At 39.5% G+C, this 72,089-nt stretch overlaps 2 protein-coding genes across 2 annotated transcripts in view; both read right to left on the bottom strand.

Annotated features, from left to right (window-relative positions):
- LOC145781271 (uncharacterized) overlaps positions 1 to 6,938 on the bottom strand; it is a 10,172-nt gene extending 3,234 nt beyond the window's left edge. Inside the window, exons 1-3 of the mRNA XM_082593047.1 lie at positions 6,907 to 6,938; positions 6,703 to 6,833; positions 3,539 to 3,910 (exon numbers count right to left, since the gene is read on the bottom strand). Coding sequence (XP_082449173.1) covers positions 3,539 to 3,910; positions 6,703 to 6,833; positions 6,907 to 6,938 — 535 coding nt within the window. The remainder of the gene's footprint in view (positions 1 to 3,538; positions 3,911 to 6,702; positions 6,834 to 6,906) is intronic.
- A 4,798-nt stretch (positions 6,939 to 11,736) lies between these two features.
- On the bottom strand, positions 11,737 to 69,889 carry LOC145781053 (uncharacterized). Its single transcript, XM_082592775.1, has 81 exons — positions 69,782 to 69,889; positions 69,508 to 69,577; positions 69,027 to 69,166; positions 68,513 to 68,639; positions 68,143 to 68,303; positions 67,256 to 67,463; positions 66,724 to 66,866; positions 63,500 to 63,625; positions 62,883 to 62,997; positions 62,061 to 62,194; positions 61,355 to 61,486; positions 60,886 to 61,020; positions 60,273 to 60,425; positions 57,894 to 57,989; positions 57,415 to 57,579; positions 56,962 to 57,109; positions 56,454 to 56,617; positions 55,790 to 55,912; positions 54,838 to 55,027; positions 54,114 to 54,262; positions 53,609 to 53,733; positions 53,188 to 53,385; positions 52,450 to 52,707; positions 51,951 to 52,072; positions 51,334 to 51,446; positions 50,919 to 51,051; positions 50,634 to 50,719; positions 50,222 to 50,448; positions 48,902 to 49,016; positions 48,063 to 48,242; positions 47,319 to 47,384; positions 46,888 to 46,989; positions 45,014 to 45,310; positions 44,600 to 44,740; positions 42,112 to 42,303; positions 41,864 to 41,998; positions 41,170 to 41,324; positions 40,738 to 40,907; positions 39,792 to 40,000; positions 39,343 to 39,442; positions 38,594 to 38,809; positions 38,177 to 38,361; positions 37,487 to 37,654; positions 35,242 to 35,382; positions 34,717 to 34,962; positions 34,044 to 34,172; positions 33,625 to 33,801; positions 33,197 to 33,301; positions 32,543 to 32,966; positions 32,177 to 32,343; positions 31,544 to 31,842; positions 31,101 to 31,178; positions 30,519 to 30,651; positions 29,800 to 29,979; positions 29,409 to 29,519; positions 28,863 to 28,976; positions 28,485 to 28,643; positions 27,896 to 28,039; positions 27,644 to 27,745; positions 26,966 to 27,104; positions 26,101 to 26,282; positions 25,288 to 25,388; positions 24,634 to 24,781; positions 23,833 to 24,033; positions 22,936 to 23,058; positions 22,125 to 22,232; positions 21,579 to 21,666; positions 20,764 to 20,977; positions 20,208 to 20,358; positions 19,552 to 19,703; positions 18,567 to 18,751; positions 17,994 to 18,196; positions 17,391 to 17,567; positions 16,626 to 16,811; positions 16,261 to 16,434; positions 15,648 to 15,785; positions 15,144 to 15,286; positions 14,941 to 15,044; positions 14,408 to 14,531; positions 13,742 to 13,933; positions 11,737 to 13,204 (listed from the first exon to the last, which is right to left on the bottom strand). The coding sequence occupies exons 1-81, from the start codon at positions 69,830 to 69,832 to the stop codon at positions 13,114 to 13,116; spliced, it is 12,456 nt and encodes a 4,151-aa protein (XP_082448901.1). The 5' UTR covers positions 69,833 to 69,889; the 3' UTR covers positions 11,737 to 13,113.
- Between the last annotated feature and the right edge of the window lie 2,200 nt (positions 69,890 to 72,089).

Below are 72,089 nucleotides of genomic sequence, written 5' to 3'. Positions count from 1 at the left end.
TAGTAAAACTACTTATATGATCCTCTGCAACAAAAAAAGTGCAGCAGAAAATTTTAGTCTGTCCATCAGTGGCCGATCCATTGAAAGGAAGAAATGTAAAAACTATCTAGGTGTAACTTTGGATGAGCGATTGACATGGGATAGTCATATTATTAATCTTAGAAAGCAGCTTGCAAAGGTCTGCGGCATAGCATTTAAGCTGAGATACATTGCCCCTTTAACAGTATTACGGGCTTTACATTATGCTTTGTTTCAATCCAAAATCCAATACTCGATTATAAATTGGGGAAGAGCAAACTCTACATCGCTTGCTCCACTACAAGTGTTACAAAACAAGTTTATTCGATCCTGCTTATATTTGCCGAGGTCAACAAATACAACTGTTCTTTATCACCAATTTAATGTGCTCAGAATTGACGATATTATTAAATTAGAAACTGCAAAATTTATGTAAAAATATGTGCACAAAATGCTGCCCCGGGCCTTTGCTGGCTGTTTTATTTTTGTAAATAAAATTCACCATCATAAAACCCGTCAGAACCAAAAAATGATTTATATTTGCCTTCTACAACGTCAAACTCTGGTAAGAAGATGCTATGTTTTAATGGAGTGAAACTATGGAATAGGGTGGCTCGTTTTTGAACTTTTTTTTTTAATTCTCTCGGGGTAGTGGGGAAATGGTGCCAATGAGTGAGAAAACGCTTATGACAAAATTTGAGATTCGTAAAAAATTGTCTTCAGCCTCCTCATGGGGCCCAAAAATCGAAAAATGGGGTCAAAAACGCAATTTTTTTCTAAAATATTTTTAGTTTGGGTAGATAAAATATTGTTTAGATATATCTAAATAACCTAAAAAAAAAAATTGAAGTCATTTGAACTATTCCTTCAGCTTCCTCACAGCTTCTGAAAATTTTCATTTTGCTGAAAATTTCGCATTTTTATTTGTGGTTACATAACTACAAACTTCGTCAGTGACGTAAATTCAAATAAAAGACGTCACTTTTTCCTACCAAATTAACCCAATTTCATTAAAAAATGACGCAATAGCGCAGGGCAGGTCTATAAAGAGAAATACAATGACGTTTTATAGCTGGTAAAATGTCTAACGCAATTATGTATCATGTAACCACCCACAAAAATGCGAAATTTTCAGCAAAATGGAAATTTTCAGAAGCTGTGAGGAAGCTAAAGGAATAGTTCAAATGACTTCAAATTTTTTTCTTAGGCTAATTAGATATATCTAAACAATATTGTATCTACCCAAACTAAAAATATTTTTGAAAAAAAATCCGTTTTTGACCCCATTTTTCGATTTTTGGGCCCCATGAGGAGGCTGAAGACAATTTTTTACGAATCTCAAATTTTGTCATGAGCGTTTTCTCACTCATTGGCACCATTTCCCCACTACCCCGAGAGAATTAAAAAAAAAAGTTCAAAAACGAGCCACCCTACTATGGAATCAAGTACCAAAAGAAATAAAAGAAAAGTCTTACAATGTTTTTAAATTTAAATATAAATGTTTATTAAAGAATTTGTACAATGATCACTCCTGAAACGTATCATCCGCTTATTTCTCTACACAATGTTTTTTTTTATGTTGCCCTGTGTTATTCCATTGTTAATGTATTGTTAATTCCATTGTTAATTTTTACAAATTAAAGTGCTGGTATTGTGCTATATATTATATACCGTATGTGTTAATGTTCTTAATTTTGGGTCTTTTGTTTAAATGTTTGGGTGGCAGCTGACTTTGGTGACCTTTTGGTCTTTCGCTGCCATCCTTGTTGTGCGAATTATTTGTGTTTATTGTGTTTTTGCTTTTTGTGTCTTTCTTTTTTGCCAACAAAACAAAAAATAAACTGAACTGAGATGAGATTTTAGATCTCTTCGATAAAAGAAGAGAAAACAAACCAAATAAAGCTGAAATTGAGGAAGCTGAAATTAATAAAACGATAATACATTGAAGCAAAAGAAAAGTTTTTTAACAAAAAATGTAAAGAAATTGAAAACATGTGTAAAGGACCCTCAGCAAATTTATCTCGTTGTCACCAAGGAATCAGAAAAATCAGCAACAAGAAAAAGTTTGCAGCCACAGCTGGTTGTTTAAAGAGTAAAGACAATAAGTTTATTTTCGAGAAGACAGATATACTAAATCGCTGGCAAGACCACGTACAAGATTTGTATGACGATGAAGACAGAGATCAAAGACTTTTCTGTTTTCCAGAACCTCTGAATGGAGCAACCATAACCAAAAGTGAAATCAGAAAGGCAATAAGCAATATCAAGAGTGGCAAAGCTGACAACATAGCTCTTGCTGACAATCAAAGCTCTTGAAAATGTTTAAATTGATCTTCTCCAAAAAATTCACTAACTCGATCTACAATAGCGATGAAATTCCAGAAGAATTACGACAATCACTTTTGATTACTCTTTCTAAGAAACCAGAAACCAAGAGATGTGAAAACTTTTGCACCATCAGTCTCATGAGTCATGTTATGAAAGTAATTTTACTCAAAACAAAACATTCGTTCTGAAATTTCTGAAGAACAATATGGTTTTGTTCCATATAAAGGAACATACATTGCAATATATCTAGTTCGAACGATTTGTGATAAAGCTATTGAAATGCTGGTCGATCTCCATCTCTGCTTTATTGACTACAAAGAGGCTTTCGATCAAGTTAAACATGAACAACTTTTGGAAATATTACATGAAATTCATCTCAACGACAAAGAGTTTGAAAGTTATACAAAACCTCTACTATCAACAGATTGCAAAGATACGCATAGGAACAGCCGAAACAAGCTCGATAGCCACAAAACGAATGAAGACGTACTAACTCAAACCAATCAAACAAGAATCCTCTTGAAAAACATCTTCAAGCAAACAACGAATTTTTTTGGCCATGTCATGAGGAAGGAACAATGAGAACACATTGCATTTTGTGGAAAGATCAAAGGAAAACGAGCTTGTGGAAAACAATATCTCACTTTTGTCAATGACCTCGTCATCTTCACGTTCCAACAGCAACAATTTTCAATACAGTCAAATACCGGGATAAATGGAAAAAACTATACATGAACGCCTAAGCCTGGAACAGGCATGGTACACAAAGAAGAAGAAGAAGAAGAAGAAGAAGAATAGCATCTGCAGCCAGCACTTGACAAAAAGTAAAGAATGTCCTAAGAATCAAAAAGAAAAAGTGAAAAATACGTAAAACATCAAAGAAAGCAAATTCTGATGTGTACGCATAATATTCTATGCTCAACACAGTGCACAGTAAATGTACATAATTTTCTAACCAAAGAATGCAACAATAAATATTAACTTGATATTCTGTCACCATTTCTCACAGCGGACTGGTACAAAAGCTAAGAAGTAAATGTATGAAAAACATAATGAACAGAAGCAAACAATTTTTTTTAAAATCTATTGCATCATAATTGTATGTCAACTTTCTTCATGGAACAGGTCTACAAACTTCTTCAATGAATCTTTCACGATTATTTTTAATTTTGCAAAAATCCACACAAATTACCTTGAAGTGTTATATGTGGAAGGGCAACAATAATTGGCAATGATGAAACATCACCGTTGTTTGGGGAACCGCTTCGAATGCTGAGATCTAAGTCAGTTGCCAGAGGTTGAAGATCAGTCAAGGTAGTAGTGATCACTCCATTGTTCTCAACACAAGTGATTGTTTCATTGATTGATTCTTTTGGTGCGCATCCGACAGGAATGACGTAAAACTGTGGAAGGTTGCTATTATCTGCATAAGTGTTTATCCATTGATAACTTATAAAAGGTTCTTTCTCAAACTGAGCTGTCACAACAAGACCAAGATAACCAGTCGCTAATGTGTTGGTTGGTGATGGAAGATTTGTTTCAATGGTTGGAAGTGAAATTCCTCCTAAACAAAAACAACCATGCTTAGAACAAGCAATGCATCATCAGTAGCAAATCAAAAGGAAAAATTTTGGGGCACCATAAATTCATTAAATTAAATATTGAACAGAAACAAATTTTTATTCAGGACTGAGTTTTTATTTATAGAAAACCAAAAATTTGTCATCAGTTATCGCAAAAAGATGGATGGTAGAAAAAAAATTTGATATAAATATTTCAAAGGCAAAGATTTGTGAGGTTTGTGTCGCATAAATGTCTAGAATATTTCAAATTAAGACATTCTACAAGCCATACAGCAAAAACAAGCAGATGATCACTGACCATTTAATCATGACTACGTCTTCCTCTCAGTTCGGAGACGCTCAACTTAATGCTTACGCTTTAACCCCATCATGCGGAAATGAATATGAGCGCCTTCAGCAGTTTGAAATAAAAGTCTGCTCCGAAAAGTTTTCAAGTTTTGCTGTTGTCGTTTTTTTCGTTATTTAGATAACTCGGCCTATCAGACGGGAGAAAACATTCTCTTGCCCTTCACTGGTTTTAACATTTTAGACAGAAGGAATCTTCCTAAAACGCTGATTATTCTTGACCTTTATTTTTTATTCTTTGCGCATCGTTTAAACTTGATTTATTAATTTTGATACTTTTAGAACATTGTGAGCTTCACAATAAACATTTTGGTTGTGCACAAATTTTGTCTAAATTCCTTTATTTTTGTAATCGACTTCAAAATGACTCATTGCCTTTCCCCTTGGGCCATTGCTTACACAGTGACCTTGCTCAACCTCGATTCAGACGCAGTAATCAACCAAAATGTTTTTGTCAACTGGTAATTCCTTTAGTTTAGGTCTTTAGGACCATGAGTACAGTTAGCTTATCTTTTCTTGCTCATTTTGGGCACGTTTTGTTGCGTTAGTGCACGATCTCAGCTGGTAAAGTTGACCAGTTTTTACGATGATTTCCCGAAACATGGCAAGCAAACTTTGGGAACTCGGAATGATCCTATGCTTTAGCATTTTGTACTTTGCTGCTTTAGGAAAAAAAGCACATTTGACAAAAAATAATTGTCTTACAATTCAATTAGAAACTTTCATCAGTTTCAAAAGTTGATTTTCATATCGTTTCAAAATTACTCTAAGAGGTTATAGATTGGTGTGCCGTGTGCGAATGCCAGCATTTGATGAATGCAAAATAGCAGCACATTCTTTTTGTATAGATCGAAAAATTTTTACTGACTCACTTAAAATTTTACGCATAAGGCAAATCCCAATTTGACAAAAAATTCAGGAAGCGCTGTTAATCAAACGCAACAACCCAAATTTAAATAAACGATTATTTTCGGGAGCCAAGTCCATTCTCCTCAACATTTACTCGATGTATCACGTACCCTGTGGTGCAAATTCTTGTGTGGTTACCTAGTTGCCTTTTCCTAATGTAATTTGTTTTTCTTCTGTTGGTCTGTTTTCCACACTTGCTTTAATCGATGCGTATTTCTTGATGCTTATAGTCTGTTAAGCTAGTTACCTTCAAAAAGTTGAAATTTATTACATTTTTATAAATCGATTTTCAGATTCGTAATGAGGGCTTAAGTTAAGCTGAAAACGTTCGACTGTTAAACTATTCGTAAATACGTATAATATATTGTTATAATTCTCAATCCTGTTGTATTGTTGTGTCTTGCCTGTCTTTGGTAGAAGACAGGCAAGACACAAAATTTGAACGAACAAAATCGGCCATGAAATGACTGAATGCAGCAAAATTGATGTTTTTAGAGCTTTTTTGCAACATATGTATTCAGAATAAAAAAATTCCACAACTGTTTTAAAAATAAATGATTACAACAAAAATAACAAAAGCATTCGACCATGTGCATCTCATGTTTTTATTTTCATATGTGCGGTATTCAGCGGCTGAGTTATTAGCCATTTGTCAGGGCGGGCTTTAAAATCACGTTTTGTGCTTTTCGATCGTCAACGAAACAGAACGAATGCCAGGTAGGGTTAATGCAAAATCTATTCGAAGTAGCCATTCGGTTTTACTTTCAAATATCGATATCGTGACTGTAGGCTGAAGATAGTAACTCAGACTCCTTTTGTAAACTTATCTAATTTGGTGAACCATAAAGAAATAAAACATAGTAACTTTAGCGGGTTTAGCATACTTTATTACACACAAAATATAACATAATTTAAAAAAAATAAACTCAAACGTTTTCGACACGTACAGTATGCTAAACCCGCTAAAGTTACTATGTTTTATTTCTCTATGGTTCAACAAAGCAAACTCTCTACCAAAGCTTTATCTAATTTTTAAAAGAAATCCGGAGTAAAAATTTTGAAAAGTCACTCTTACAATGTTATTTCTCTAGAACAGTGATGACCTTTGTGTTTTTTGGTACCACCTCAAAATCACTAACCACTTCTCCTGCAATAGTCATCCACAATTCAGAAGTTTGTTTGAAAGTCCGGAAAACACATTATTATAAAATGACTTAAGAAGCTAAAACAAGGGTTTAGCATTTATGCACAGCTTGAAAATAAATCTTGCAACCCTAAGTGGGGCGTATGCGTAATGTATATAACGTATGTGTAACATGAAGCCTACGTGTAATGTACAGTCGAGCAGTTTAAAATATGTAATTTACCGGCACCACACTCAGTACAGTAGCTCTATTAAAAAAACTGTTTATTTCAACTATTAAAATATTTGCTATCCCAACATTTGGTTTTGCTTCCTAAACTTTTCTTCCAGCTACGTCACTGCTCACAATCAACGTGAAAACAAGTTTCAACTTACGTGGTACCACACATTCTTCAGACACAAAACCAGGAACACCAACAACAAGACTGTCAGTGTCGGGCAGACCGAAGACATCCAAAGTTGATACAAAACTGTTCGGTGAGACAACACCACGGTCAGGAGTATTGCTGTTGAAAAATAAAAGTTATTAAAAAAGCTTGATAGTACAGCAATGGAAGGTATAGTTACACGCTAGCACACCAAGTCTTTAAATCCCTCACTGTCGAAATCATTGTTGTTGGGTAGTTAATTGCGATTGTGAGTTACAACTTTAAAGTTATAATTAATAAACAAAGAATGGTTTCAACTTTCCCTAACTTTTTTTTTCTTAATTTTTCTCCAAAGGCAGCTGAGCATAGAAAGTTGCGTGTGTTTTTGTTTCTTTGCATGAAACGTATAGTTGTCAAAGTTGTTTCATGTTAGAAATTTATCCTTGTATTTACACTTCAAAACAATATGAGAGTGAACGAGAAAAGGTGAAATAGAAAATGTTTCAAACAAACTCAATTAAAAGAGGTAGATGTTACACTTAACGCTTGGAAAAATTTATCGCCATTTTTCACGCGAATTTTTTACATTGACAAACAGACAAAAACGAACACAGTGTTGCATAAACGGTGAGGAACAATAAACCATCGTGTGACTCATCAATGGGAGATGCTGATAAACGAATTAAGCTTTTCTCAAACAAGAAATTAAGATGTTTGTGTTTGTCACAATCAAGGTGCAATGCCTCGCGATGGCTTGCTTTGTATCTTCAACGAGCGTGTTGTTTTGGTTGTAGAATTCTGGTGCGATGTGTTATTATCGGTTATGACCTGAAGTAACCTCTGATTACGAAATCTGTATTATGTAAAATGTGTTTTCTGGAATCATTTTCCCTACGTGACATTCTAGAGACTTCTGTTGTTTACATTTAAATGCTGCTTGATAGAACAATGGTTCTTTATGATGTAACCTTACGTAACCTTCTCGAAGTTACTGGACTGAACAACCAACTATAAATAGTGGTGTAGTTTGTGTAATGTTTATTATGATGATTATTATGAGTTGATTATGAGAGTTGTGTTATGAGTTGTGGATTGGTAGTTGATGCAGAAATTATTGTTGATTGAGAGTTGAAGTAATCGAATACAAGTAGATGAGAATTGATGCTGATATAATTTCTGATCAAAATTAGAGTTATTTGAGAAGCCGTTCGTTAAAGTCCTTCAAGAAGTTAGATTATCATTCCACTAGTAGAATTATTCGACATTTAATTGACTGCTTTTCGGTTATAACCCATTAAACTACGTCATTGAATCTTTCCAAGTCTTTTTCCTGGTAAGAGATAGAAAAAAATCGTGACAGTGTTTTTTTTAATGTCGAAAAAGAGTTCAAATGGCAAAACCTGCACAAAGCAGGCAGAAAAATAATAAATCAAATTGCATAAAACTACTTGATGAGAACATGCTACATACGTTATAGCATAATTGAATGGAAATAGGCCTGTAGGAGTTATCACCATTGGATCTTTGCCTAAAAGAACTGCGACATCAGCAATGACAATCTGAAATACAATTTTAAGATCACAGACAGGTTTCTTTAGTTCCAGTCACAATGACCACGTAAGAGAGCTATATAGTATTGGACCTGCAAGCAAAAGCCAACAACAACCAAACCTCAACATCAAGTGACAAAATGCTTAAAGTTTTGCTGCAGTGAACTAAATGGCCAGTTGGTCACCGTAAGTCAAGTTCTCTCTTATTTTGCAGATACAACAAATAATATCAACATCAACAACCTAAACTTGCAGCTTGCATGTCTGTTGACAAAAACATTCAATCAATACTTTTTTGGTTATTGGCACAAGTTCTGTGTTTCTAACAAGGTATATTTGTTAACCTATCTGCAATGATTTATTGTTTAAAAGGTTAAGCTATTCTCGACAACTCTAAGACAGTTGCCAGGTTTTATGAAGAGCCCAAATACAGTAGCCTATTAGTTACAACAAACCATGGTAAATTGCAACGAAGCAAAGATGAATGAGTTTGGTTATTTAAAGACACAAAACTTATATTCTTTGGAAGCAATGTCCTTGACAATTAGAAAAATTATAAATTATCTTTTCTTCTTTGTGCCTGGGATGCCAACAACAACTGAAAGATTACCAAAAAGAACGCAAAATAAACATTGAGTTGTCAAAGAGCAAGAAATGTTTCAACAAAAATACTCACATTTCTACCATCAGGATCCCAAACCCAATTGAAAGACCACGGGAACCCAGCAGAAGGAACAACAGTTGTTGAGAAGGAAACAGTTGCAACTCCGTTTGAGAAAGTTTGGATTGCACAGTCTCCAAGGGAGGAAAACAATTGTGAATTTGCACTTTGAAAGCAGATTCCTAAAACAGTGAAAACACAATATCGATCACCATCATTATTCTTTCTTTTGTTTGAGACAAGATCAAATCAAATTTCAGGGCAGGTGGTAGAGAGCCAGGTGAGTGTAGCTTCGTCCAGCGTTGCTATATCATGCGTTATATTTGGTGCCTTGTAGATGGGGCATTCGAGAACGACATGGTCAGCAGTTTGTTCCTCCGCGCCGCATTCGCAGGCCGATGAGGGAGCCAGATCATCATTATTCATCATCATCATCCATTTGGCGTACTCGGACACTATCAACATAGTTTCTCCAAACATTCCTGTCCATCATCAAATTTGACAGTTCGTGTTTCTGTTCTTCAGTGTCTTGTTCTAACTGATGAACAAAGGTTTTTGTCTGTCGACCCCTTTTCCCAATGCCATAGTTTGGTTCCCAAAGAAGAATATCACTAATTTTCTGTGGATTTCAAATAATATTTCATCATCGTCATCCATTCGGACGTACCCGGACACTCATCATAGCATTAGCAATGTGTTTCTCACACCTCGAGGGAACGACCTATGCCTTTTGTGTTCTACTATTATTGATTTATAAATCAGAACAAAACCTATGAAAATCTATATCGCAATAACCAACCAGTTTCACTTTCACTTGCAACCTCCAAATCTACAGTGGGCTAGACTGTGTTGTAAGCTACAACAGTGCAATGTGGTGTGAGAAAACAGCTAAATGAATTGCGTAAACATTACAGGTTAAGAATAGTGCATTTCTTAAAAATGTTTTATAATTCGTTAAGTTTGTAAAGTGGTGAAATGAATTATGCACTTACCAAAAATAACACAAAACAAACCCAAGGTCAGATGTAGGTAGCTCATTGTATTAAATACTGCAACGTCTTGCTTTGATAATATCAAATATCTTGAATGGCTTGAACGAGGAAGCAACTTATTACTGTATATATTCGTATATTCCTACAACGTCAATTTATTGCAGGTATAAAAATAAAATTATCAATTATTTCATCAGGAAGTAACTCGCGTTATAGCAAACAAGCCAACAATTTTACAAATTTTTGCAAGCCAAGAATTTTCATGTTGACACATTGACAACACAAACATCTTGTTGATGTTAAATACAGATGGACTCGTCAGTTTATCGGATAAACGTGTTTAAAGGAGACAGAATAAAGAAGGTCCAACTATGGCTACCTAAAGATACGGCCTGATTTGTCATATTTTGCAGAAATTTCCAGATTTTGCCAACTTTAGGCGACTGTTTAAATAAATTTTTCAAAAATTATATTTTTTCGCCTTCTTTACTGTTTTTCCCAGATGACACAACAGGTTTTAACATCATCATTATGTTGAAAAACAAAGACAATTTGATTTCGAAGATTTTATTCAGACTGGTAATTTTTCAATAACAGTCTGATTCAGCGTTTTTCAACTTATTTTTTCTCGTTTGCCACTGCTTCTTCATGGCAACAAAAAGCTTTTATATCATTAAGAGACAGCAAAAAGTAAAAATATCTCAGAAAATGGTCAGTCAAACACTAGCAGTAGCAGTAGGCTAATTAAAATCTGCAAAATGTGGCAAATTAGGCCGCATCTCCAGGTGGCCATGGTTCAACCAATAGCGTAGTACAAGAGGCACGGGGAGCACATGCCCCCCAATTATTTTGAAGTTATAGTAATTTATTATATTATTACAAAAAATGTTTTATAAACTGGCTTTGAAATTGTTATGGATTGTAAAGCATTTAATCTCAGATCAATACGGCTTCCAGTAAAAAAGTTATAGCAATTTCAAAACGCTACAGTTACAATTATACCTATACCGCTGGACTAAGGTTAAAAACATTGTTATCGACCAAGTATTTACAAACGTAATTATGACATCATGAAAAAGGTATACAATAATTACAGATCTAATGTGAACAAAACTCTTATATAGTTACAGTAATAGTTTTATAACATGCTCGCTTTAATAAACAATTGTACAGTTTTTCAAGGATAGATATTTTGTGATATGGAAACACTTTTACAATGTTTTATAAGATAGAAATTTCTAACTGTGATGAAAAAATAAACAAATCTTTTTTGTAAACTTTTTTTTACAATATTTAAACGCTCACAGTTTATTTTGTCTGTGAATGTGCAACTTGCTTGTTTCTATTTTGTAACAATTTCTATAGCCTACATAAATTTTTTACAAAAAAAAAATAGTTTCACTGACTGTTAAATTGTCAATATGTTCAGGTGCCGCTGAATGGAAAGCAGTCCTTAACATCCGTTGCTCAAGCGTATACCCCGAGAGTCGAACCAGCGCCACTTGATCTTGAAGCGTTTTTGTTCACGAAGTCACGCGCTAACCAACTGAGCTATCAGGTTAACCAACTGAGCTTCATAAAAATGTATAGTGGGGTTAGGCCTATACCAGCATAATTTAGATACCATTACCAGCAAGTCATTTTTTACTTCTGTGTTCCACAACAAAAAGAACAAACATATTTAAAACCCTTTGCACTGATGAAGCCTGCCCTAACTAACCCATGCCTGTGAGTCGAAGGTTCAATTCCATACATGGGCAGAAGTCATCACAATTGGCTATTCTGCTCCAATAAGGAAACCACCCACGTTCTGACATAATATCCACGCTGCAAACATATCGAAGTTCCGCTCATCTTTTATTACGTGACAATGTAGAAACATAAAATGGACGGTCTAACCTACTGACGTCATCACAGTATACCGCGCTTGGCGTCTAACAAAGAACCTTCACAATCAACTCTTCGAACAAGTATACCGAGCAACGAACTCTTCAGCATTGTTTTGCTGTTATTAGACAAAAAATCAACGCAAAAATATACTGCAGTCTACAAAAATACAGTTTGTTGCCAGCCCACAAAGCCTGAGAAACGCAGCAGCTGGTTCAAACGAAAGTGAAAGGAAGCAGCCAAGAACATAGCGATAGTTGTGCATCAGTAACATCTTGTAACGTAACAAAAACGACTCATTGTTAACCAACTCAGCATTATTTGGCTCATCAAGCTTTCGAGACTTCTGTTGCTTGTTCAAACCCTGAACGACAAACAATTTACATCACAATCATAGAAAAAAAATGTCTCCGCATGGATTCGAACCCGCATTCTGAGATCAGGTGGACTTGAGACGAGCAAGTCTGCTAGAATCTCTTAAACACACAACTCTGCGACAGGTAGTTAGTGACAAAAAGGCAAAGCGAAAAATGTTCCCACACGACGTCCATAAGAATTTATTATGGCATTTACATCTGATATTGTAGTTGGGCTACAAGCTATAGTTGCATCATCACGTGACGATATATACGTCAACATTAACGCAGACGCACTCAAAGGTTTTGAAAAGACACGCAGGTAGACAGAAGACAGAAGTATGAAGATGTAGCCGGTTTGAGAGCAGGCAATGTATCCTGTTTTATATCCAAGCCTTACAAAAGAAATCAATGCTATCAAGACAAGCTGTGACGTGCAATGACACATAGAACATTGCATTTACAAGCATTCTCTTGGCACACATGAACGATATGGGCCAACGCGAATTGAAGGCAGCCAGCTGGCGCAAATTTATACTGTAGGTTATCATGGAGAACCACCTAGCTCGGCTCATCCGGTGGGGTTAACTTTGAAGGTCGACGTCATAATAGGTAAGCGACTGAATAAGCGCATCGACCTCTGGTTGGCACAAAGTGGAGGATACGAGATGGGAACGGAAAGGTAAAGCGTCTTGATTGTGTTGGTTTGTTAAGCGGCTACAGGCCTCATGGAACAAAGCACCTTAAATTGGAATAGTTCTTCAATTCCCATGCAACATCTACAAAATGTTATACGAGTAACAGAACATAGAAAAACATTTAAATTTGTTAGGGCGGGTAAACTGGATTGCTTGCAACAGTGCCCTTACTGGTGAAGTGTCAACAAAATATAAACTTCAGCGTTCAAGTATAAATAATTTTGAAAATGTCCTCCCATAAAGTGTAGCTTGACGTTGTCGACAGATTGTGACGTCACCGTGGGTATTTGAGCTTGTGCTGAATGTTTTCCAGCTTCTGGATGTACTCGTTGAGCGATGGGTCGGTTTCGGATGGATTGTTTCCTCTGGAATTAACATGGAATGCATTGATTATATGGATCAAGTTTGCTTTTTCTAACAAGTTTTACAGCAAATTGTTATTCTGTCACAATACATTGTGTGCAGCCAGCATTGTGGCATAACAATGTTATTTCTCTGTGCCAAGTTTTAAACTGATTGTCCTACTTTGGTATAAAGCACGTTATAGTGTTCGCGTTTTGCCGCTTCTACCTTGTTTCTAGACCTCTGATATGTTTGTCATACACTGTTTTCGTTGTGGTGGTTAAAAATAACAACAAATGGAGCTGAACAAGATTGTTCATTGTCTATTACCAAATTATCTTCGATGGGTGATGACGTCATAGTGAATAGTTTTGCATCCAGACAGCGGCAATCACGAGCCATCAGACACAAACAAATAGCAGAGTAAACCGAATTTGATGTTTAACACATTTCGGAATAAATAAAGATATAAAGTAAATAAATACGCTTCACAAATTTAATAAAATAATAATATATTGAATACCATATAGTCATAAAGTTTTATTTGATTGTAGATTTACCTGTCCAACCCAGCATAGGAGCATAAGGCAGAAGGGGAATACCCTCTGTGGTCACCATTATACGACTCGAAGGAGCGGCCCAGGTCGTACGAGTGCTCCCCACGGGGGGCGCTGCTGCCGTAGGGGGAGGTGGATGGCCTGGTGCGGCCTCTTTTGGGTGACGCATCACGGGAAGGCAGCTCCGTGGAATACCTGAAGCAACAATGAACCAGTGTGACGTCATAACGAGTGAGACGACAACAGCGAGTGAGGATTGTTGGCAATAAACGTTACCGAACTTAAATCCGTCCGTTGCGATGAAGCCACTCACAAATAAACGAACAAGGAAATGATATAAAGCCGCATCAAAGCAGCGCAATTGGTAGAGAAGTCGTTATCACTGGGTGAAAAACCAGCGGCATCACCTTAATTATTCCACACAAACGTTGAATCAATGTGAAATATGACTGATTTGTTGTCAGGGAATGTAAAGAAACATTAATTTCATCAACCTTGATGACGAATCAGTGACGGTGGCTTAAAGTCTCCATAAAAAGCTTTTAGCACTTAGTTGTCACATTATTACGGTAGTTTCCCGTTGGGGGTGGGCCAGTTTCGAACCAGATCCCCCCAAGCACTGTCTTCTCCCCTAACATCATCAACACTTTCAGGTGCACATCAACTAACCTGTGGTATGGGTAGTGGGATGTCACAGCGCCGTCATGGTGTGCAGCGAAGCTTGACGGACTGACGGAGGCGTCGAGGCGTGGCGAGGGAGTGTAGGGGGAGGAATGGGGGTGTGGCGAGGTGCCTAGAAATTCGGAATACTAAGTTATCCCAATCTCTGGGTTAATCTTGGGGTCGATGTCTTTCGAGTACGGATTCTCACAGCAGAAAGAATATGACAAACATGCCGGTCGCGCTCATTACGCGTCAGCATTCGTGTTATCGAAAGCTGAAACGCGACATAGTTCGTACGAGGCAGTAAAGAAGATTCTATTTTCAACAAAATGGTAAAAAGAAGCTGAAATGTGTAGATCAAGTTTTGCTAAAGAGGAACTTGTAGAATCAGCCCTGACGCGAAACAACTTCCAACATCGATTACATTGTTTACGTCACTACCCAGCACAGCACGTATTACACCGAAGCAATTCATGTTGAATTGTTTGCGTCATTGTCGTTGTTGTTGGAGAGTGACCTACCACGTGTCAACAACTTACCATTGACGGGCGACCTAACGGGGATTCGAACTCCGTGCTTTGACTCGATAGCGGCTGACACTGTGTTGTTCGCTCTACGCCACTTCCGCACGAGAAACTTCAATCTAGAAGACAATGAATGTGCTCAAGAAAAGAAACTCATATATACGTCATAAGGATAACACTTGTGGCTATTAGGTCACAAAGCGTTGTCACAAAGATACCTGCATACAGCGATGACCACACGGGCGGCGCTTCGAAACCGGGTGAAGGCGGGGGATCGATGTGTGACCGTGCACTGGAGGGCATCGTTACTAGGATAGGCCCCCATGCGGGCGATCAAGGCCAATGTCGCCTCCTCGCAATCCTGCAAAGGGCGTAGGTGAGTGATGGTCGATTGTTTGTATATCGCGACGAATCGGCCACAGCTCCCTACTGCTTTCATGACGTCACAATCGCAACTACGGTCACATCAAAGTAATTAAAAAGATGCAACAAAGCGTCAAAAATGCTCCAAGCAGCCTCGTCGTTGTCACAAAGTTACATTACCACCTCACCAATAATTTCAGACGAACAGAAACACAAGTATTGACACGTCTAAGCTTTGTGAGTACATACTCAAGTGAAGATAACGGGGAAATAGTTTCAGATAAACGAAAAAAAAATGAAACTTATCTTAGCTTTATGTACTCAAGTAAAGATGAAGTTATGAACTATTATCATCCCACCTGGAATCCACCAAGAAGCAGGAGAAGATACTTCTTTTGATACACCAGCGACTTTCTGAAGCTCTCAGCACGTAGATAGCGGGTGTACAACTTCTGCATACGACTCGCCATCTTTTGTTGGTTGGAAAGACTGGGAGACTGTGGTTAAAACGACGCCATTAAAACTTCATTTTAAGTCAAAAATATTTGTTTTTCGCTTGAAAGTAGAACCACATTGAGACAACAGCTCCAAAGCTGGGTAAATTCATTGAACAGAAAACAACAGTCTATTCTATATAGCAAAATCTCAAAGAGCTGATAGGAGTAACATTATTTTGAAAGAGTCAGCAAGAGGTGAACAAGAAAAGGTTTAGAACCTTCGGCTTATCAGATGACGTCATACTTCACTTTCATGTGGTTAAGTTTTTGGGACAATTGCAGGATTGCTAAATAACCAAACTCGCCCGACGCTTCTATCCCAGCAAATCAACCGTTTTTTACATTGATTCAACGTCTGCAGACCTTGATTCAATGTAAAAAACGGTTGATTTGCTGTCTGGGATTGTTGCAAATGTTGACGCAACTCCAAACAACATCAAATCACTCGAATACAAAGAATCTTTTCAATCCCCACCTGAGGCTCTTCCTCTTTTTTCATCCTCTTTTGCTCCTCCTGCAACTCCGCGATTGCATCTCTCAACTCTCTCGCCTCCCTGGCAGCCTCAGCGGCGTGGTTCGACAACTCAGCGTTCTGCTTAAGGAGTCGATCGTTGAACTCGATTGGCCGGATCCCGATCGCATGGTCGCTCTGTATTGTGACGTCATCGTAAATACGGTGACATCATAATGAACACCCAAACTTTTTTGTATTTACTTTTACGCATGGCAATAAAAACGCGCTTATATATATAAGATTTATCAAGCCGAACAATTGTTAATTGGCCAAGGCTCTACACATGTAAAAGCGATAAGTATGTACAATTCGCACAGGTAACTTACTTTTTCGGGCATAGACAAACTAGAATACAATTCTTTCAATTCCTCCTGCATGTCTTGAAGAGCTCGCTTCAACGACTCAAATTTCTCACCGTCAGATGACAGAAGAGAGCTGGATGGAGAGACGGACGCATAGTCACGTGATTGGTCACGCGGTGAAGCGCGGTGGGCGGAACGGTCGATGAGGTTCTGATAAAACGTAAACAAACTTCAATTCAAAATAAACATTTAAAAAGAATTATATCAAATATAGTAATAACTATATTTGATTTAATTTGCTCTGCTTTGCTTTTTTGCTTAGCATTGAGCACTTTTTGTAATATTAATAGTTTTCATTGTTTTAAAAAGAATTATATGTAGCCAATGACAAAGCCCACTTGCGGCGGAAGTGCTTAAGAATTTAACTACTTACGTCCAATCTTTTGACGCAAACGTTAGGGTCACAGGTTGGACGTCAACGTCAAAATTGTGACGTTCAGATAAATCACAATTTGATGAAATTTGACTTAAAATTCAACCTGCCCTGTGACGTCGTGGTTTGAGTGCTCGCCTCTGAGTCGGTGGACGTGGACTCGACACCCCGTCGGGTCATATCAAAGACCTCAAATAAAAAATGGCACGGAATCTCATTGATGCTTGGTACTCTGCGTTGATGAATGGATTCGATGTGGTGATGTATTTTAGCTGCAGCTCTTTGTAGCTGCGCTGAAGTACTTTACGCATTGTCGCTAATCGACCGATCTATCGTTTTATTGACGTCACGCTAACCTGCAGTTTCGAGGCTTCCAGTTGAAGACGCTGCCTCAGGGATTCCAATTGTCTCCTCCTTGCCAGTAGGGAGTCTTGCGCATCCCTTGGAGAAGGCATTCTCTCGTGCTGTTGAAGCATAATCCTCTGCCGCTCTTCCAGATCCTGAATACGATGCTGTGCTTCCTGCTTTCGAAGCTGTGTGAATATTAAATAAAATTATTCCTTTACTTGACGGAACAAAGCATTTACTGTAAGGCATGAGTATTGTTCGTATCATGTGATTGTATACGCATGTGATTGTGATTGTATCATGTGATTGTATTGCATCATGTGATTGTATATTGCTTATTGTGGCCAAGGCCGTTAAGAGAATAATTTAGGCCTAGTACCAATGACATCATCAGGCCCCGAGTCAAGACACACTTCAGAAAAATATTACATCCAAGGAATACGCGGTGGTCTCTTCGTTCTCGAGCCCTTGGAAAAGCTACGGGTCCGTGAATCATGGCGGGCCGGGTCCAAAAAGTTTTTCTGGACTCCCCTGTCAACGCCACTGCCTTGTTCGTTCTGGACACGTTAATGAAGAAAAGTAATACGATGAAGTAATAATAAGGAGCATACCTTTTCGCTTTCAAAAGCAGAGTGCAGCTCGACTCTGGCTCTCCTCTCGTTTACCATTGCTTCATCTCGCAAGGTTCGCTCTTCTTCCAACTTCCTGTTGAAGGACGACTGCTCCTCTTCACATCTTCGAATTGCTTCTTCTCTCTCTTCCTCCGCAACTTCCACTCTTTTCTGAACACGTTCTGTTTCCTTCTTTGCATCCTCTAAAAGGTGAAAGCATCCAAAGTTAAGTTACTTAAGGTATTCACCATTTCTTCACGTGGCCTAATGTCTGTCACGTAGCGCCAATTAAACAACCCAAGGGTAGCTTTGAGGAAGAGACCTCAGTCCACACAATCAACGAATGCACTCTCTTCTACCCATTGAATGGATGGGAAGATCTGTGTCTCGACTGATGAGAACAAAAAATGTCTGCTCTGCAAGCAGCCTCCCGGTGTAGGCCAACGATGCATCGCCAACATGGAGTTGTAATAGACCCAAACACTCCTCACCCCTAAAGGTTCATAAGGTGACGGTGAATCAAGTTCATAACAATTGAAGACAATGCAAGACAGCCCAACCGATCGAACTGACCCAGGATCGCTTGAAGGTCTGCCACTGTTGCTCGGTCGTGCTCCCGCGCTTCTGATGTCACCTTCCTCTCGTTTTCCAGCTCCATTCGAGCGTGACGGGTGAGGGTAGCTTCCCGCTCAAGAGCGCTCTGTAGTTCCATGCATCTTCCCTTCTCAGCTTGTACGGCCGCAGTCAAGTCATCGCATCTGTTGTGATGGAACAATGAGGTTTTTGTTGGATCATTATGCGAGTAGGTTTCAGTTGATCCCCGAAAAAGATACGTCATCTCAAGAATTCTCCTATTTAGAAAATTCCGTCCTTTTTACATTGCTTCGGCGTCCGCAGACGTTGCATCAACATTGAAACATACGGATTTGGCTAGCAGGGATTCATTGTGAAAAGTGCACTTTCACGGAAAACACGACTCAAACAGCGCGCCACAAAAGCGACGCGAGCGAGTTTCGATGAAACAAACTCGAAGCAAACAATTATGCATGTGTGACGTGATAATGGATTATTGTTTTACATCTTACCTATAACTCACCACATCCGGGACGCTTGAAAAGAAAATTTAAAGTTTTAATGAGGTTTCGTGAAGATCTTTTGAAATTTATTCCCACGAAATAAATTTATCACAAAACAACTTTCATGATAGTACAAGATTCATCAATGTGACTTGGCCAATGGCCATCAACTATGTGTTGACCCTAAACAATATTCCACAAATACTAAAGGTTGAAGCCTAATACAATCATGTTCATTTATTCATAACTCTGAATAGGTTTCAATTGGTGGTTTTATACTTGGAATAAATTGCAGTTTTAAGAGCGGAATTAAGATTTCAAAGGAATCAAAGTTAATACATGGAGATTGATGCAAATCCCAAGGCCACTCTTGAAAGTTTAAAAGTCAACAGAATAGATTGTGAAAGAAGTTTGTTCCGTGACTAACAATTGAGAACCGCGGCTTCAAACTGTCCACCACATCATTCGCATTCGTATCTCACTTGTTTTTGAGCTGCACAACTTCCTGGTAGGCGGTGGCCCTCTCGGAAGCGAGCTCTTGATGCAAGCCCCTGACATTGTGCCGCTCCACCTCCACCGCGCTGACCGCTTCCTTCCGACGTTTCTCCTCGCTCGACAGGGCGGCTTCTAGTTGCTGTGACGTAACAATCAATCGGTCAGCACAGAACATTGGACCCGCTCGATCAGGCAGCGAGAGACTGCCACTCCTGGCAACGATGTACTCAGCTGTGTAGGCGCGACTGTCCTCAGGGCAGCACAAAGTACAACAAATATCACAATCGTCATTATGGCGTCACTGAGCTTTTTTCACTTACAATTCATGAACGTGATGTTATTAACAAAACTGCTTCCTGGTTTCTCAACAGCAACTTTTCTTTGAAATAACTGAGTTGCATGGTCGGTTCACATGCACAATGTAGTTTATTCATATAAGCCTTCGTTTAAACGATTCTAATACTTGCAAAACACCCTAAACCGTGGATCTTGATTAAAATTTCGATGAAAGGTTTTTTGTCAAAGCTTGGTTGGTGATATTTGCAAGTATTTTGCTTTTGGATTGAGAAGATATCTTCTAAAACTCGACTATGAACGCAATGACTAAAACTTTCAGTCCAAGTATTGAACATAATTTGTATACCGCTATATCTTCCCCGTGTTCCTTCTCATCTTGCTCTTGTTTTTCTCTTTCTTTTATCACTTCCTCTCTCCTTTGTTCGTTTTCCTCCCGAAGAGAAGTGATGGTTTGCTCAGATTGCTCTAAACTTTTGGCAAGGGAATCTATCTTGGACCTGTCAAAAATAAATGCGTTGAAAGATGCACAATCGGTAGTTCAAGAGGTTTGGGTCTTGAGATACACAAAACCGCAGGCAAGGGCCCTCTGAGGAACAGTAAACACTCAATGAATAAACGTGAGTAGAGCTCTAGCACTGAATGTAGCATCGCTGCCATACTTTCGTCAGATTAATCATTTGTGTCGAACCCAGGCTTCCACCTGGTGGTTGGATATTTAGAATAAGTGGATGAGAATGGAAAGCCAATCTTGGGCCCACTTGCAGGTATGTCATCATGTTGCTGAGACCGAGTCGCATGCTTTCGGAAGGTGTTGAACCGACGTCCTTTTGAACGCAGCTGGTGCTCTCAACGCCGATAAAAAAAATAATCAACCAATTATGACCTCACAAAGACGGCGTCACCTCATTTGGTCGATCTGTCGGTCGGCATCGGCGACCTCCCTCGCACACTTCTCGCTGACCACCGCGATCTCCTTGGTCAGTTCCAGCGTGCGGTCACGTTCCTTCTGTAGCGATGGTAACAAATTGTGCGAACGCTGCCGCTCCGCGTCCAGTGACGTCATCAGGTCCGACGTCATAGCCTGCTCTTGCTGAAGCTTCGAGTCCAGACAAGCAACTGGAAGCAACAATAACATGGAATAGACAATGCTCATTCAATGAAACCGTGAACATGTGAAGCGTCATAATGTTTCGCGCGCCATGACAATTCACATCCTAAAAGTAAATAACGGGTAAAACAAGTTATTTGAAAATATGTACCGGTTTGAATATTTTCCAAATTGTGATATCGGCATCCAAATAATTCAGTTCTTCAAATATTATAATGCTGTGATAACCCTAACCCTAACAAACTTTAAAGAAGGAGGCTATGTTTTTATCGCCGCTCCATAAATGATTGCGGGTTAATGTTAAAGACCAGGCCGTATCAGAAAATGCATTTTGAAAGGTAGTTTTTAAATGTATTTGAGTCCCAATATTAGTTCAACATTGCAGCTTGAAAAATGCGAACAAGATTTTCATAAGTCAAAAAAGCGATTGGGTGAGGGTTTGAACACGCATCCCATTGTGTTGAAACCACAACGATTATTATTGAGCTGCGTGATGAATTCGAACAAATAAAAGGGGGAATCTGGTTGAAGAAATAAGTTAGTTTCACTTTCCTAGCTGACGTTTTACACATTGAAATGCTGAGCAAAAGCGATAAATTATTCCCTCACGTTGACTTTGAAGTTGATTGATAGCTTTCTTGTTGCTCTCTTCTGTCGCCTTGTGTAGAGATTGTTGCTGCTGCATACGAGCCTGAGCCTGGAAAGCAAAGACCGTTGATGTACAGCTGGACGAAACGTCACAGACAACCCATTATGACGTATTTGCACAGCAGTGAACGCCTGTATGGTCACAAAACCAGGGCTGCGAAGTCGGGCGAAACATATACGACCCCAACTCAAGACAAACCAAAATCCCTCCGCATCCACAGCCCTGCATAAAACTCATGTAAATTGGTGTATCTCCGCTAATGCACCAAGCATCTATCAACCTCCTACTCAGTAAGGGAGTTCTAAGAAACACAGTTAAGGTTGAAATGAAAATACACAACTCGAAACGAGTCTACGGTGGGATTCGAACCACTGGCTACTGGAGGCCATGAACAGTGTTGAACCTTATCGGCGCCCATGTAATCGAAACCTCCCGATTGCCATCTGTCGGTTATTAGGTTGAAAAACTTATATAAAGGAATACAAAAGCAATTGTCTGTTGCAAACCTGCTCTAGCATTTCTTTCTTCTCAGCTTTCGCTTGTTTTAAATCTTCAACAAGCTGGTCTCTGTCTGCCGCTAGAAGGCGCTCCAGCTCACTACGATGATGCAGTTCCTGGAATAAGTTGGGAATGTAAACGATGAGGCTTGAAATATCAAGACATGTGCGCTCGCAAAACTGCTTCAAAATCAAAAAATTATGAAAAAAATAAACTGAAATACGTAAAGTCGTAAACAGTATTTCATCATTCCACCCATCTTGCATTGAGTGAGGGTAAGAGAGTTTTAATACGCTTTTAGAAAAAATAAAGTTATGTAGGTTAAAACCACCCAGGACAAACAATTAGCGGTAGCCTACAGCCTTTCAACATAGAAGTTACATAAACAACAGCATCACGACTGTTGCCAAGGAGATATGGTCACTGGTCAGGGTATTACGTCGTGTGTGATGCGAAAGAAACGTCATGAAGAAATTGGATCGCAGGTTACATAAAACTCCACATCATGCATGGAAAGCATGCAGCCGTACAGCCAATGAATGGAAACATAAAGGGAACGAGAAAGTTATGAAAGAATTGGCCGCCTCCGCAGCTATTAGTACGACAACGGTTCTATGGGCCTACATTCAAGTCATAGTCAAGCTTGAATGTAGGCCATAGAACCGTTATGGCCTACAAATGGCCATAACGGTTCTATGGCGTTATTACTTACAAATGAATGAAGGTTTGTTGAAAATGTTTTCAAATTATTTTTTTGAAAAAAACACCGATGCTTTATGACGTCATGCAAAAGCTATCATGCGTAACAGGTCAGCTGACCCTTTGTGCGGAACACGTGACCGCTGACGTGAGACGTCTCATTTCGTGTCGTACGCGCAGAAGTTCTGACGTAAAGGCGAGATCCCAAAGCTGTGCGCATGACGTCATCTCGGTACGCGTTTGCTGAATCGTTCAATGAAATATGATGACGTCAAAATGATAGCACAATATAAGCACAAGATGCATCGAATTGTTCAAGAAAGTGACAGTTAACATTGCAAACACCATGGACATGTCGGTTTTACTTGAACAAAGACTTTGCAAGTCTGTATCCTTTTAAGGGTTCAGAGCAAAAGTGTGGAACTGTTGAGCACACAAAGACACAGAGGGGGAGAAGATGGTCAATACATCATGAACCCAATTACTTCAATATCCCATGAGAAGTTGTGAGATGAAAAACGGCAACCAAACCACAAAGTTTAAATTAAACATCTAATACCAAGTCCAAAAACTTCTTTCAATGCCCAATATGTGATTGGTGCATAGAAGATGTTGTATACGTTGGGTCTTTACACGAAAATCTTTGAAAGTGGTGACAATCCACTGGAATCTGAATGAAGAGGGAATGTGTTCGATTCCATGTCCAGTTGATTTGGTCGCCAACTTACAGCGCGTTGAATCATATTCGGTCGGCTAGATGACAGTGACACACATAAGTCACCCAGGGGTACAGTAACACTGAATTTGCAAAAATTACACTTGTCGTCGTATCAGGGTTTTGGGACGGAAAGTTTATCCTTTTACGAACTAATTTTGTCAATGTTTCTCGGATTACACTGAGAGGGCTGTGGAGAAAAGTCACTCTTTGGTTCTATAGGTTTTATCATCAGCGTTAAAATGATGAATAAAAAACCGAACATGTCGACATTGAACACTCCTGTTTTAAGCATCAACTACCTGGTTTCTGATTTTTCGCTCTAGCGATTCTAGCCTGGAAGCTGCTCCAACGTCATCATTAAGCTCCGCATCTCCGTGTGCTTCGATCACATTGGCTCGTAGCTCAGCCAATAAGGCGCGTTTCTCACGCTCGAATAGATCCGCAACGGAGCGTAACAAATCGGCTCGCCATTTCAAACCTTCATCGTCGTCGGCAAATTGCTGATAAATGAACAATATATCATAGTTACAGGTTTTCCAAAAGCCTACAAACCAAAGCGACAAATACCATGCGACGGAAAATGGCCGTATCCACTACTTATCTACACTATTGTGTACAAGAAAAAAAAACACATGTTAAGTGTTTGCTTTGATCTGGGATCGAACCCAGATTAATCAGAATTCGAGACCTTTAAGACACAAATCACTCGGCAACAGAACTGGCGAATGCTTCTTAATGTTCCACGGCCATTCTAGCTTTACTATATATCATAATGTGATTACATCAAGTATAGTTGTTACTTTCTAAAACCTCTACACTACAGCTTGTTCCACCCTAAAAGGGTGGTTTCAGAAGGTCCTTATTCAAATAGAATCATAATCATATCATAATGTGATTACATTGCCCGGTACAATGAGGTCAATGGGAACTTGCTTGATGATGGTTAGCTGAGTGAAACCTGCCGAAGTTTAAAATTTCCGTTCAGTTATCTAGGCGGAACTTCGCTTCGACACAAAAGTTAGTTTTTACCGATACCACTTAAAATAAACCAAAGCCTTCTACTCTGAACAGGGTTGCCATGTCCGAGCATCGATACCTACCGCGGAGTCGGTGGCGGTTTGTGTCAGGAGTTCCTTCAGGGCCTGTATTGCGTCCAACAGCGCTAGCTTCTCGCTCTCCCAAGCCAGCTTCAAAGCGTCGACATCCACTACTGGGTGGGGTGGAGGAGCACTCCCTTCTGTGTCAGTGCTGAGAACGACAGCGAGTTAGCGAATATACTAATTGTAGGAAATTCAATAATTTTATTATGAAATCTTAAAAACTCAGAAGTTTCATAGTTGGTCACACAATTAATGGCAATAGTTAGGTAGATCAGTCACGTTGAACTAGCAGATATCTTCCTTTGTTTTGTATATTATCTTAAATGAAGTTATTAGTGCAGACAGTCGTTCATAATTACAAAAGTCTGCTCACAAATGAGCTGTACTGGATAGGTTGACGCCGTTAACAGAACGCGCACAAATATCTCAGTCGATATACAAATATATAGAGTCATAATCTTTTTACCAACGCTCGGGTAGCATCGCGCGCACGTATTCGAGAATGTCCATGATTCTGTTGTTGCTCTTGCAATGGCTGTCACCAACTGTGCCAGGAACAAAATCTTCACATGCAAGTCCCGAAAGTGGACTCATTACATCAGCAAAGAAACAAACGCTTTATACATAAGACCACAACTATGACGTCACACTCACTTTAAGGAGACGTTTCTGCTAGGTTGGTGACGCTTGAGAAACTGAAGCTCGGATAAGGTGAGGACCTGGACGCCTTCGTTGTGGAGGCGGGATAGAAGTTGCTATAGGAAAAAGGAAAATTAAAAAGTGAACAAGTCCATACACCCTTCATGTTGCTCAGGTGTAGAGCAGCCCTAACCAGTTCTTTTTTACATTATATCAATTTGTCTCTATCACCACAACATGCAACGTAATTACAGATATAATATAACACAACAAAGTTGGAAGCAGCGCAAAATAGTCATCGAGTCAACTGCTCTCATTTCAGCATGTTATTAAGTGTCTGCAATCCACAGCAGCCTGCTCTGGAGCGGTTTCGAGCTCGGGTCCTTGGAAGTGTCGTGTTTATTGATCAAAATGGTAAACTTTAATAAGAGAAATAACGAAAAACTACGCAAGGCGACCTACATGCAGCGCAAGAGTTTTGTGAACATAACATAACTAGTTAACTACTGAAAAGTATGGGTGTTCATCAGGACAATTATCGTTTGTAGCACTAGTTGCAACGTTCATCTGATGAAATTGAAAGTAACAGCAACAATAAACAGGATGGTTTATTGCTTCACTGACGTTTCGCGCACCATGAACGTTGCAACTAGTGCTACAAACGATAGTTAACTACTGCCCGTTACGAACAACCCTCCACGGTTATATATTACGGTGGTGTTTCGGCTCAATGACATCACTGGGTTTATTTCAACAGATATGAAAGGAGCAAATTCAAAGCAGTGACAACTTCGTTCCTCTGTTTTATGAACTTATGAAATGCCTCACTTGCAAACGACTTGATATTTCAGCCTCACGTTCTGAAGAGGCGTGACTTAACGTCTCTTGCTCGCTTTCTATTGGTCGGACGTTCTGTTGAGTGACAGATGAAAGCTGATCGATCAGTTCCTTGTCAAGCTTGTCGGCAAGATCCAGTTCATTTCGTAGCCGCTGAGCAAGCTCGTTGTCGCCTGCAAAATAAAGCTCCTGCTCAATCCAGGACATAATACAGCGGTTAGGTATTCAAATTTGAAAATGAAATGGGCCACCATCGGCCGTTGTGTGTGATGAGACGAAGTGTTAGTGAGCAACAAACACCTTCAGCCTCGCAGCACGAAAAGGAACGATCGCTTATTTGGTGCTTTAAAACAATTGAGATCACACACTTCAGTGGGTAGAACAAACGTAGTAGGTTCGAATCCAGCCGAGTGCAAATATTTTTTAACTCACATTTGTGAACGAGAACATTATATCAGAATGTAGTTGAATGAGTTTCGCTTTTAGCAGCATGATCGTTGCTTACTTCACAGTGTAGATTCAAACGATCTGTTATAGCCTGATGCTGCGGGTTCTTTTTGGCAATATCCAATTACACTAGCTTTCGGAACACAGTTCCCTAGTCATGTGCTATGACGAATGGTGTTAAAGTCAGTGAGTGGTTTAAAAAACCACTCACTGACTTTAACACCATTCGTCATAGCACATGACTAGGGAACTGTGTTCCGAAAGCTAGTGTAATTGGATATTGCCAAAAAGAACCCGCAGCATCAGGCTATAACAGATCGTTTGAATCTACACTGTGAAGTAATTATATCAGAAGATGCGACTCTCGGAACAAACGGGATCCGTAAGTAATCAGGATGCTTCCTCCTACCTGATATCGACTCTGAGAGGAGTTCATTCATCTCCTTCCTGTGTTTATCTTCAATCTCTGACAACCTCATCGAGTCACGATTCTCCTGCTCCTTGGTTGCCTTGGCAACGGCTTCTTCCAACTCGCGAGCGTATTTGTTCTGATGACAATCAACCAAAACAGAGATGATCTCCTTGCAAGCACATACCACAATAAGTGATCAGTGTCCACATGGATTCAAGTAATCTTGGATTAAAGAGACTGGAGCTTCTTTACATATAATCTAGGAAACATGAAGGATGAAGAACCCGGCTTATAAGATGATGGTCTTAATGAGTTAGTTCACGGCTTTCCGTCGTTTGTTCCCCGACAAATGTGGGCACTCTATCTATAAAAATACGCTAGCTAGATTATCTAATCATTATCTAAACGCTCCATTCGTTTAGCAGACCATATTCAACCAACTTCGTTTTTTCTGCACTGGTTGGGGTGACCGATTGCTTCCTTGCAACGAATGTTCTCAAGAAAAACATAAGCCACTTATTCAGTAGATCAGTCTTTTTTACTATGATTCAACGTGTGCAGAAGGATAAAGCAAACAATGAACTGATGAAAAAGACTGATTTCCTGGTTGGGATTGCGCGACTGACTGTGACGTAATAGAAATACGTAGCATTTGTCTCAAGCTTTAATTTTTACCTTGATCTCCTCCATATGCGTCTGATGCTTTTTCTTCAGCTCTTCGATCTCTCCTTCCAAACTCTCCACTAAGGACTTGCTCTCTGTGGATGGGATGCGAGTCTGCAGTGATAATGATGATCATATTAATATTGCAATAATCATAACATGAATAGTCTGGTCCAAACATAAAGAACCCAAAATGTAGATGCTAAACATCGTGGTCAAAAAACATTTTGAAACTCCATAACATCATCATCTTCCTGATCTCACCGATTGCATGAGGGGAGGATGTTGGAGATCATCTTCGAAGTTCTCCATCCTGGTGGACTCGTGGACTTCATTGAGCCGATCCTCCAGATGAGAAACTTCTCTTTCATGGCGTTGCATCAGTGACTCACATTCATCCACGTGCGACTGCGCGTCAAATGAAAGTTTGGTTTTCTGATGTAGCTGAGTAATTTCACAATACCACAGTCAGACAACAAGCGAATGAATGTTGGTTCGAATAAATGTTGCTATTCAATCATATTACTTAGTTGTCTACCTTCTGCCTACTTCAAATCTTTTCCCACAACTGGGATCAGCGGTTTTCTCTGTACCTGCCAAGCGGCTAAAACGAACGTAATTTCATCACTTTGCAACGTGAGAGGTTTGATGGCCGGGTTGCAAATTTATTACTTTTATGATCAACAAGTAAGTGAAAATTTCAAAGCAATTGCATTAATAATTTTTTGAACGCGCTTTTTTCGACCTGGTTTACACACGTGCGTGTTATAGCGATGTTACATTTCTTTAAGGGAAAATTCACATTGTGTCACGTTGTCTCTGACACATTGCAAGGTTACTTCAAACAATTTACTTGTTTAAGGGTTTCCAATTCAATTTCCAACTCTTCATTCTTGAAAGTTAAATTATTTATCTCCTCCTTTAATTCCTCTATCTTCTCCTCCAATCTCAAGACCTCGGTGCTCTCTATCTCCGAAGAGGAGGAGGAGGAACTTGTCGAACCATGAGAAGACTGGAAGAGCAAATGGGATAAACAGGAGAGGAATCCCATGAAGACAATAAGACATATTATGAATCGCCGTTGTATGCAATAACAAATTATACCGAACAAATTTTTAAACGACATAAACATCGTCCGATATGGATGTCCACATGCATTGTGCATCAACAAAATAGAAGGATTGTTGTAAAAATAACAACACAAGAAAGTTATTTTTTCATCCAAACCCACATTTCTTTGGACAAGCACATCCCCGGCAGCTCCGATACGTAGTGCATCACTAGCGCCACCGCGCGGATGGTTGGTTTCCGTTTCTCGGTTGATGTTCAGCTTGTCCAGTTCAACCTGAAACGAAGAAGCAAATAAGCGATGGAGTCGATTACATGGTCACGTTCGGCTCCTGGGTCGCGCGTTGTCTCGCGGTAGTCCATGAGCGAACAAAGGATAAGATTCCCAGGTTGGTAGTTCAAATCTTGACGTAAACAGCAAAAGAAGGCAACTCCAGAACAGGCAGCTATCCAGCGACACTGATGAATGGAACAATTTACAACCAACCATAATTTAACAACCAACAAACACCTGGCACTGTAGCAGCGTGACCGAACCATTTGTCACTGGTTCAAAGCTTCTAAAAATTGCTCAAAGTTCAAAGCCTGACAAAAGTATGAAAAAAAACACTTTTTAAGTTTGGATGTCAGTTGCCTACTTAACTAACGAATCAAACCTAAACCTTAACACTAAAAGATCCAACCTTCCCCATGCATTGAATGTTTGTACCTGCAGAACGCGTCGTGCTTCTTCTGCATCTGCGATCATTATCTTCATCTTATCAATCTTTTGGGACATGGCCACCACGTTCTGTTGCGAATTCACTGACTCAGCTTCCACCTGAAAGTAAACCATGATGAAAAAAGACGAAATCAGTTTGATCGAAAGTAGCTTTTAAGGTGTCAACTACAAAAAGTATGTAGAAGCACCGCTTTTGAGAATGGACCAATATCAAATATATTGTAGGCCTATATGTACGATCACGATGACAACAGAAGCCTGAATAACATTGCAAACAATGAATATAATTGAACATAGAGCTGAACAATTAGCAATGTTCTTTATTTGATGGCATTCAATGAGATGTATGACAACACAAACGAAATAACACTACAACAACCTTTTGCATTTCTGAAAGTTTTTCTTGGAGGAATTTATCCCGTTCTTCCATCTTCGATGTTGCTTCTTCAACTTCTTTCTCCAGATCGTTCTTCCTCTCCTCCAAGACACGGTTATTCTCCAGAAGAGAGGAGCACTCTCTCTGGACATCATCCAGCTGCTTAGACATGTGAACCCGTTCCTGAATCCCATAAGGAATTGTGAAATAACAATAGAGCTGGGCGATGAAGAATAGTACGTCCAAGAAACGACCAGTAGGAGGCGGGTTCGAAACTCGACCATGGCACTACTTGACAGAGGTAGTTTCACTTTCATGTTTTGCCGACTTGCATCCAAAACCAAGATAAAAGTTTATTGGTTGGGAAGCGGAATGTGGTGAAGTAACTACAATGCACTATCGCGCCAAGGAATCTATTGCACAATCAATTGTCAATGAAGAGTAACAAGGAAAGAGATAATTTTCACTCCATCAGGCAGTAACGATAGAAGAAAATCATTCATTTGAAAGAAGACAAATGTAAGTTCCACATGGTGGTTCCGTGAGTAAAAACTTTAGAAACTAAGTTGTCGTCGTCAAACTATATCATCAAGGCTTATTAAAAAGTTCTAATTTAATGAAACTTTAGTGATTATTGTGTCAACCAGAGGTTTGAACTACGAGATAACAACAAGATTTGCACGTTTCGCACAACGACGCTTCCTCAGATGGAATAGACTAACCTCTTGAGCAATTGCAGCTTTCATGGTGAGGTCATTCAGCTCCTCCTTGAGTTTAATCAAGTCCTCCTGACCATGGAGATCACTTGGTGCGTCCATTCGATGATTCGAGCAAAGATCTTCAATCTCTTTGGACCTATGCGTTGTTACAAATAATTTTTCAAACAAATATCACCCTTGGGGGTTCTAGAACTTACAATGATTCACCTGACTTTGGTCTAACCGCCCTTATATCACAGAAGGTCAAACCAAAGATGCAAATGGCAGAATGCTCAACAGCAGCAGAGCCAGAGGTTATAAACTTTAACCCCCGCCTGAGGCACATGTGGCGTCTTAACGTATGTGATCACAATAAATAATGTTAGTATTTGTTCACTTATCGTGACATCGCATAGGTCTCAATAAGAGGGTTTGAAATTTATAATCGTTTTTAGTTGCGTCATTGCTCATCAGTCCTCTATCAGTTGGTGGATCAATAAAAAATATTACGTTAAATACAGAAAAAGTTGAAAAATATAAAAACATTTATAAGTTACTCTTCACATTTAAACATAAACACTTTAGAATAACATATTATCCACTCACTTTTCTTCCAACTCAGCTTCCAATTGAGAAATCGTCTCATCATTGGCTTCGATTTGGTTGAAGAGCTCTGTTAGTTTTCTACAAACAAAATATAAATATTATACGAGTACTACAAAATATGCACAAGCGTTAGAATGTAACTTGCACCATGGTTGTTGGCTGCAGCTACATCAATGTTACTTTGAAATGACCAACCTGATAAAGATGCTGCCAATTTTACTCGGTTAAATCACCTCCAGTCATTTATCCTTAATCAGTTTGCATCGATTGAATTGTAAGTCAAAAGATTAGCAAACGTCATAATTCTAATCTTGCTTCCTTTATTGAATAATTTTAATCTTTAATTTCAACCACGACTTTAACTATTTAATGCATCGCTGTTTCAATGAAACATTATGCTAGAGGAAGCACAGTAACGTTGGGTTTAAACCAAGGAGTCTCACTTTTCTTTTTCTTGGAGGAGTGTATCTTTTTCTCTCATTAAATCTTTATCATTTTCCATCTCCTGTTCCTTAGCATCTAGCAGTGTCCTTAGCTCCTCCACTGCATAGATGCCAGGATGTAGTTTTGAATCTTCGGTCTGGTGAGCTGTGTCTTCATCTCCGAGCTCATCAGCCTCTTCTTCCTGTCGTTCATCTTCAGACAGAGATGAGCAGCTCTTTTCCTCATCAGAGGAGGCAGAAGATGAAAGAGAGCTTTCTTTAGAAACTTCTTGCTCGTGGACCAATTTTTTTGCAGAGAGCTGGAACCAATGTAAGATTGTTATAAAAAATAAATATAAAATCTTTTCAGTGCTCACACTTTGGCAATTTAATTTCTCATAATAATAATCATTTCCCATCAGAATAAAGCACATTGAGCGAACAGTTTAAAATGCAAATTACATCAATTCTATTCAATAATACAGGTTTGAAAGTTGGCAAGGTCTGTACATTCAAGTTGCAAACTTGTCAATAAGTTCGTTGTACGTAAAAAAGACAAAATCTGTGCAGCCTTAGAAAGCCAAAAAAAAGATGGTCATAAGTTCAAAGGCAACTTGCTCCAGTTAAGAGACATTGCAATGCTCAACCTCCTACCCGCTCGTTCTGCCTGGCTATTTCATCTTGTGCATCATGCAGCTTTAATTCCAGGCGTTGTATAGCAGTCGTATGTGACGTCATAGCGTGGTCTTTGTCGCGCAACAACCTCCCGAGCACGGTGGATGGATCGGACTTGATCTCCTCCTCAATCTCCAACAGTTTCTCTAAGGATGGACAGTCACAAACATTTACCCACAATGCACGGACGAGAAGTGAAGTTTATAATGTTAAGTTGTAGAGTTTAAGTTGCCACTGTGCTTTTTCTTTTGTAACAATGCAATATTATTATCAAACATCGTTCATTGTTGCGATATAATCCAAAAGTTGTTCAAGAATTACTTTCACTACCGACAAAATGGATACCTTGTACAATATTGGAACCTTCACTTCTGGAAAGTTTTCTTTTGGTTAGCACTAATGTCTCTTCGTCTGATGAAGACTCAGATGATGATGAATCAGACGAGGAACATTCTTGTTCCTTTTCCAACTGCTCTTCCAAATCTCTAATTTTCTCCTTGGTGCCAGGAGGAAGATGAAAAACATCCTTTCCCAATTCACTGATAAGATCTTCAGCTTGGTGTGTAGCGACCTCCAGCTCACCACGAAGACGAGAGTTTTCCTCCTCTAGATGGCAGAGGCGAGCATTTTCTACCTCGAATCTTTCTGAGTCTCCTCTTCTAGTAAGATCATCAGTAGTTAAGTCCTGGATACCGGTATCTTCATCAGTGTTGGATGCGTTCTTACGGGATATTTCCTGGACTACTTGCTCTTCTTGAAGAAGTCCTTCCTGAAATCACCAACAAAAAGTGTAAAAGTAAAAAAGCTCTCTGTTCCAACCAAACTTCATTGCGTTCGAGAAGTTTTAACTTTACAATCTCAGTCTTCATAGAAAACCAGGGAATGAAGTAAGCTCTAATCAATTCATCTTTTCTTGCAGTCTCCAAAAATGAAATTAAAATCAGTGTGAAGATTGTGGATTAATTCCAAGAAGATTTCCACAACCAACTGAATCTTCACCTGCATGGCTTGTTCAAGACTCTCTCCCATGTTGTGCAGTTGCTGTCTCAAATCCTCATTCTCGGAAGATAACTCCCTTACTCGGAGTTGCAGTGACGACAGGATCTAAAACAATCGAAAAACGTAACAACAATGCGGGTTTAAAAGTCAACGAAGTAGCAGGGTCAGGAACTCTACTACCGGGTCATGCGTGAAGTTGGAGAAATGCTGGCAAGTACGACAAGCTGTTTTGAATTGAACTGGAGATATGAGGTGGCGGTGAGAAGATGATGATGATAAAATGATGCAAATGAGGAGATACTGATAAGAGATGATAATGAGTAGATGCTAATCTTTAGATGTCTCATTACATGATAAACATGAAAGTCGCGCATTCATAGACTTGTTGAAATGTTAACTAACAAATTGCATATTTTCTAATTCCTCACGTTTTTTGATTCGCCATCCACATTATCGCTCTGCACGAGCGCTATCTTGTGACGTAAGTCGTCAATTTCAGCGTTCTTTTCCTCCAGAAGGTGGCGCGATAGAGCCTCGAGTTGTTGGGACTGAGTTGGGGCGACGTTGCATTCAGAGACCTCTAACTTGGCCACTTCCAGACTCTCCTGGATAAAGTAAGGAACTTTCATGAATATTTTTAGCAGCAATAGTGATGTCCGTTGTATGCATATCAGCCACCGATTGTACCAAAGCATGACAGTGATGGACACTTGTTTCGGATCAATCGCCAGTTCCACCATTGTTACCACATCATTGTCACGCAGTGGTTTTAGCAGTTAAACGTCACTTTTAGCAAAAACCAACCACTGCATCGAACAAAAGCTTCGAACAGGTGGAATCGTTATACCTTCAATTTGGCGTTTTCGGCTTCAAGCTCTTTGGCATCCTCCATCGAATGCAAAAGTCTTTCGACTTCTTCTTCTTTCTCTATAAGTTGGGTCCGCAGTGCGTTCTGTTGCTCCACCAAGTGTTCAATCTGTAGTAGCCAACCACAGACGCAGGTCAATTAAAATTGCCGTCACGTCACAATGCAATGACGTTGCAAGTGGGTGCGCTGTCTGAGGCGCGGAACAATAAATTGGACCAAGATAGAATTTGTCTACCGAAGCTTACATCTTGTTACATAGATGAGATCAAGCATAGGTCTGTGCTTCAAATCCCTGTTAACCATGCAAAACCATCCTAACTAAGGTTCGCAACACAGTCCACAAGCGATCCTTTTCGTTTGCCCAACCTAACTACAATCTACAATTCTAAATAGTACATATTGATAGTAATCGATGGTCCGCCATCAGTAGCCCAACCCCATCAGCATTGGCTTCGGTTTCTTAGCATATCAGTGATTGTGAATCACACACACCCATTACTGACGTGTACGACACGGGAACGTCTCATCAAAACGTTGCACACTGGTTCGTTGTTTGACGCAACACATTCACTGCTTTACAGTCTCAGGCTTGTACACATGCCATTAATCATCGTATTACAAATCGTCTTAAAAATTAGCTAGGAGAAATTACTTCGGTGTCTTTTTCTTCTAGATCTTGCAATCCTTGCTCTTTCATCCTCCTCTCCTCAGCTTCTGCTTTCTCGAGAGCGACAAGAGCGTTCTCATCAACTCCATGGCGGTAACGATCCAGCTGTGCTTCCAGAGCAGAGATCCGGAGCATGTTCTCATAAAGCTCCTTCTGAAGGACATCCTCTCTTCTCCGGGAGTCCTCTAAAGATGACTTCAAATCAAGCGCTTCCTGGTTGAGCTCTTCATTCTGGTTTGTTATCAAATGCAAATAAACTTTAAACAAAATATGGAACAAGTGTTTTGAAAGACGGAAAATAGTAAAAACACACACGATGGATGTAGCTGCCAACATACCGCAGATGTAAGAAAGAAGAATCTTATAATTAAATCACATGAATGAGTCTGTGAAGAGTAGTTAAGAAAAACATTATACACGCGGGGAGGTTGATATTTGATAATGATAATTGGGTTAGATAATGATTTGGATATTCGATAATGATTTTGAAGTCAACACCATTATAGTCACCACGTTATCTTTGAGGCAGTCTTGGAGTTCTTTCACCAAGTTCTCTTTTTGCTGAAGATCTTCCTTCAGCTCTTCTATTTTGGTATCCGACTCTTCTTGGGACTGTTGCCTTGCATCTAGCTCCTCTTCAAGTAGTGACACCTTAATGAGGAAGAAGCGCTTGTGAGTGAGTCAATGACATATTGTAAGTCAGTTGAGCATATCTGACTTTTGAACACATCTGATGAACCAAACGACAGAGATGACTGCGTGATGCTTTCACTTCAGTACATCACTTGACCAACCAAATAAACTGACTGCAAATACCGCGTTGCTACCACTGTCACGCCTTAACAAACGATGCAGCCCTTGCTTAAACATTAATAAACAATGCAGCTCTCCAATGATAAAACACCTCGTCTCTATTAATTCTAGTGGGTCTTCATCAAGCCTTAGTTTGTCTAATGCAGCAACTTAGCTCAGCAGCAACTGCCTAATGCAGCAACTCAAGTAATTGGATATTAAAACATATCTCATTTACTTTTTATCACCTGCTTTGCATTCTTTCGTTGACTGGCAACCACAGCGTGTGCTGCGCTGGTGGCAGTCAACATGGTTAGCATGGGCGGTATTCGAACCACTTACATAATTAAACTACTTCTTTTTATGTTAAAAAGCTTACTAATACTATGCACTGCGCCGCTACATCAAAATCCAATCATTTTTACATTGAATCAACGTCTGCAGATGTTGAATCAGTGTAAAAATGACGGATGTTGTTGTCTGGGTGATGACCGTTTATGCTTTACAAACTTTAAGAACTTCTGTCAAAGTACTTCATAGGGAACACAGTTCATAATAATAGCAACTGGCCTTAGTGGCAACCTAGGCAATGAAGTCACTCATGCAGTTTCAAAGTAACAACATCAGGCAACGTTTGATTAACGTTAGAATGAAGCAATGAGACATGCAAACGACAAATCAGTCTCTGGAGGTTGGTCGGCTGGCGCTAATGAGGAATCAGCACACACAGATAACTAATGTTTACAAGGCAGGTCAGTTTCAGTTTTAATGTCCAGAGACTACACACTATGGTTAGTACATCAGTTTTTGCACTGACTGAACATCTGCAGACGTTGAATCAATGCAAACAAAACATTTGCTGATTGGGCATCAATCCGTCATTATTGCATTCGAAAAGCGTTATCACACGTACCGACTGATCATAATGCTGCATAACAATCGAACATAGAGCTACGTAACAATTAAGGATTTAGATTTCCATCACGCATTGAAGCGGTGATCAGATCATGAAATTTTCAACGGTTCGAGAAAAAGTTTTCTCTGCCTATAAAACGTTGAATGGTAGTTTTATCAAATATTTTTGGAAACTTTCTTGGTTTCGTATTATCTGAATTAAGGATCGGGAACTTATTCGAATCAGCATCAACTAGCACAAGTTGTACTTTTTATAACGAAACCACATAAAAATATCTTTCGTTAGAAAAAAAATTGTAATTATCACGATGTCAATTTCAGATACCACTCAAAAGTTACTAGAAAAAAAATCAAAGAAATCAGAAATTCAGTTGTTTTCTATCAAAGTCTAACGGCTATCAATGGATTTGAACGATCATGTAATGGAAATTAATCCTGTAATCTACAATCAACCACTAATGATCATCGGTTTGTCTGATGAACCCTACGATTGATTGAACAAACGTTTCGTCAATCTAATCTGAGCACCTCTTCAATGTCGGAAAGAACGGCCGAGTTGTGGCGTCGTCGCTGAAAGAACAGCAACGATGATTATGACGCAATCGACGTCAACAAATGAAGATGACATATTGCGACAAAGTGGTGAGCTCGACATTCTAGACTTAAGCGGACCTCGGTTCGAAACCCGCCTAGAGCACAAGAAGCATGGCAAGACACTGAAAGATATGCCTGAAGGTGGAAAAAGTGTTTTCCTTGACTTGTTCATGGTTCATGGTACGGTAATGCAAATCTTCAAGAGCTGGGTAGCAGCCTCAAAGCTAAAGGTATATCAATGTTCGAGACACTCAAACATCAACATCGAGACACTGCATTGATGCGGCGGCAATTGTCTGGATTTTAGACTTCAGTTTTTTCACCAACATATTACGAGACGATAACAAAGTACAACCTGCAAGATGCGATATACCGGCACACAAACGAACGATGATTGATGGCAGATGAAGAATAAAATGGCGGATTAGACATAGCGCGTAAATCACCCTCTCACCTTCTCGGCCAACATGGCTTCGGTCTTGGCGGAATTCCTAGCCTGGTCTATCTCATTCCGCATCATTTCCATCTCCTCCTCAAACTGCGTCCTCTCCACCTCCCTGTCCAAGGTTAGCTCCTCCGTGAAGCGGGTTCCCGACTCTGTTTGTTTCGTCAGAGCATCGATCTACAAATATGAAAGTGATAAAACCACAAGAACTGAAAGATGAAAGCCATCTCCAATGATGACGTCAGCACTTTTAAGGTCCTCGAGCCTGAGTGGACGTCTGATTAGTGCTCGATTTAAACAGCGAATGGACATCGGTTCGACACCTGTCCAATGCACGCTGTTATGTGTTGCCACATAATCTTCGCATGAGCTCCTGGGGCCAAGAGGCTGTCCTGTTACCACCCCGGATTCCAGATGTTCCCGGACTACACTGGAAGACTGCTAGAGAGCTGCCAGTCTTTGATTTCATCATCCAAGACGCGCAGACCTTTTACTCCATTAAACGGGCTGAAGATGTTGCAGTCGTTGATGTGGTGCGCAGTCTGTTCCTCAGCACCACATTTTCAAGAAAAAGATGCCAAATTCCCATTGAAGCCACTTAATGACGTACTTGACAGAATGCACGAAGGCTGACCTCCCTGTTCGTTCTCTAGAAAAGTTTAGCCACCAACAATGAGCTTAGACACAACACCAAAGTACCTGCGACTTAAGATCGTCAACATGAGACAAGTAACCCATCTCTTTCTCTTCAGTGGCTCTCGACTGATGCGCGATCGCTTCTTCTAGTTGGTGGGCCGCCTCCTCGAGCCGCGACCTTTCCGCTTGATGGCGCTCAAGCAGCACTTGCTTCTCTTTCGTTAATTCCTCCAAAGCGCGAAGAAGATCTGAAGGTAATTGAGAGACCAGTTCAAGTCAACTACAAGACATAGTCTCATATTTGAGATAACACAGTTATGGGGATTAGGGTAAACTGAGGATGTAAATAAACTGTAACTGTAAATGAGAATAAATTATACAAGATGTGTAAAAAGTACAGAGCTCAAAACGTCTAATCAAGTTGTCTTTTCATAAAATTAAAGTTCATTCTTTATATAAGAACACCTAAAAATATCTTACTAAGTTCAGTTTCTTCTCGTCCTTCCAGAAGAGTTTCTTTTTGTTTCTTTAACAAATCCTTATCTTCTTCCAACTTCTTATACTCCTCCTGAATGTCTTCTTCCTTCTCCTCAATCACCTTCTCTCTCTCAGCCACCGCATTTACCAAGGTCTTCTCTTGCTCCGAGATTTGCTTCTCCAACTCAGCAATCCTGATAATCATCCTCTCCGTGTCCTCTGCAGGAACAGAAACAATTATGACGCAACCTTGCATATGTGACGTCACAATAAGGCAGGCAAGCAATTGCAGTTGTCATCAACAACAGGAAGAATTCGGAAAATCCAGACAAATCTACTGCCAAGCCAGTAAGAACTTACTCGTTATTGATTCCCAGCATGTTTTTTGCTCAGAACAATCACGAGTTGCGAAATACAGCTTCATCGTGTTGTTGTGTTCAATGTTCAATGTTCATGCATTACGTCGAGTTGGAGGTTCAAGCAATACAACTTTATTGTTTTTTAGCACAAAGGGTTGAAGGGTCAGTAGACAGAGGGCCTGCTCACCGAGTCGGTAGATGTGGGTCCGATACCTTGTCGGGTCATACCAAAAATCTTTCAAAAATGGTGTAAAACTTCGTTCTTGTCTGGTACACAGCACTTAGGGGAATTGTGGTGTGCCGGCACTGCCCTGCCTTGCAAAGCAAACGTACATGCGATGGGCACAGCTCAATATAAAAGCATACAATATTATGTTGAGAACCACGGCCTACCTTTGTCTGGTTGTCCAGTGGCATTGGCACCTTGCTTTGCGCTCACCACCCGGAGCAAATCATCGCCAAGCTCTGTCTGCGCTTGCTGGGAGGCATTCAGCTGAACAATAAGCGTCTGTCACGTCACTGTTACGTCATAAAAAATAACTATGTAGCCATACCTATGAAGTGATTTGTAAAGGTTGACCACGACCTCATCTTTTCTGTGTGAAGAAAGTAATCTGCTAATGACTGTATTCTCAGGGGCATTAAAAAAAGGTAAACCATTTTTCAGCTTTCACATCAACTTAATGTTAAGTAATGAATTATTGTTAATTGGGTAATTGAAGATGACACAAAAAGTAAATAAAAAATGATACACACATTTGCAGCATATCAGTGCTGCCGGATAATACACAAAGACAAAATATCCACCTATGTCCACGGCACCTACCAACCAACATCCTCACCTGAGTGATGGTGCTTTGTAGCATATCAAGCAACCGCTCAGTGGCCTGCCGTACGCGGATTCCTGACCCGGTGACTGTCTCTCGAGCGGACGGGTCCAGTTCCGGTCCAGTGAACATGGACTCATTCAGCCGTTGCGACAGATCCAACCCTTCGTCAACGAAGCTTCCGCTAAGACTCGTGTTGAGTGGTGTCGCTGTGGAATCGGTATCTATTGAAGAAAGCAGGGCCGTCACGATAAGATTACAGTGCAAAGACAACTCTGCCGCACTTACCGACGTGACGGCGAAAACAATGCAAATCGCGCTCAAACGCGATGGTACGACAACTACGGAGAGATTTGTATAAAATATTTTTTTGAAACATGCGACTACTGCCGTTTGCGGAAGGTGAAAAAGTGATAAATTTATAAATTCCTGGCACTATGAATGATCTTTATGGATTCTTTGCTGAAGTGGAGATAGAAAAGTCTTTCGAACGTTTGAACTTTAAAATTGTTTGATACATAAAAAATATAGAGCAGTCCATTGGGATAAATCTCACTCCGGCTTAATAGCCGAGAGATGAGAGCCTGGTTCGACGTTCGATAGGGCGCCAGTTCGACAATGCTCATGAGCATGCGGCCGTGTCTTGGCAACACACTTAAAGGCATGCCGTCGATTACGGAGTGGCGCCGCTTCGGATATAGCTCTTGATTTCTCTCATGATTATGAACAGTAAGCTGCTCTATAAAGAAACACCTACGGCCCTTCTTAAGGCTATGGCCTCATAATCATCATCATCCGTTTGTCCTTTTGTTTAGTTAATGAAATCTGGCTCTGGCATTTGTCCTCGCTAGCAGGAATCCGCCAGTTTTTATAGCTCTTTCGCCATGCTTCCCTATTGTTGGGATTGATTCTGTCCAGGTTCTTTGCACAAAGGATGAGGAATGATGAAGTGCAACCCCACCATCTCTTGTGGAGGCATCATTCTCCTCGGATTCCGTCTTCCTCCTCTCTCTTCCCTGGATGGGCAGACTCTCCAGTTTGTGAGCGATCATCTCCTCACAGCGATAGTTGGCGCGGACAAGTTCTGACAGGGTGGATAGTAACTGCTCATTCGCTGAGGTCGCGCTGTCTCTGTCAAGGAACAATAGAAAAGTTAGAGCAAATTACAAAAAGAAGCATGGAAAGCTCACTCCATTATCCAATCCATTAAGGATCAACAATCTCAATTGAAAAAAAAAATAGTAAAACAACTTTGACAAATGTTAGATGTGTGTAATACTTTTCTGTTCTTTCAACTTCACAAGAACACAGATAGCTCACTTTATTTCTCATAAACAACCAAAAATCAAATTAAGAGAAAGTGACAATTTCTACAAACATGAAATCCACCAACCTCTCCCTGTTCAACCTCTCCAGGTCATCCCGCAGCATCCTGAGGAGGTTATCTCCCTCCTGAGCCTCCCTGTCTCTCCTCTCTGCCAGAGACTCCTGCTGCTTGACCAGGCTGTCCAGGGCAGCAGACTTGTGCTCAGCTTCAGCCTCAAGCTCCTGAAGAGGAAGATAATAATGTCGGTTACATCATTCAAAGATAAGCACAAAAGTAAGAGATGATAAGGTACATAAATAAGAGTTATACTAAAAAGCGGTGGTCCAATACCCTTGTGGCATGAATTCGTGGTGCGATACTGACGAGCCCAGCCTCATGGGCGAAACACGTGTCTATCGCTGTCAATCTTGCTACAATCGGCTGCCGAGAAACATATATTACACATGCTAGATGTACATTAAATATATTTAGTTATAACATCGCACATGTTTTGCGTGCATCTGCTTCGTTGCAGAATTTATTCTCTAGTGCTGTAATTCTTATTTCAGTGCAATATTACGAATCGGTTTTTCAGATGATTGACAAGAGCTGCAAATAGCCGAGAGCTTTTGCAATTTTTTGTTGTGTTTCGAAAACAAAGCAAACAACATTTTGTTGCTGGGGTCTGTTTTATTGTTGTTCAACAAAGTAACTTTGGTAACAAAACCAAAAGTAAAGTGATTCCAAACTAATTTGTAACTAAAACCAAACTAATTCCTACTTTAATGTTTTCCTCCTTATTCTTTGCATCATCCTTCAAGCTCTCGATCTCTGCTTCATATTCGGCTTTCTCGAATTCCATCCGGGACATTAACTCTTTGTATTCATCCGCCGAAGAAGCCAAAGATTGCGACAACTGACGACAGAAATCATGACGTCAAATATTCAAACTAACATCGGCGAACGACCTAAGCCACAAAGTGGCATTGTGACAAACATTGTAGTACAAGTCTGCAGCACTATACATACCTCTGCAAGCTTGCTCTGATGCTCTTCATTCTCATGGTGTCTCTCTTCTTCAGATATTGTTATCTTTAATTTATGTTCTTCCAGAAGAGCATCAAGCTCCGTCTCCCTTTGTTTCACTTTTTCCAACTCCGTGCGAAGACCATGAACAGCTTGAATCTCTTCTTCGAGTTCCATTACTCTCTCTGCCATTTTCTAAAATAATATAAAAGAAACTGGATTGTTTACACCAAAATAAACATTATTAAAATTTCTTGCGTTCTTCTGATGACTGTGGTTTGACTGAGCCGGCACAAGATGTTGATGGGGTGGTTAGCAGCTCAAACGTCGTACACCAAGGTGGAAGCATCTTGTGGTGGCCTAGCTGAAAGGTCGGTAATATTGCTTGCACTGAGATCGGTTCTAGATTAACTGGCAGGCAATTGGGAGGTCATTGACTGGTCATCAATAAGGAGGCAGATTAATAATGGAAAAATCAAAACGCTAATGAGGAAACAATCCTGTCAAAATGTCTTTGAAGCGGTAACTTATTCTGGTATGCGATCCGATGTGAGTGTCTCGCGGATGAATACCGATTGCTCACGACATCTAGGCTCTCCTACAGTCACCAAAAGAATACAATAAACTTACAAAACTACACGTGAGCAGAATCATCCTGTGAAACAAATTGTGAACTTGTTCGTATGATACTGCAACGCAGTGCCAACGCCCAGCCAGGTTAATGGCGACTACAACTGCTTGAATCAAAATGCACCCCCCCCCCCCTCCCCAACACAACATGATACTCACTCAAACAGTCTTCACCATTCAGTTCTAAACTTTGTCTAGCTACTTAATCAAATTGCTAAATCTTCCAGTCCGAGCTTGAATGAGAAACTTAACTGAAAGATGAAAAATTTGCATAAAACCAACTTTCGCAAAACAATATAAACATGCTTAAACAATAGCACTACCTTGCATAGCTTACTCGTAACTTGACATAATGAGGCATATAGTGATAGTATTGTACACTAATACACCGATCAATAACTACATAAAACTATAAGCTATCGCTGCGAAACGTTGTAAACAGAAGGTACAAGCAGCAGGAACACGACGATGGCCGATTATGTACAGAACAAACAAGCCAATTGCTTTCACCTGTCTAAGGCAATATCGTAAAATGAAACAGTTTCTGGGTGTAAGTTTATAACGGTCAGTCATAAATCACACTTGTTCATCCAAAGCACTGTACTGTACATTACAATATCAATGCAACGTGTTTTTGTGGGAAGGCTAATTGAATAAAAATTCGCTGAATTCTCCACAGAATGTTAAGTAATACTTTTACAAAAACTAATTCCTACATCGAATTTCTCCATGACTTTCAGCGCAAGTCGAACCTTGACTCTGCGGTGTAGGGAATTAGGAATACTCAGTGCGGTAAACATTATTCTAAACATGGCGCTATGCGATTCTCACTAATTCTTTTACTAGCCGAACTTTATGTATGTTAACATTGTTTATGAAAATAAATAACTGATCTACACAATGAATTGAAACATGAAATGCATAAAAATGAAACTGCAAAGCAGAGGAGAAAGGCACATCGCATGGCGGTTAATTCCGAGAGGCAAAAACGCATCACATGATGAATTAAGACAAGACGTTAAGCAAACAGGAAGCGCCTGCGGCAAACAATTGCGTATTGAGGCGAAGATTGCAGGATTCAACACAGGATCAAACAACAAACCATCCTTGGAATCTTTTAGAGTTGTGCGTAAATGTTCCACCAAATTTGACACTAAAATCCACGAGGCTTTGCTAATAAAATCATACAATCCTCGCCTCAATACGCAGTTGTTTTCCGCAGGTGCTTCCTATCTCCTAAACGTTTTTTCATTTTGTTGTGTGTTGCGGTTTCTTGCCTCGCGTAATTAACCGCCATGTGATGTGCCTTTCTCCTCTGCTTTGCAGTTTCATTCTTGTGCATTTCATGTTTCAATTCATTGTGTAGATCAGTTATTTATTTTCAATGTAGATGTAAAATCAGTTATTACAATTTTGGTAAAGAGGTCACTTTCTTCAACCACAGACAAAAACGTCACTACGTCATATGATGCGTTTTTGCCTCGTGTAATTTAAACGCCATGTGATGTGCCTTTCTCCTATGCTATGCCGTTTCATTTTGCATTTCGTTTTTCAATTCAGTGTTTAGATCAGTTATTCATTTTCAGTGTAGATATGATAAGCAGTTATTTTTTTGTTACTTGATAAGAGCTAACGTGTGTATGGCCGAAAACGTTTGTAGCTTATAGTTTATGTTCAATTTTAATGGATTATGTTAAATCAGTTATTGTTTATTAAAACAAAAAAATAATTGAAAAAATCACTTTCAAAACTTAGAGTTAAAGGTGCTAAAGAATGCGTCAAAGGCTAACAGACACAACATGAAAAGTTGAGTAGGGAATCGAACACTGGTCCTTAGGATTCAAAGTAACCTTCTACAAACCTGAGACTCCACCAATCCAGTCTCGGTGGCTTTCGTAAGAGCTTCGTCGAATTGCTTCTGAAGTTGATCAAGATCTCCAGATTGGGATGCAAGCATCTTCTCCATGCTCTTCTTGTGTTCCTCGTCCTGGGTTTGGATCTCCTGGTAACACATAGTAAAAATAAATTATATGACGAAAAAATGTTTGAATCCGAAAACGTGAATCCATAGAGATTGGAGAATGACTTGTAAGATTTTTTGAGCCCACTTTGAAGCATGTCATTGAATATCTTGCTGAGACACAGCCACATGCTCTTGAGCGGTATCGAACCGGTGACCGTTAGAGCGTGGCGCATGGACTCTACCTCGGTAACGTGGGTGAGCTCTGGAAATAGTCAGGCCAACATATCAATGTTCTAGAAACACAAGACAAACCTCCTCAATCTGTTGCAGTTGGGAGTCATGATCCTCTTGGAGTTGTTTTACTTCATCTTCATGTTGCTCTTGAAGAAGTTTGAGGTGATTTTCATATTCTTCCTTCAATTTATTCACCTTCTCATCTTCCTCTTGAGATAACAAGTCTTCCTGCATCTTTGCATCAGACTCCATGGATTCTATCTTGTTCTGCAAGGTTGAAATCTCCTCTTGGAGTCGGACTTCTTCTTCCTGGTGCTGCTGGATGACTCTCTCCACCTCTTCCTTATGAAGTTGATCCAAATTAGCGGTTACCTCCTGGAATACAAAAAGTTTCAAGTTTTATTTCACAACTTTATGTGAACACGCCTTTCTGACGTAACAATCGAACACATTCGCCCGCCACATACTCCGCTTCCTAAACAACCAAAAATGACGTAAGCTCGGGTCATCGGGTAAGGCCCCGAGTCGCTATTGCTGGCCATGACAACTCATAAAAAACAGACACAAAGCTCTATAGCAGTGGTTCCCAACCTTTTTGTTGTCACAGACCCCTTTAGACAAATTATTAATTCTGCGGACCCCTACCTAAATTTTGCCTGAAACTCAATTAGGCCTAACATACTACGTATTGACTATTGTAATAATTATGCCACTCTAGGCTACTACTGCACTGTGTCATATTGCATTGCCGCTATGACTACTGCGGCAAATATCAGGTTAAACAGTTGCTCAAATTAGAAAATGAATGAATTGTTCAAGAAATGTCAGCAGAAGGCTATTTGAATATTCAGGTGATCCATGGCCCAAAGTGCCATGCCGAAACTTTTTCAACGTAAGCAAATTTAATGAGAGGGCTGCTGTTGCCTTTCCTGAACTAAACGACTGAACTGTGGTTGAGTTTTTGACAATGCAACATGCATGTCGTTTTCAACGTCCAGGCGATTTTGATGTTTAGTTTTTATTATAACGTTGGGCTCGCAGTCGAGAGCCTGCATGTTCGACTCCAGCCACCCGCAATTGCTGTTGTTTCTCTGGGCAAGAAACTTTACGATAATTGCCTACCCAGTGATCGATTTCGAGTAATGGGTAGTACCAAATTTAAGTCATAAGTAGAGTAGACAACCGTAAACAGACATTGATGTCGGCTGCAGCGTGGGTCAGGTGTAGGCTACGTCGGAAGGCGTAGGCCTACACCGATGCATAGCGCTCAAGTCCGCTTTCCCGCAATGCAGGATAAAGATAAACAAACAAACAAACAATAACAAAACAAAGAGCTGAAAATCCTGCCTTGCAAAGGTAAGTGGTTATGAATTGTAACAAAACAATAATCGCTTGCTTTGCCAAGAATGGGTAGGTTTGCAGTTGTGCGCACCAAAATTCTTCCACAGTTTTGAATGAAATTCAATGCGTAATAACTCTTTTGATCTCAAATCATGAGATTGTAATCGACATGCGTTGTGGTAGATGTAGTTTAAGGTCAATGTACACACTGTAGGCAGCAGCATAGATTTATTTTAATGCATACCGGTACAATTTATTCTCGCGGGCTTGAGCTTGACACATTTGCATTTAAAGAGAGAAATGAAAGTAAAAAGATCGCTTTTCGTTTTTTTTTTTTTTTTCTTTCTAAAATTCATCAAGGTAATTACGGACCCCCAAATGCTTTCTCACGGACCCCCAAGGGGTCCGTGGACCCCAGGTTGGGAACCACTGTCTATAGTGTGAAATCGTTTGTTAGGCTGCACGTTATTTTAAATATGCTTAGCCTTAAAGTACGCCTGGACCCGATGAACAAAAACAACAACATTAACTAAGTGAAGGCTTATTGTGCATTGCAGTTGACTGAAGAAAGTTCATATGAACAGAAGAGAAATTACACGGACCACAGGTACCTGGAACTTGAGCATATGTTGATTGACTAGCGTGGTCTTCATCTCAGAAAGTTCATTCGCTTTGTCGGTTTGTAAAGTTTCAATCTCATCAACCAGGTGTTTCTAGAATGGAAGGAATCTTGCATGATGACAAGAGCACAATTATGGCGAACCGTGACGCGCTTACAATGGTGCTGACAGCACGAACAGGTTACATGCATCTTGTTAATATTGTTCGTAAAACCGAACCACCCAAGTTGATTGTTCATCTAATGAATTTTTTTAATCCAATTATGATTTTGTTGTGTTTTCAACATTATTATGTTTTTGGTGTTATAAGCCGAGAGATAATAACATTATTTGTAGTTTTTTCGAGGCAATTGTTATTTTAACAAAGACCATTGTGTTGCAACAAACGCCTTCTTAGTGATATCATCATGAAGTGGCTTCACCTTTGCAGCTTTTAGATCTTGATTGTCTTCATCGATCTCCACGAGTTTGGTAGCAACAACTTTCATCTGCACACGAATTATAAGTTGAACTTCCACGTAAAAACAATTGCAATGCACGTAGTCACAATGCCCGGGCAGTGATGGAGCCAAGATGGTTCGGAATGGCATCTGCTGTTATTTTATGCTGTCACAATTAGGGCTGTGGAGTCGGACGAAAAATATACGACTCCGACTCCTCGGTTTATAAATGACCGATTCCGACTTCAGTGTTGCCAGATTTTTTGATTTTTGTCCTTCTTCATTTTTTTTTTGTAATTTAATTTCCCGTAAGTTGTGATCGAAATTCAAACGGCGACTTTCACAAGAACTGACAAGAACAAACACTTCTCTTTTCTGGTAGAGTTTTAGAGTGCAATACAAAATACAAGAAACATTATTTTGAAAAATGATTGCAAGCAAAAATTTTATTCTTTATCGTTTTGTATCAAGCCGGATGCGGTCTTTTTGTAACGACTCCGTCCCTGGACGCGACAAAACCCCTTTGACTCCACAGCCCTGGCTAAGGACAAGTTGGCAAAATTTCAAACCAAAATCCACGCAACACAAAACCGAACAGACAGCTTAACAACCTGTACACCGACAGAGATTCGTGTAAGGTATGATGTGCTTGAATCAAAGGAGCAAACTTAACTGAAAAATTGCACAAAAACAATTACTTTGTTGATACATAAAACATATTGCTACCTCTTCATTATGAGCTTCTACCAAGATCTTCTTCTCTTCGTTGTACTCTTGGAGGAGTCTCTTCTTTAATTCCTCTAATCTTTGGTCAACTTCTTTTTCTTTCAGTTCTGCGTCCTCCTTCTGACCAGAGACGAACTTTTCAAGCTGTTCCTCATGCAGCTTCACAAAGTCCGCTTGCGCCTGATGTTAAGCACGATCAGATGATGAGAGAACTTTCTCATAGTGTCAACAAAGCGAGTCTCGATAGCGCCCTCTTGCTGACGACATTTAAAGTAAACGGCATCTGCAAGGGGGCGAACGCAACATTACTATGTGTAAAATGTGTTTGTTGGGAGAAAATCAAGCTCCCTAGGCAAACAACCGTCAATCAACTACCCAATGGAAAAACTTCAATTTTGTTGTAAAATATCATGTGTACTCTTACACCCTGCATCATAATATGAGATGCAAAATGTCATATGTACTTCACGATATATTCGTCATAGCACATGACTAGGGAACTGTGTTCCGAAAGCTAGTGCAATTCGCTATTACCACAGCGAACTCGCAGCATCAGGCTACAACAGGTCGTTCGTATCTACAGTACATTGTGAAGTAAATAACGATCATGCTGCTAAAAGCGAAACTCAATCTGTTGCAAATCATGTGTACTCTTATACCTTGCATCATAATATAAAATGTAAAACGTCATAATACTATTCCCATAACGCAATGCATCTAATTTCTAATCCTAACAGGACCAGATAAAAGAGTTTTATGAATTTTGTAAAATTGTACAACAGTTTGAACTAACGGCGCAAAGCTATCAACAATACATAGCCGCAAAGCCAACTACACACCTGCTTGAAGATAACGGCTTGTTTCTTTAAAGCCGATTCCTGCCTCTCTTCGTGCTCTTCTTCAAGGCGTTTGCGCAATCTCTCGAGGTCCTCCTCATGCTTTGCTTGTAAGATTCTGGAAAATATTAATCCGTGGATGAATTATGAAAGTGCGATACAAAAAACTCATGATCGAGAACAATGGTGCATCGCCTCCATTCTAATTTTCATTCTTTATGACGCAACAATCATATTTATGTAAATTTGACCTTTCCAGCTGTTCCTTCTCTTGTTTTCTATTTTGTTTCCCCATTTTACAGTAATTCATATCTTAATTAGGTTACTTGATCTATTAACTGCAACAGACCACATTTTCTTTTCAAAGCTGCAAAATTTTAATTGGGTGACATTTCAACCTAATTCGTTTGTTTTAGTTTTAAACTGAAATTAAATGATCAAAGTTTGTCTGGATAAAAAGTCCATCAAATTACAGATAGGCTCACTAATCACCTTGTATTTTATTATGGTCAATTGTATCCTTGTTTTTAGTTGTTTTTCTAAAGTTGTGCGGTCACAATGAGCCGGTTTCCTGTAATTTTTTACCTTGCGGAGTCTTCCGTGACATCACAATTCATTTTTGAAAATGCGTTTGAAGACTCTCAAAGTAAAAAGTCCAGGAAACTTGTTATTTTTATAATTACTTTTTAATTTATTTTTCATTGCTGGCGCGAACAATGAACATGAAGTGAACGCAAAGTGACAAATGGGAAACTGGAAAAATAAGAAATAGGAAATATAACCGAAACGTAATTTGCCGATACTTGACATTTGTCGCAAAAACAGGGAAGGAGCTGACTCGATAACTGATATAGTCTTTCGCTGTTTCCTGTCTGTTGTGGTATGTAGATTGTTATGGTGCTATTTTATTCGTATTGTGCATAATTGTACCGTGCTATTCTCGAAACAAACGAAATAACAAGTTTTCTCTCTCATACTCAACCCTGAATACGAGGAAGGTACATGATGATGACCAGCAAAAACAAATGCTGTTAAATAAAAAATTAGAAAGAACAAGCAAAGGATGAAGTCGACAAGACTGAAGGAGAAAATGTGTTTGGTAGACAACAACACTGTGTAAAACAAACAAGATTGGTTGACAATGATGTGGATTGATTGGTATAGATATGAAGTAATGTTGTCATTTCACATTCTTAGTCACCAACACTAGAACACCACTGAAACGTGCATTCAATCTTCAATCTTGTAAAACTAACCTTTTTACACACACTCTAAAAAAGTCACAAGATGCTTTCCAATAAAGAAATTCGGTGGAAATCTTACTTCATATATTCGTTGCTGCCACTATCAAGGTCATCGGTTAGTTTCTGGTAATCTTCCTTTGACTTTTGAAAATCGCTTTCCAATCGCTTCACGCCTTTCTCCAAATCTTGCTTCATCTTCTCCAGGTCTTCCTTTTCCTGAGAGGAAGCAAGAAGCCTCTCCTCGTATTCGGATCTCAACCTCTCCATCTCCTCCTGATATCCGGAAAATGCTTTTTGAAGAGCTTCCTGTGCGTCAACACCATCATTAGAAGATTGAAGGCTTCCAAACGAAATGTAAACTCCAAAGATTAAACATACCGGCTCCTCAAGATCAGACAAAAGACACGAAACAACACAAACTGAGAAGGCCAGTAATAAACCGGTTTCACTCGTTTGTGACGAAACAAAGTAGGCAGGACCATTCCACTGACCTGCTTCTGGCCGTGCAATTCCGACATGACAGCCGCGATCCGTACTTCCATTGATGACGATAATTTGTTCGATTGTTCTTCGAGTTCTGCGCAAGATCAAGGTTGTGCATTGCACAGATAACACAGCGTCATAGCACACAACTCCAACACGCTACGTCTAATTACCACGTTATGACATAAAAATTGCAGTGCACACTCAGTACGCACAGTTCGAAATTCTGTAATTTAAAATCATCGAAAAGCAACCCACTCCCTTCATTGTTGCATTATGAGCAAACAATCTACCTTCGGCGTGCTTCGCGCGCTCCAGGTCGAGCTTCTCGTTGCTCTCTGTCTCCATCTGGTGCTTCAAGGAATCCATCTCCAGCTGAAATTCTGCTTTCACTTGTTCACGCATGGCTGCACATTCTTCTTCAACCTAATATTGGATGACATTTACATGAGACAAGAAAAGTGCAGCAATAAACAGTAATGTAACATGTTTGGCCTAGTTGAGTTTTGAAAGATGTTTGAAAACTAGTCCGAAGGAAACCCAAAGTATTTTTAGAATGAGGGACGCTTTAGGGATCAAAATCAGTTATTAAGCATTCTAGAATAGTGTCAACTAATCGAGGTTTCAAGCTTTTCGCGGTCGACTTCGACCCTAACATCGGCAAATACGGAGGACCGGCTGCGCATAGAGGTCATCAAGCAACAATACCTGGGTGGCGGTATCAGACGCGCATTGAAGCCGGATCTGTGTCGCCTCTTTGTTGTGTGATTCATTAAGCTTCTTCATATCTTCATCGTGGGATTGCTGCAGATCTAACAAAGCTGTATGCAAAGTGTGGCAGTGGTAACATTTGGCTTCAAAACTCTCTTCGTAAAAGCAAGCATTGTGGATATGTTAACTTGCAAAAGCTTTATAGACACTGGATTAGTTTAAACAAACACATTCCTAAAAATGTGTTGGATGCGTGTCAACTGATGAATGCGTGTCAACGATGAGTGTCAACTGCGAGCAACGGTCAATATTGTGAGGGGGCCACTTTGATTTCATACGATCGGCAGAGAATCAAGAATAATTAATAAAGGGATAGATCCTTGTGATAGAAATCTGGTGACCACTTCAAACATGAAAAGATATGAAAAGGGCCGAAAACGTTCCACATCTCGGACGTAACCCAGCTAGAAAATGCCACCACTTTTGCATCGTTTCAACGTCACCAGACGTAACAATGGAAACTTTTGCTTGCTGAAAAGTCCCTTTCAGGTGACAATCATAAATATACACTACAGCAACAATTGCCTAATTATGACAACAATGCGCCAATCAACCTTGTTTTTGTGTCTCTTTTATCTTTTCTAAATCCGCCTCTGCTGCCTCCCTGAGCTCCTCCAGGACTTTGTTATGCTCTTCATGGAGATCCTCGATCGCTTGCGCATGATCCGTCTTCAACCTTCAATCAGATTGTATCAGTTTTAAAATTGATCTCTAAAATCTTTACCTTGGACGGAAGCAAGGTACGCGAAGGATTGTGTACACTACAGTCAATGTGAAATATCAATACGTAGCATCAAGATGTTGACATGATAATTATGTGACAAGGCTAGCAAAGGCCAAATTAGCAGAAAATCTAACGTTTCATTTAAACATTTTCCATCCTCAAATCACGTTTTAGCACTAAAAGTAATAACCATTTAGTTGGCTAGTTTAATGCTTGACACGTCAGATACTATACCATGTTCGGATATGAAGGAGCTAACGGCTATGTGGTGTAATATCTAACGTCTCAAGCATGAAATAAATCAGCATTAAGTCTAATACTGAACTTACTTGTCAAGTTTAATTTCTGCTTGTTCAAGTTTATTTCGTAAAACTTCTTCAAGTTCTTCCCCTGCATTGTCCTCTTCAGCGACGACAGACGGCTCCTCTTCATCTTCGGAGGAAGAACTGCTTCCAGAGTCACTGGAGGAAGAACTGCTTCCAGAGTCGCTGGAGGAAGATTTATGATCCGATTCCTGAGCCTCCGGGATGTTTTCCAGAGTGTCACTCAACCCGGAAACATCGGCCACATTGGTCAACTTCATGGCGCTTAAAAGTCACAAAATCATGACAAGAAGTCGTCTACAGGTTGGTAGCATTCAAGTGACGTATCAAGTAATCTCGACCAATAGGGTACGAGTTTGACCAAATTGTAAGACTTCTATTTGTTCTTTGCGCATGTCTTCCGGAAGTTATAGCCAGAGAAACAGAATGTTAATTATTCTATGACAGTTATTTACATCACAGATAGTATTCTCGAACAGGATTCAATAGCTTGGACATCTTTCGCTTATCACATGACTAATTGGTGGTCAGACGTGCGGATGAATATACAGTAGACTAAGACAAAAACCTAACGCAGAGGCTCTCAAATTTTCCCCTCCTTTCGATCCTTTGAAACAATGAAGGACCCCATTAAATTTTAAAAACTGTCTGTAACCACAATTTTTTCAAATACACAAGCAAAAGCACAATTGTTTCAAAAGCTACACATCAGCAACACAAATTAAAAACCACTTTGGAACACACTTGCGGTAGTCTTTGCTCAAAGCCGCGACATTGCTGGAATCGTAGTCGGACATTTGCGAGAGGGGCCGCGCTGGGGAGGACTCGGTGGTGGCGGGCCCTGACACCATTTCCGCCAGCTTCTCGCGACTCTCGTTCAAGTTGGAGAGGAGTTGCTGCAGCTGCTCCTCGTAATTCCTCACTTCCTCTTGGTGCTCCTCCCTGGGTATTGTTACGTCATGATAAGCAATGATGAATCATAAAAGCGCCTTGCACCTTCGAGCAATACTTTCAGAATGAGACTGGGCACCAACTCATTAGAAGGAAAGTTAAATTTACAAGAAAATCTATCATCTTCATTTCATCTCTTGCCAGAGAACCGCACAAGTTCCGTTCAGCAGCCAAGAGTAACGTTGAAAACACAAGAATGGGTAAAAATGGCTACCTCCATTTGGTCTCTGCTTCTTCGTGATCTTTTATCAGTTTTGCTTTTTCTTCAGCAAACTCCTCCCGCATCCGGGCCATCTCCTCCACGGAAGCGTTCCGGGCGATTAACTGGCTCCGAAGATCCTTGAGGAGATTAAGTTTTAAAAAAATCAGTTTTTGTGAAGTTATTTTAATGAAAATTAAGACCCAGTTCTAATAGACCAGCATTCAAAAACATACAGTAGTTGTTGTTTCGCTTTGTGAACAGACTTGTCAATGCCTTAGATTGCGAGGTCAATGGTAACGCAATGGCAAGCATAAAGGCATGTCAAGGGGTGCCATGATGCGCCTGTCATTAAATGACCCTGTAAAAGTGTCAGTGCCACTGATGAGTCTATAAGTGACAATCTCGGTGACTGGGCCTGAGTCAGTGGCCTCCACAAGTATGCGAAACTGCCAGGATTAAGCTCTCAAAGAAGCTTTCTCAGTGACAAATACTTTCAGAATCAATCCACATCACATACCTGGAAGTCATCCCGGGATGCCCTCAAAGACTCGATCTCAAACTGCATCTGCTCAATCTTTTCCTGGTGGTTAGCCTCCATCTGATCCAGCTCTTCCTGAACTCTCAAGGACTCCTCATGATGAAGAGCTGCCAATCGCTTTTGGCTCTCTGGAAGAAAATACTTTCAATGTGACATTTGTTTTGTTGCTCGGTTATTTGTTGCATGATCTCATTCGTCCAAATTACTTTGTTGTGTATCATCAGTTTATGGTGCAACAGAGCTGTTTTATGAAGCTATAGATTTTTCATTAATATTTGCTTCCGGCGTTAGTGATAATGTTTTGCTTCAAAACTTTTTACAACATGCAAAAACTGCAAACGATTTTCACCACTACATAAAACACAAAAGCATATAAAATATACCAAACGTCGTAACTTCAAATGTTATGCAGACGCAACTCAGCAACAACGTGGCATTCAACATTATGAAAGAAAGAAAAATAACAAACGTTTTCGGCTATACATCTAGCTCTTGCCAAGACTTGAAAAACAATTCCTTGAAGTATAATTCATTACACATCTTTCAGAGGCTTGACAAGAGCTAGATGTATAGCCGAAAACGTTTGCTATTTTCGTTTCTTTCATAATGTTAAACGCCATGTTGTTGCTACGTTTCGTCTGTTTTATAGTTGAAAAAAAACTTCTCTATCTAAACTAAAAATTTAAATGTAGGATCACAACACCTTCAGCTTGGGCAAATATTTGGTCTCTATCCGCCTGCACAGTGAGGAGTTCCTCCTTGAGAGCATCCTCCTGATCCTTCTTCTCTTGGAGCTCCGTCTCATACTTCTCCTTCACCTCCGAGAGAGATTCAGCGTAATCCTTCTCCAAGTGTTCAACTTGCGCTTCCAGTTTGTGGTGGAGCTTCGCCATCTGGAACAATTAATATTGTGACGTGGACAAACAAATATGTGACGTGGACAAACAAACATGCGCCGCACACTTTCCCTTCACGAACGCACCAGCATCACGTCTTCCGAGGACGAACATCGATGAGGAGTAGAAGAAATTTAATTTCCAGGTTTTACAGAGTAACTTATATGACAAAAATCTTTACAGGACATTAGAACATTATAGTGAAAGCCATCAAGCAGGTCTCGTTTAAGATTATTATGCTACAAGAAACATAAAGTGTTTCAGATTTACACGTTTTCACACATTTCGTCATGAGGTGGACAAATCGAAAAATCGAAAGATGAAACTCTTGTAATCAAAGCAAAGTTGTTTATTTCAGTTTTGTGCATATTTCTTACTGAAGAAGTGTCAAAACCCACAAGAACACACAATGCCGAACCCTATTGACATTTATCGTAGAGCATGATTTTTATTGAGGACGTATTGCTATCCCAGACAGCAAAACCCGTCGTTTTTACATTGATTCAACGTCTGCAGACGTTGACTCAAGGTAAAAATGACGGATTTTGTTGTCTGGGATACTGTATACGAGTAGTAAATCAAATATAATTATTAATATCTGAAACCTTAACAGCCTGTTTCACCTAAATGAGGATCATCAGAAGGACCTTATTCAAATAGAATCTTATAGAATTTTCTTGTATACGAGTAGTATATATCTTTGCGATTATCAACATAAATCTTGAAACAACTAATGTCCTTTATCTCAGGCCCACAAACCTCGTGCTTCATCTGTTCGCTCCTTTCGTGGCTTTCCTTTAAGTCGGCTTCTAACTTGGTGACGTAATCATCAGCACTGGATGCTCGCATCGCTTCCTTCGAGTGGATCTCCTCAAGTTCACTCTGGAAAGGAATTCTATATTTGTCTCTTACTATGGGCTGGCTTTGTAGATCAGGTTCACACCACCCGGGTTCGATACTCAACTACGTTTATTTATGCACATTCTTATTGGAGCTGAAATATGTAAAACTGACAGATTTAGACTTTAAAAAATGGCTTCTGTAAAGTCTGAAAATGGACACTCCCATAAATCAATTCACTGCTCCTTTTTACTAGAGTATAGCTTTATTCCTAGAGATTTAAGTAAACTAAAACACAATGAAGCTTATAGCCGAGTTATTTTCAAGCAAACCATCAAGTAAGTGTCTGTCCGGGGCGGGGCATGGTACACAGGTGCTAGTTGCTGTGGTAGATAACAAACAAACATTGCAATACAAAAAGCTCTTGAAATAGGCCTAGATAATGTTTGAAAATTTGATGAGCAACTTTTAAAAATCGTTTTCTTAATGAAATTTCCATGTTTTCATTCCTAGATATATAAAGAAAGATTCCCTTTGTTTTCGTTTGGGATACCCAAGACAAATCCATGGGACTGGTCCTCACCTCCATTTTCGCGAGAGACTGGGCGTGTTCCGCAGAAATCGCCTCCTGTGCTTCTTCAAACTGCTTCTTCATTGCCTCCAGAGCATCATCAAGCTCCTCTTTCTGATGCAAAAGTTCCTTTTCATGGAGGACTTGCTGTTTCTCCAGCTCTTCTTGGATATTTTCTGTAATTGAAATCATTTTTTCTCATCAACATGGCAGTAACACCAATTTGGATATAGTACATTTAACTAAAACATAAAATTCGTTCAAAATATCATTTACAGCACATGCCACTCAAATACAATGAAAGTCGCTTCTGTCGCTCCTTGTTGCTGTATAAGAAGTTTTTTCAAGTATTTTATGCAGCACACGCAAAATTGCAATGGTTGTAAGTCATCCTTTCAAAAGTTGACTCCAGGAACAATCGGAGTCTCTGAAGGCAAATTGCAGTCTCAAAATCGACATTTTATAGCTTCGACACTTTAAAAGCTGCAGTCTTCAAACACTTTCCACAATTTGAACTAACCTTTCAAATATTCTTCATGGTCTAGCTTCATTTTCATCAGTTCTTCCTGATGCTTTTCTTCCATTTCCGCTTCGGCAAGATTGTTCTCCTGCTCCAAGCTCCTCTTGAGAACACTCAGCTCCTTCTCAAGCGTGGCATCAAACTCCTCCTGAAGATATCAGATCGAGATGATGCATTGATTAACAAATAATATGCCTGCGGTGGCATTTACCAGCAACACTAAGGTTGCAAATGTGAACAGACCACCCTGCTTGATGAATTGGTAACCTACTTTGGTTAGAAAACATGGCGAGAATGTCCGACGTGGTTGGAGGTCATCATAATCGTTCAGGCATGAATTGCAAACTAATGTAGGCTTTGTTAAAAATGACGTAAGAATGATACCATTGTGATTGCAACAGTGGATGAATTTTGACCTCACAGTCCAACCAGAAGATTGTTGCCATGACAAACCTTAAGTTCCATCCGCAGCTGCTCTCCAGCGAGAGCCTTCAATTCTCGCTCCTCCATCCTCACAGCTTCGATCTCCTCCTTATGAGCCGCCATCACCTTCTCAATGGACTTTTCATGGTCTTCCTTCAACCTAGTAAACTCCCGGTCGTGACTTCGCTCGTGGACCTGTCAATCAAATCCATGTTTCCATAAACAAAATGAAGGTGATGCCCTGGCTAATGCATGCTATGAAGAAAAACCGCGATGTGGAATGGAAGTTCATGACTGAATTCCAACATGCGTGTTTGATACAGTAACATTGTTACAACCATCCATGTAGTTGCTTAAAACTATTCAACAAACTTTTAATATACTCAATTTTTTAAATAAGTCACGAAGTCCAACGCAATGTTTGCAACCGACCCCCTCATCAACACGACCGCATTGGTTTGAACAGTGGCCGTGTTGATGAGGGTCACAGCCAAACACGTCATAATTACATCTTTCACGGTTTCCAACTGTTCCTTCCGCGCGTCGTCGAGTGAGCACTTCGTCGAATCGAGCTGTCTCTCCATCTCCTTCTTCAGCTCGTCCATCTAGCACGTCACACATCGGTAATTATTATGATGCAACAAATACGAGTGTTACGTCATAATGATTAATGTCACCAGCGCTAAAATCAAGTCTCTGGTCACGAAAGCTGCGTGCTCTCGACAGATGATACACACTTTCCATCAAGACAGGAGTGGCAAATCATATAAAAAGAATTCTTCGAATTGACAAAAAAGCTTTCCTAAAACAGAAGGAGATCTGTGCCCTCTTAGCTTTTTCTTGATTTCCACTCGATTAGAAATAGATAGAATTCATTATTGGGAAATTGATATAAGATAATAATTTCAATCATCATCATCATCATTGATGATGATTCAAATTATTTCAATACCGACAAAAATTATCGTTATACGACTTGAATTAGGCATAAGTCAACCGTGCAACAAAAAGAGGTACGGTACAGCCATTCATTTTTAATACTTTTTTAATGAAATTGAAGCACAAGTCGCGACACTTGCAGCATCGGAGAGCGGCAGCAACATCATGCGGATGTTTATCACAGTTCGCTATGTTTCCAAGCTCCTGGATCGGTGAGATGCTACGTGATGTCGATCGGGATGAGGAGAAATCATTGATGTGGCAAACGCAACAGCATGAATTTCTATCGGAGTCTGAATCAGAGTCTCTATATCCATCCAAATTGCTCTTCCCAACTTCAGGAGGACTTGATCCAGGAGGAAATGCTCCAAACTTGATAAGCCGCAGCTCGCTCCGATGCATCCGGGACACAACACAAACACATCCGCAAGAGGAGCATTTGGACACTTCAGCTTTGGCTTCGGAGGAACGTGAGCACTCCACAAGCAAAGAAGCTGGGTTGAAAAGCTCCATACTGCCGGCAACAAAACTTCAATAAAGCTTTTTCTTTTGGCAACACTGCTCTTAATTAGAACAACTCAGCTTGAAAGTTAGGGAGCAAAATAACCATTTTCTACATGCAACAAACAAAATGCTGCCTAAAAGAGAAAAAGTTAATCACTAATTCTCCAAACTTTCAAGAGAGGTATATTTGTAGAAACGCATTAAAGTCGGCGTGTTGTCGCTTTCTTCTATCTCTTTCTATTCTATGCCTGTTGCATGTTAGGATGTGTTGCTTTTGTTGCGGTGATTAGAAATAAAAACAACTTGAACTGACGAACATGTTTGGGTCTATACCTGCATATCTTCTATACATTGTATTAGTCGTCATTGGCCTAAATTCCTAAGATTTACAAACTAATCTCATATGTAGCCTTCCGACTGCCTTGTAGCGTCATCACAAGTGATTGTTTGAAATCTATTTGAAAGGAAAATAACTTGCAGCAGTCAATGTAATTCTTTCACACCTGTGATTTTGCGGGTCAATTAAAACTGTTGTGGTGCATCACTCGCTGTGAAGATGCATGTCGGCATTGCAATGATCAGAACTTATTGTTACATCACTTTCCCAGGGCTACTGTAGATGAGTGGTAAGGTAGGTGTACTAGCACTGTAAATAGTCCCATACTCAGTTACTGAGCTTTGGGGAATGAGAAGACAAGATTCACGAGATCGAGATCACACTCGACCGGCACTAACGAGACTGGCTAGTTCCTAGATGAGATCCAGTACTAGATTACATGGCATAAAGCAACTCTCTCATTCTTCAGATAGTAACTCATGAGAACTTGCTATCTGTTAGTACCAATGCCACATTAAACTGCAAGTAACCTGCTTCCCAATCTATATCTTCTCAGTATATTTCAACTTCTTCCAACCATTTTGTTATCCAAACGCTCTCTCTAACATTGCATACACACAAAGTTATCAAAACTACTTCACTGAACCATTTCAAGTGCAAGTTCTTATTCTATAAAGCCCATAATATCAAGAACATGTCTTTTGCAAGTGCACTGCAACGTGCTAAACACCTAAATGACTTGCTGACTGTTCCATCAATAATTTAGTTTCTTTTTTTGGAATCGTTTATTATTCTGCTCCATTGCAAGTAGCTCCTCATCCAATATTCATAAACACTGTTCTAGCAACTTAACGCCCTGAATTATCCAAGTTCATTTTAAGGTATTTGTGTACGGCTAATACAAGATCGCACAAAATGTCCCCAATTTTCAACAACTTACAATCTATTTAGGTTCAATATAATTTTACAAGATAAATATGAACTGTTTTGGCATTTTAGTTGTCATCAACTAAATAAACAACTTACTGATGGTCAAACCCCTTCACATCGAAACACAACAAAAAATAACAAACATTTTACCAAAAAACGTCTGCTTGTGACTGTGTACCTGTCTATGATGTTGGGAGTGCAGGTTCTTCAATTCCTCCGTGTGTTCTTGATTCAGCTTCCTCAGGACTTCCTCATTCTTCTCCTGATCTTCCTCAGTTGCTTTCGCGAGCATCGCGTTCTTAGCTTTCCACTCAAAAATTTCGTTTTCGTGCTAAAAAATAAACATTTTCTTAGAATTAAGATTGGCAGCTATTTCCCAGTGAAGCGTTCAGCATTACGAGTATTAGTGATCTGTAATTCTCCAATAATTCTGCGGGGCCTTTGCTTCGCCAGGGACAAAGGTAAAAAATGATAAACAAACTTTTGCTGCGCAAGAAAAAGGTGAATAATAATCATGTTTTTCTTTGCGCCCATTGCGATAACATACAGTACACTGCGATCACAGATGCGATTCAACAAACGACAGGAAGCAGTGAAGTGACGTATAGTCTTCGAGACAGCTGCTCCACTCATATTGGCTTGCCATTAAGTGTCGTGAACGTGAACTGGTCTGTTTAACCAAAGCTCTTGTAAGATGATGATCCTTGGCAAATTAAAATACCGAATTTTAATTTATTTTAAATATAACATCACTCTACATCAAATCAACGTTAACAATCTTATCTGTTCACCTTAGTAGCAATAGCTTCCATTTGTTGAAAGTTCTCTTCAATCGCTTTGTTGAGTTCGTCGCATTGCTCCTTCTGCTGGTCATAACTGAAGGTCAGTTCGTCGTGATCGCTTTGGAGCTTCGACTTCTCGTTGTTCTGTGATTGTGACGTAACAATGAGTAGCTGTGACGCAAGTTGCAGTAAGCTAACTTCATGCGACCTTCTATTGCGGGCTGGGCTGATTAAGCAAAAGATTAGCGCACCTTCTTGTTACGACACAATGCAGAAAAGTCGGCCGCAGTGACAGTGACGACAAGTTTGGGTTGGCTGCTGGTTCGATATTGCGAACAAAACGGGCAATGCAATTTCTCTTATCACGCTTGTGGTTTTATTTCTTACAAATCTCTTTAATCTTCAAAAGGTGCCAGTAAAATATATTTAGAAACCACTGTACTGTTCCAAGACGTTGGTTCAAAAGAAAATGCATCACCATTTTCTCCAAAGCTTCTTGTGCTCGTTCCACTTCATCGCGTAAGTGTCGTCGCTTCTTTTCGGAGTCTTCCAACCTCTCGCTAGCCTCTGCAAGCTCAGCTTGATAAGACACAACCTCCTCCTCCAGACTCTAGAGAGATAAAGTCGTCCGCACTATTATGAATGAAAGTAGCACCATAGCAAATGGAGTAACATGGTATGGGAATGTGCTAAGGAAGGAGGTAGTTTTCTTCAAGAAGCATTACCTTTGAAGGTGGATGGGAAGAGGAAACGGGGACGCCCATAAGAAATACGAGAAAAACAGGTGCAGAATGAGGCAGACAAAGTCGAAGAGAAGGAGAAAGATGCGATGGACAGATCGAGATGGAGAATATAAGATAAGACAATAACTGCAAGGAAAAAATCGGCCACCTCCACCAATGGGGAGCTCCAAGCACGTCTGAGAACAAGCAGATAGCTAGGTAGAATGCAAAGAATATAGATGGTGATTGAGAAGAAGCAAGGTCCATTTACAACTGGATACAAGCACCATTATCAAGAGGATATTAAAAAACAATTGACATTGTTTGGCCACGATAGGACTCGAACCTGCATCTACTGATCGCGTATCTTGTACTCACGTTCCACCAACCCAATAGCGCAAACGTTAAATTATTTCAATGAAATTGCTATTGTCTGAACACTTGAAAATTGTAAACACAAACTTTGATTTGATTCTTTGAAGCCGAATTTTCCTTCGCGCGATGCTGGGACTGACGCAATTGCTGACGTAACGTGTCGCGTTCTTCCTCCAGTTGTTCCAATTGTTTGCTGAAGGAAGCCTGGATCTCAGAGCTCACTGCAATGAAGACAAGCGCATTGATGTGACTAAATTGGAGACAAAATTAACAAAAACTTTGTACAAGGTGAGGTCTCAGGCTGCAGGCCAATGCTCTACCAACTCAGCCAAGAAATCTCGACTGAGTTGGAGGATCAGAAGCAATAACATGTAAAACTGATTTCGAGGATGAAAATGGACCGTTCCCTCCACTCCACTGAGAACAGACCGCAGACCACATCATCAATGACTGTACCATCTTCAAGCCACCTAACGGAGTGGAAGGTCTGCGCGTCATGGATGATGAAACTAAAAACTGGCTGCTCTCTAGCAGCCTTCCAGTGTAGTCCGGGAACATCGTGAATCTGGGGTGGTAAAAGGATAGACCCTCGGCCCCAGAAGCTCAGACGACGACGAGACATAAGTTAAACATTTCTAATCTGTATGAGTAAAACATACAGAAGCCTCAAAAAACAAAATTGTTTTCATCATTTATTGCAAAACGAATGGAATCACTCGATTTGTAGCAATGATGATAAAAACAGTTCAATTTTCGAAACATTGTTAAAATGATTTTAGTTTTTGCTTTTCGGGCTCTATATTTCTGAGATTAACCAAACAATCCGACAATTTTACTCTTAAAGTCTGTATTCCAGGTTGAGAATATCCTATTTGTCGAGAGTATCTATATCATTTAGCAGCAACATACCAGTGTCTGACATTTCCAACTTCTGCTCCATCTCCTCAGCCATCGCTCTTTCCTCTTGCAGTTTAGTCTCATATTCATCCACCGTTCCAACTAACTGCTGGTTCAACTGAATCACCTGTCATAGCGAGTGTAGTGTGAAAGCGTCACCTCGACAGCATGAAGACAATGACAATGCTCTCAGCCGCGGTATGCGATGATGCCAACCGCAATGGCTTCAAAGTAGTCACAAAATTGAAGAATAAAATGGAAACACTAAGGGAGAAAAGTAAACTTTCACAAAAAAACTTTCAAAATTTTTAGACCAAGTTATTGTACAGTGCAGAGCTGTGTTGATTGACAAATCCAAAAGTTACAAAACTGCATCGTGATTTAGAAACCAAAATAAAGTTTGTTTAATTTAGTCAGTTTAACCACGTCAAATGCAACTTAAAATTTTATTGAAATTTAAAAGGCCGTCGATCATGCATGCGTTGTTCACACATAGAAGAAAAAGATCTGCTTTGCGATGTCAAGTACAAACACACAAATCTAACAGAAATAATATTCCGGTAACGATTTCTCAATCGTAGGATAAATATTCTCTCAATCAAACAATTTTATAAAGTTGCTACTGAGACCTCTTTATCGTGATCTTTCTTCAGCTTTTCAATGTCCCTGTACGCGGTTTCCAGCTGGGATTGCATCTGAGCCGCTTGCTCCCGGTAGGCACGAAGATCTTCAGGATCATATCCTCCTGCGGAAGTCTGTTCATCCATCTGGAAGAAATTTATTTCTCAGCAATGTTTACTGATTTTCAACTAATAATTTCAACATCTGGACATCAGCAAAACGATTAATAAACAAATCCTGGAACAAAACATAAAACGTTCAAAATACACATAAACCGACCCTGCTCATAACATCTTGGGATAACATCCGTCTACAGTACAGGGATCGTCTTCATCATTTTAGGGTAGAAAAGCATTTGGGTGGAACATTAAAATAGTTTAATCAATATTAATTATGAAGAAAATGGGCTTATTTATCCTAACTCGCTCTATTGATACGCAACCGACTTGCAGCAAATTATAAATGACCCTCTGAAGAAACAATCAAACTTGTAGCGATTCTCTTGTGAAACTGACTGAATGAAACCCGTTCGTCATACTTCTTTAACATGGGGTCGTTATTCCGCTGAGTAAATGACAATAGACAAGATGGTACCTTCCCATCATTTGCATTTGAAGCAAGATACCGAATACCTTATACCTTGAACACTGATAGGCTACTTGAAAAACCTTGATGAATCCTAACTGGCCGATGAAACGTTGGCAGATATTAACTTGCAGCTTTCTGCGACCGTCCAGTACCAACTAGGTTTATTTTATACTACACGAAGACCTCACAACATCCTTTCTGCTCTGCAATGATACCAAAGATGCAAACTATTTTCAACCAGTCCAACTGAATTGAACCTAACCACAGTTGAACAGGGGGGGTCTCATTACAACAACGGTCAAAACACAACAAAGCAATCCCTTGACAACAACAGCTACTTCTGGAAGGTATGCGCTTATGAAAAATCAAAATACTATTCGTTCTTTTGGGTGCTGGAAGTCTCGAACAATGACGAAAGAAAGATTTGTTTTCATTTTATATTCGACAACGCTGTAATAACAAATGGATCAGTTGTATGAAGATTTCATTGTGACAGAAATCACGTGTTGATATTCTCTATTGTGACCAATAAAATGAAAAACTAGCAATAAAGAATAAGTGCGTCTATGACTTAGTTGTTCAAGAAAGAATTGTTCAAAGCAACAATCGCCTTCTCTGTGGAGTATGACCGGCATAATCCACTTCACAACGTTAAGGATTCAACATGAAGCCACTTTGTTCATTTCAATGATGTACATTGTGATAGAAAACTTTTGTACAAAAATGTACTAGCAACAAAGATAGAGGTTAAAGGTTAGCACAATATTTTGAGGGATTTTTTACCACCGGTGTGATCCGTATATTGGTATTTAAAACTATATCATATATATTAAGTTATGATTCCAAAACATGACTTCATACTCTTTGAACGTTTTATAAACCTAGCTCATTGACAAAAATTATCATTAGGTATTGTCCTTAGAAAAAAATAGCATTACGAAGAGTTACATGCAATATTCCGCTGCATTAACAGTGTAACACAAACTTCACTCCAAATACTGCTACAAGTGCAAACAATCTTGTGCTTTATGTAACTTTTCAATGTGCTACCACAATATTTATTTAGAAAAACCAAGTTCCACCAAAGATACATTGATGCTCGTAACAACAACAATTAGTGAATCTCTACAAACCACAAACAATACATCATTGTATCAAACAACTTGTAATAATTGAAACCACGCAACAATTAGCGCGTAGTGAGTAACGAACGAGGACTTACAATTGGAAATCGAAGTATTGCGTCTATGCAACAACCGATAGCATCACAAAGACTATTGTCAAACGACAAATAATTCGTTCAAAAAATTATTTTATGTTTTTACAACATTCAACACCAGATGAGTTGAAACAGCAACCAGAATACGAGCACAATTTGTCGATTTTGCATCGTTTCTACATGTAGCGACGTTGAAACAATGTAAAAGGACAATTGCTAATCGGCAGTGGACTACTGTGGAAGATATCGGTCGGTGCAAGATTCAAATCAAATCTTTTTGTTTATTCAAGGACCGACTCTAGCGTAGTGAAACCCAATCAGGCGTGACAAACGATCGGCCATTGATCAACAAAAACCGGTAAGTTTAAACCCGATCGGACAACCAACGGTAAATCAAGATGGGACAAAAGCGTGCGATTCACACGAACTAGAGCGTCATTGAAACGTCATAATCGTGGAACTCGTAGAAAAGATCATCAAGCAGCTACAACCAACGAACAAAGTTAACATAGTTTAAAAACCTATTCAATTGATGAAGTTTTGGCGTAAAGTGTCTGTTACACTTGTAGGTATTGCAGAATAGCCACAGAAACCCATGAATGTAAAGGAATTCAACAGAGGTCTTAACCGGGGTAGAGCTATATGTATCGTACAAGTGACAAACCACTGTGTAGGTACAAAGTCCTGCTGCAATAATTACAAATTATTCAGATCCACAGCGAGGCACGACGTAATCAAGCGCACGTGACTCGGTGCAATGCACTAACACTAAGACAATAACTATAACGCAAAACTAACGTTATTAAACTGTATCGGTTTTTCAACGCAACTATCCTGCTTGATCTTTCCGGTTAAAAACCAAACAACATGATCATGATTTTCTCGAGGCAAGCGATCGCCAAAAACTAATATTAATGTCTCTAAGCTACTTGCTCATATACCAACCTAGGGTACGTAATAAACTGGGTGGGCGTAATTGCTGAAGTAAAGGCGGCCGAGAGAAAGGAACTGGCCACCCTACTCTCGTTAGTACCGATGGCTTAGTATAATGAGAACCTTATCTTTTCATCCCCCGATGCTTGGGTTCAAGTATGGGACTCACCTTTACCTAAGCCACTTTTGATAAAGGTAAGACTAATTTGAGTATACAGTATACACTGTACTGTTTGGTGCTGAGTCATATGGGATATTTCCAACCACTTTTTGCTTGTTATTGTCCTGTCATCGACCATGGTCTACTACAACAGTAATTGTGAGATGACTCCATGCAATGAAGCGGGTAAATTAAAAGAGTTTGTAAGGAATCGGGGAAGTATAAATCATAAAGTGACCGAATGCTGGAGCCAACCGAAAGATGAAAACGCAGTAAAACATCATCAAAGTTCGTGGGCAACTTGGAAGAACAAGATAGGTTTTCAATATGACATGATTATTACGAACCAGATGTTGCATCTTCATGTCTTCCAGCTCTCTCTTCAGGGAGTTCATCTCATCCTGAAACTGTTCCTCTTGCTCTGCTCTAAACTGTTTCTCCTTCTTCAGTTCATCTTGTAAGGTCTTCATGGCTCCTGGGAAAAAAACATTTAACCATTGTTTGCATACCTAACAACATACATCAACATCACACTCAGCCTAACGCAACGCAAACAGTTTAAATGCAACCATAAAGATGCAGAAGAGTCCATTATTAACTCTAAAGCTCATTAAAAAGTTTTAGCATACTAGAGAATCGAACGCGGATCTACTGATCCAAAGCTGACTTCAACATCTCTTGGTTTGAATGAAGCGCAATGAAAAGTTTGATTAATGGATAAGATCGAAATCTTGTACTGCATACAACTTTATTAAGAAGTCGGTTTGGCTGAACCAGAAACATGTATAGTATATTGTATATGAACAGAAACGGGTCGCATGCCATTGCCATATACCGACCAACCAATCAAACTTCAAAACTAACCAGATACATTTTCCTCTGATGAAGCCGTTTGACTTTGGCTCTTGTCTAGTTCAACCTGAAGTGAGCGACACCTTTCAATCGCTTCACCAGCTTCAAGGCTCTTTTCTTCCAACTTCCTAGCCATCTGCATCATTGCCTCCTCTTGCCGAACAATAGCATTTTGGTACAAGTCAAGCTTCTGCCGGGTTTCCGTGAGTTCTGCTACAATCTAAACACAACTCAATCTTTTTATTGCATGAAAAAAACATCGTTTGCGATGGCAGGGGCATGTGGAACGTATGTTTAATGACAAAGCGTGATGGCAAAGCGTGAAAGAGGGTTTCCGTGAGTTCTGCTACAATCTAAACACAACTCAATCTTTTTATTGCATGAAAAAAACATCGTTTGCGATGGCAGGGGCATGTGGAACGTATGTTTAATGACAAAGCGTGATGGCAAAGCAAATTTCTGTCCAGGGAAAGAAAGTGGAAAGACCAAGAAAAAGGTGGCAGAAGTGGTGAGAGACGACATTAGTGCAAGAAACCTGGACAGAACCAAAGGCGACTCAAAGCATTGCAAACGAGCTGCAAAATTGTCGGACCCTGCTAGCGGGGTCAAATGCCAGGTCTCGTATACTGAAGGCACAAACGGATGATGAAAAGAAAAACATCAAATACTCAAACAACGTTTGTAAATATAGGGTTGACTCTTGACATGCTCATGATGCTGGCAACCTTCAATGTTGCAAACTGAAATATATCAGTAAAAAACTCGCACAATTAAACACCGTTTTCTCACAACGATAGAAAAAATGTTTTTGGACAATGAGCTCTTTAGTGAAAAAGAAGTCTCAAAATGTTTTGTTATGGTCAAGAGTACTATGCGTTAATTGAATTCCATATCGTCACCTGTCCTTGTTCTCCACCGGTGTCAATCACAGCGTCTGTTGTCTTGGTCAGCTGCTGCTGGAGATGACGCACGTGTTGGGCGCTTTGCATCACGCTGTCTCGCAACTCTTTGATGACAGAGTCGCGTTGTGTGATCGCTTGCTGTGCTAAAGCAGCAGCATCTAAACAGAGTCAGAAATTTCGAGTGAATGTGCTAAGTATGTAAACAAGGCTAACACCAAACAGAGCAACAAATTAATACGAGTCATCGTTTGATTAATTTAAAGAACAAACACCTGCCCAGTCAACTTCAATTAAGAAACTCTGCATAAACAAACTTGATGGAATCAGTGCAGTAAATAAAAACAATGTGAACTATAGTGTGACCTACTTTTATCATGTAAAGCTTTGTTTTCATGAGTAAGCTTCTGAAGAGCTGCTTGCTGGTCGGAGACTGTCAGCTCCAACTCCTGTATCCTCTCGATGGGAGACAATCCCAAGCTGAATCCACCTTCCTCCTGAAATTAGAAGAATGGTTACTGTATTGTTTATTTGCTTACTAACATAACAACATGTCTCAAAAAATTGACGCTAATGAACCGAACAACAGGTCAAATCGAGCAAAAAAGTAACAAATACTTGAACATTAAAGACAAGGGTACCCGGACATTTTGCCGAAAAACATTTTGCTGAATGGACATTTTGCTGAAACTCCTTTTTGGGTTATATGTATCGATATTCTCCACAGTGTGTTTCAATCTATCATTCACAACCTTAGTCCTTTTGGCAATTTGTCCATCGGCAAAACGTCTTTCGGCAAAATGTCCTTTCGGCAAAATGTCCTTTCGGCAAAATGTCCGTGCGCGAAAGACAAGACAGGAAGCCAACTGTTCTCAGAAAGTTACCTCGGTGGTTATGTCCTCCGCAGTTGTGGTTGACCTGTCAGACTCATCAGAGGGAGACAAAGCACGTACACTATTGTCATCACCCGTTTGAACAGCAATGCTGTCTCCAGCACCTATTTCTTCGGAATGTGAACCATCCCCTAAAAATAATTATATATAATAAATGTTGGTTACTACAAGACCACGTAAGGCTACAATTCTGCAAGGTAAGACATAATACAAAAAATATTGAAACTACCTTGAAGAAACCTGAAAACGTTCAGACGGTTCAGCAAGTTTTCAAACATGTGTATTTTCCGTTCAATTGCATCAAAAAAAAAACTTGTTGATATTGAAGTTTTGCAAAACTTAAAACACATCATATTTTCACCAAGTTAGAAGCTAGAAAACCCTTGTAAACAATAACAAAGTTTGGCAAATGTTTTGTTAGCTTGGCACAAATACTGTACTGTACAACGATATTGAAAGATCTAATTCTTACTTGGAGTAGAAGAAGCTGTTTCACTGTTTCTCTTCTTCTTTGAAGATTTTTTCTTGCGAAAACTAGCAAGCTGCAATAGTTTTAAAAAAAGAATACAACCATTAGAAATAAAAACTTTCAAGTTCTACAATGTACCGTAGCCTAAATTCTTCTCAACCATTTGCAGACATGTATGATCAATTTATCATTGTATTTCATGCATCCATGACACAAATAATTAGCATATATATACATCGGTAATACCGATATATTTAAAGAAACTGATTTAGCTCACCTTTGCTTTTCCAGCTTCCACTTTTTTCTTGCGTTCATCTTCTTCATCCATTGAAAATATGTTAATTAAATAGAAACTACAACAGAATCACATGTATAATTGTATATATATCAAATACCACATACCCTATTGGATCAACTGTCATACTATAAAAAATTATATTATATTATTTAAAAAGAAAATGATTAAGACACAGAAGTATGCAAAAGCAATGTGAAAATTACACACAATAAACCAGTGGTTCTCAACCGGGGGTCCGCGGACCCCTTGGGGTCCGCGAAGCGATTTTAGGGGGTCCGTGAAAATTTCCGAGTTTGCAACATGATTGATAATAATTTACGAAATTTAAAAATTGGTTGTGCTTTATTTGTGTATTAAACGTGATTCTCAAACTGTACATCGCAACGCATTGGTGCGTCGTTTGAAATTTCAAATGGCATCGTACAAAGGTTTAGTTTCCTAACTAAAAAAAATCATACAAATGAATTACATTTTTAATAAGGCTATGTTCAATTTAATTCTTTTGAGACAGCGGATTGTTGATCAATGCTTAACTTGGAAATACAAACGTCAGTCAGCAGGCTATCACCACTGACAGTTTTGCCATGATTGTGATTACCACGAAGTATTGATTACAAATGAAACAAGGGAGAAATTCTTTGTAATGGTCGCAAAAATTCTACTACTTTTTGATAAAATTATAGAAAAACATTAAATCAGCATATATCTTACTGCATTTTGATCATGTGTGCCGACATATAACCCATAACATAATTTCATCAATGTCATCAATCGTCATAAGTGCGTCACGAGTTAAGCAAATTTTTCTTAGAGGTGTAAAACTTGGAAACATTGGATTCTATTAGGAGACGCGATACAGGATACCAAATTTTCAGATAAATATTGTTTAGGGGTCCACGACCACTTCGAAGGTACCAAAAGGGGTCCGCCAAGACAAAAAGGTTGAGAACCACTGCAATAAACCATACATTGCAGTAATTCTTAAATATAATATTTAAGTTTAATCTTCTTGGGTGCTAAACAATTTTGTCATATTTGTTACTGAAATTGTGTCACTTTTGAAACTGTATAAAATAAATATTTTCAATTCATTATCGTTTTATTTTTCAAATCAGGTCCAAACATGCAGAGAATGAAATAATAAACATGTGACCTTCGCACCACTAAAAGTCCTCAACAACAGATATTCAGACAAACCACTTTCATCAGTCAAACCAGATCAAAACTGATAACTTCCTTGAATTAGGTTAGAATTCTGCCAACCAGACAATCTTATTACAAACAGAAATGTATTTTTTGCCAAGAAAACATTATTGCAAAGAGATAATAATGGTCACTCAACTAATTGTACAATTGTTCAACTTGTGGGGTTTTTTTTTGTAGAAAAAGACATGATGCAACAATTGCTAAATAAATACAAACCAGAATCATGCATTGAAGGAAGTGTAAAGTTAAAACGTCAATAAATCAATTTCTGGTAAACAAAAAAAAATAATAATTCAGAAATAATAAATTAAACATTGTAATGAGATATGGTAATTCATTACCTGTAAAATATCAAAAAATGGTTTTCATCAAATGAAATGCCAAGCGACGATGAGTTTCAAACTCGTCATATGCACTGCAGGGAAACTTTACCTTTGACCAGGAACTAGTGAGTCTCCTACATCCCAGCACATGACAGTTGAGCAAGCAACAACTGAGCTAGCAATACTTCAGCAAGTGGCTGAAATTGGTAGCCTAAATGATGAACCTAAGCAAGTAAAAACTTAGCAAGCCGATACTTGACATGCAACAAGTCAGCAAACTCAGTTTAACAAGCAATGACCAAGCAAGGCTGATGCTTGATGAAAATTTCATTTGCTGACTTGGGCAGTAGCTGAAATGTGCTTGGACAGAGAAAGATTTTTGACGATTTAACCGTGGTAGTTTTGCATACTTATTGAGGCTTTGGACCACTGATAAAGGCCAAGAAAAGTCGAGCACTTATACAACTGAATTTTCAAAGCAGACATCTTAAAAAAGCATTACGATGGGCCAACCAAGTTACTAGGTCATCAATGTGATTTCATTTCCATTGCCGCAAAAGCTACACGTATGTCTGCTGATAACTGTACATCAAGCCAAACTACCAAGAATGACTAATCAAGGCTTTGTCAGTCCGAGGATAAATATTCAAAACCAACCAATCAACCAAGGGTGGCCTGCAAGACAGCTTAATAACCTCGAATGGTATGATTGATAAATCATCCTTCCAGAAGAATGTTGAATTTTTAACAGTTTCTAC

This window comes from Aplidium turbinatum, chromosome 12 (genome assembly GCF_918807975.1).
Source record: "Aplidium turbinatum chromosome 12, kaAplTurb1.1, whole genome shotgun sequence".
In the NCBI taxonomy this organism is placed as follows: Eukaryota; Metazoa; Chordata; class Ascidiacea; order Aplousobranchia; family Polyclinidae; genus Aplidium; species Aplidium turbinatum.
The sequence above is the reverse complement of the archived record's forward strand: the minus strand, read 5'-3'. Positions and strand labels throughout refer to the sequence as shown.

Coding starts and splice junctions, on each gene's coding strand:
- LOC145781053 (XM_082592775.1), bottom strand. CDS start 69,832: ATGGATGAAGAAGATGAACGCAAGAAAAAAGTGGAAGCTGGAAAAGCA. Junction 28,644..28,862: donor ATGTGCTTGTCCAAAGAAAT/GTGGGTTTGGAT, acceptor TTGCTCTTCCAG/TCTTCTCATGGTTCGACAAG. Junction 15,287..15,647: donor TGCTTCTTGGTGGATTCCAG/GTGGGATGATAA, acceptor CGCCCTTTGCAG/GATTGCGAGGAGGCGACATT.